At 40.0% G+C, this 72,089-nt stretch overlaps 3 protein-coding genes and 1 non-coding gene across 4 annotated transcripts; 3 read left to right on the top strand and 1 right to left on the bottom strand.

The window, feature by feature from the left end:
* Nucleotides 1-24,408: 24,408 nt before the first annotated feature.
* On the top strand, nucleotides 24,409-25,143 carry LOC145619657 (uncharacterized). The gene is made up of 2 exons (XM_081674362.1): nucleotides 24,409-24,711; nucleotides 24,844-25,143. The coding sequence occupies exons 1-2, from the start codon at nucleotides 24,409-24,411 to the stop codon at nucleotides 25,141-25,143; spliced, it is 603 nt and encodes a 200-aa protein (XP_081530488.1).
* A 190-nt stretch (nucleotides 25,144-25,333) lies between these two features.
* On the top strand, nucleotides 25,334-26,290 carry LOC145619656 (uncharacterized). The gene has a single exon (XM_081674361.1). The coding sequence runs from the start codon at nucleotides 25,334-25,336 to the stop codon at nucleotides 26,288-26,290; it is 957 nt and encodes a 318-aa protein (XP_081530487.1).
* A 20,554-nt stretch (nucleotides 26,291-46,844) lies between these two features.
* LOC145619655 (uncharacterized) lies at nucleotides 46,845-49,664 on the bottom strand. The gene is made up of 5 exons (XM_081674360.1): nucleotides 49,431-49,664; nucleotides 48,382-49,311; nucleotides 48,202-48,276; nucleotides 47,410-47,653; nucleotides 46,845-47,269 (listed from the first exon to the last, which is right to left on the bottom strand). The coding sequence occupies exons 1-5, from the start codon at nucleotides 49,662-49,664 to the stop codon at nucleotides 46,845-46,847; spliced, it is 1,908 nt and encodes a 635-aa protein (XP_081530486.1).
* A 16,863-nt stretch (nucleotides 49,665-66,527) lies between these two features.
* Nucleotides 66,528-66,633, top strand: LOC145621665 (small nucleolar RNA R71). The gene has a single exon (XR_014108485.1). It is a non-coding gene; the product is annotated as a small nucleolar RNA R71 (small nucleolar RNA).
* The last annotated feature ends 5,456 nt before the right edge of the window (nucleotides 66,634-72,089 follow it).

The following is a 72,089-nucleotide window of genomic DNA, read 5'->3' as shown; positions in this document are numbered from 1 at the left end:
AACCGAATATTTGCCGAGTTGTGTTGGATTTTGACATTTTGTAGGGCTTATTGGCGCATTCCCCAAATTTTTTCAAGCAATGGAGCTTCATTGATAGTGGACTTGCGTTTTCTAAGCATATTTGGGTGACAAATTCCCCTTCTCAACTCTTTAAATATTTGAATGGTTGCATAGTTTAGTTTAGATTAGGAAGAAGTTGAATGGTTCGAGGTTGTTTGATTTGGTTCTAAGGAACCTGGGATCGTTGATGTTGTATTCAACGATCATTGTATGTCGATTGGGATTTATGTGATTTACATGCCTCTCTTATGAACCGTTTTGATTTCTTCCTTTTTCCTTTGTGGGTTGCTTTTCTTCTTTCCTTTTTGTGACATTCATAATCATGACAAGAGAAAATTTTTGAAAATTGAGAATTTGCTCGTTCATTTGGAAATGTGGACCTATATGCTTTTGTTATGACATATTTTTGAATGCTTACCTTCCTAGTTGAAGAGGGTCTTCACGGTTTGAGAGTGCTTAGGGTTGAACTAGACACATTTTAAGCTAAGGTAGCCCGGTTTAGAACTCTTGAGGACGTTTGAACCCCTAGTTCACGGGAAAGTGGCAAGATGGTGTTGCTCTCCGTAGTGAATAGGATTCCCTTGGTTGGTAATTGCTTACTTTCATATCCCATGTGAGCGTTTATTGTTCAAGCCTCCATCACTTTTGTTGAGCGGCATTTTGGATCCTTAACTATGCGTGTCTTAATCCTTGTGTTGGTATCTAGCTCCCAAGACCGTGATCATATAACTCTAGAGGAGGAAGAGGGCATCTCTTCTCATTTTTCTTTGTTTTCCTTGTGTTTTGTTACAAATTTGGTTTTTATTTTGCATGTACCTTCTTGATAGCCATGTTGAGCCTTATTTCCCCTTTCTTGGTTAAACCACATTACAAACCTAGCGGCCTATGTCCTACCAACCCTTGTAGTTAGTGAAGCATCGGCTTGTGAGGTTCGGGTTTGAGAGTCTTTATTTTAAGCAAGGAAGTTGTGCAATTTGGTTCGAATGAGGTCTTGAAAGTCTATTCGTGAAAAAAGGTGTGCAAAAGGTTTGGCAAGGAAGTTGTGATCTATGAAAACCAAACATCTTCAAAAAAAAAAAAATAATAAAAAAAAAAAAGAGAAGAGAGGAAAGAAAGAAAAGAAATTGAGAAGAAAAAAAAAATTGAGTTAAATGAAAATCTTGAAGAAAAAAAAAAGAGAGTAGTATTGTCATGTAATTTGTATTGAAGGTTGTGATTTGAAACTTAGGTTAGATTCTTATGTTGTTATTGAGAGATGGCCACTTTTATGCTTCACTTAGGAGTTTCCACCAAAGTTTTCAAATTAATTCCCTACCTTAACCTTTAGCCATGACATTGCAACCCTAACTAAGACCCTTGGACTTTAGAGGGGCGTGGTCAAGGAAACGGTGGAGGGAGATGGATTTCAACCCTATGGAGAGAGTACGCATAGTTGAGATGTCGGGATAGCCTCATTGTTCCACATAGAATTATTTTTTTCCGGTTCCCTCGCGGAATCATGAGGAGCCAATTAGGGGATGAATTGAAGCTAGCGGAGAGAACGTGGACCGTCTTGGATGGGGCTAGGGTGGAGGATGAAATCACTAGTTCTCTATGCTTAGCTTAGGGTTTGTCTCTTTCAACCTTGAGCATCTTAAAGCGTGTTTTCCCTCTTGAATTGAGAAAGGTAGGTATTCTTTGATCAATGTCATTATATTTGAGCCCGAATTGAGCATTTATCACCGTGGTATTTGATCGATTGTCGTAAGCCTTGTCATGTTATGTTTGTTGTGTTTGCTAGTAGTTTTGTTTCTTCTTGCTTGAGGACAAGCAAGAGGCAAGTGTGGGGGATTTTGATGAGTGGTATTTATACCACTCTTTTATCCTTTTCTTTAAGGATTTTTCCCTTCACTTGTCACTTGTTTGAGCCTTTTCAAGCACTTTGTTTTAGTTTGCTTTGCCTTGTTCCTTTTTGTGTTTTCCCCTCCTTTTTCCTTTGTTTTTGGCTTTGCTTTGTCGCTTTCCCTCTTTTCAATACTTATGTTTGTGTATGAGTGTTTGAGTAGGTTGGATGGAGTGCTCGTGTGGTCCTGCTCGAGGCTTAATCAACCTTTTTGAGTGCATTGGAATAGCCGAAGAGAGGAGCATGGATTTGGAGAAGAGTCCGGAGCTTTAAAGAGGAGCGGCCGCTCACCAGAGAGGAGCGCCCGCTCCATTTTCTCATCTGATCCCCTGTTTTCCAGACTTATGGAGCGTCCGCTCCACCAGAGAGGAGCGCCCGCTCCACACCTGGAGCGCCCGCTCCTGTCTGGGAGAGCGCCCGCTCCAGTAAGGCGGCTGTTTTGATTAATACCCTCTAGAGCGTCCGCTCACCCTCGATGGAGCGGCCGCTCTCGTGGGTATTTCCGTGCATCTTAATCCATCTTTAGAGTAATGTGAGGGGCATATTAAGACCCCTAGTTTTGTAATGAGACTATTATGTACATTTTAGCCCTAATCTAGTGAGAGAAACTTCATTAGTAGAGAGAGAAAGTGTGGATTTCCATTGATGAACTTGGATATTGAAGAAGGAGCTTGATTGAATCTTTGTAAATCTTCATCTTCAATTAATGAGCAATCTCTTACTCTCTTTCTTTGCTTTTGTATTTAGTTTTATTTGCTTATTTTGATTTTCCTTCATTGTTTATTGATCATGTTGATGCTTAATGATTTGATGATTGATATTGTTTTCAATATGATTTGTGAGTAGTCACTTAGCCAAGGGTGTGGGGATGGTGTAGTTGTTGATTGATTCATGCTTATGATGTTGGGGTTTTGTTAATGGTGATTAAAGTCTTTGTATGTTTGATATTCTTTAATCTTCTTGCAAGTGCACATTGTTAGTTGATTAAAGGTGAATCTTTGCTAACAAGAAACGGAAGTTGACTTAGTTAAGGTTCATTGTTATCGATAGTTCTTTGATTGCACCTTCTAATATATGGTTCTAGTGTGGAAACATGGAGGCTATGTTAGGAGAATTTGATTAACCCCGGAAGGCAGTTAGATTGAGCTTTAATTCGATATTCTTGCATGCTTAGTTTACCATTGCTTTGCTTCCGTGTTATTGCATGATTAATTGGCAACTACATCTACCTACTTCCCTTGGGGCTTAGTTATATTGATTTTTAATCATTCTTAATCTCTAGTTTAATTTCTTAGCCTTTCACACTTCTCGTTCCGAGGTAGCTTAAGTATTAAGTAGTGAGTGTGGTGTTTATGCATGTCTCCTTGTGGTTCGACCCCTATACTTGCCTTATACTTGTATTAGGTTTGTTTAGGTGTATAAATTATATTTGATCTAGGGATAGACTTTTGACGACACGTTTATTCCCTTGTCAGTAGCTTTTATAGACTTTTTCAAGGGTCTGAGAGACGGTCGACTTTTAAGTTCGACCTTGTCAAAAAGGGGGCATTTACGCTACAGGCGGCCTTGAGAGACGCGGAGAGCTACATTCAAGCTACCGACCTCTGCACTCCTAGTAGTCAGTCAGACTCTAAGAAGTCTGACAAACAAAAAGAAAGCCGATCTGCTCAGCCGGGTAACAAAAAAGAAGAGAGCAAAAAGAAAAAAGAAGTTTGGGAGGTTAGTGATTCTGACCAGCTGTCCCAGAAGAAAAAGAGAGAGTTCAAACCGTACGTCCCCAAGAACGAGTTTAACAAAGACTGCAACTCCATCCTCATGGAGGTAAAGGACCGGCTGTCCATTAAGAAGCCGAATCCAATGAAGAATTTTGTCCAATCGCGGAACAAAAATAAATTTTGCCAATTCCATGAGGAGTTTGGCCATGACACCAACGACTGCTTCAGTCTGCAGCGGACGTTGGACCGTCTGGCTGACAAAGGGCTTCTAAAGTCCTATATGTCTAAGTCCCCAGCTGGGGCAAAGAAGAAATGCAAGGGTCAGTCCCCCAAGACTACCCATCAGCCTACTAGTAGCTCGGATACCGACAAGGATCCGGTCTACACTATAGCAGGCGGATTTTCATGTGGTGCCCCTACCATCCGGGGCACCAAGAGCCATCTTCGAAAGATGGACATGGATGATGATGAGCAGGCGTCTGCCAGTTCCACCTTCCCAGACGTCCTCATAACTGAGAAGGACAGGGGCAGCGTCTGCCGTCCGCATGACGACCCGGTCGTCTTTGAATATAAGGTTGCTAACCAGCTGGTTGGAAGGATCCTTATTTACACCGGCAGCTCGTCGGACATTTTCAGCCTCCGACGCCTGCAGAAGCTGAAATACAATGTCAGCTGCATGCATCCGGTCACCCACCCCTTGGTTGGTTTTAGGGGTGGGATGTTCTACCCAGCCGGAAGAATTGACTTGCCTATTGGGCTGGGATAAAAAGGCCAGGGACGACATATTGTCGTTAGATTCTTGGTCGTTGAAGAGTTGACCACCTACAATATCATCCTTGGTAGGCCAACCCTCAACGAAGCCAAGGAGGTAATCATCCCGTCTCTCATGCTCATCAAGTATGAGCGGGATGATGGCTCTGTTGGTTCCTTGAACGGGGATCAGAAGACGGCTCGGGAGTGCTACCTCTCAGCCATTAAAGACACTGTGGCCTCAGACGGCCAAGAGAAGGAACCAATAGACCTTGACGATGTCAAGGATGCCAACCCTGCCCCACCAGCCGTTGGTAAGAAAAGAAAAGCGCCTCTGCTGGTGGAGGTGAAGAAAGAGAAAAAATAGCAATCACTGACCGGGAAACGGTGAGACGAGTTCCGTCCCCAACCGGCTGGTGAAAATATTGATCTCGTTCTGGACGACAGCCGTCCAGAGCGTAGTGTGAAGGTTGGGACGGTTGCTTATGCTACTCTGGGTGCAAGCTTGCACCTTCTGCTGAAAGAATTCAAAGACATCTTTGCCTTTGAAGTGGAAGAGATGTCAGGCATCAGCCCGGATCTCGCTGTCCACAAACTCGTCGTGGATCCTAAAAAGAAACCCATCCGGCAAAAGAAAAGATATCATGGCGAGGAAGAAGTCAGGCAGCAGCTGCCGAAGTCAAAAAGCTGCTAGACGCCAGGTTCATCCGGGCATGTAATTTCCCCGACTGGGTGGCCAATGTGGTCCTTGTTAAGAAACCGAATGGGACCTGGCGCATGTGTGTTGATTACACAGACCTCAACAAGACGTGTCCAAAGGACAGTTACCCGCTTCCAAAGATCGACAGTCTGGTCGACTCAACAGCCGGTCACGCCTTGATGAGCTTCATGGATGCTTACTCCGGCTTCCATCAGATACCCCTCTGGAAGAAAGATCAAGAGAAGACGGCCTTCGTCACTTATTTGGGGTTATTCTGTTATACGGTGATGCCGTTTGGCTTGATGAATGCGCCTGCCACCTTCCAACGGATGATTAATACGGTCTTCATTAATCAAATTGGGAGGAATGTGGAGGCGTACATCGATGACATGATAGTCAAATCCAAGCAACAGACGGATCATCTTGCTGATCTCTGAGAAACATTCACCACCCTCAGGCGGCATAAGGTCATGTTAAACCCTAAGAAATGCGTCTTTCGTGTTGAGTCAGGGAAGTTTCTCGGATTCCTGATTGATCAAAGGGGGATAGAGGCTAACCCCGAAAAGATACAGGCGGTAATTGACATGAAGTCACCCCGTTCTGTCAAGGAAGTTCAGAGACTAACTGGTTGCCTACCCACCTTGGGAAGGTTCCTCAGCCGGTCAGGCGACAAATGCCTTTACTTCTTCCAAGCAATCAGGAAGAAGACCAGGTTTGAATGGGGAGACGATGCTGAGACGGCATTCCAGAAGCTAAAAGAGCACTTGCATTCTCTGCCTAGGTTGGTCAGTCCTCTGCCTAGGGAGACGTTGTACATGTATTTGGCCGTCTCAGATCATGTTCTCAGTACCGTTCTCCTTGCTGAGCGAGACGGCGTTCAGCTCCCGGTTTACTTCATTAGCCACGTTCTAAAAAATGCTGAACTCCGGTACCCCGTGGTTGAAAATTTTGGCCTCGCTTTGTACATGGAATTCAAAAAATTGAAGCCTTATTTTCTGGCTCATCCGGTGGTGATTTACCCCGACCAGCCACTCAAGCGGCCAATGTCTACTTTGGAGTCAGCCGGCAGAATGTTGAAATGGGCTATTGAAATGCAAAGTCTTGTAATCACTTACGAACGAGGTAAGGCAGTGAAAGGTCAGGCGTTTGCCGACTTCATTGTTGAAATGACCTGTCCGGTGGCTCCGGATAATCTTGATCAGGTTTGGAAAGTGTATGTAGACGGGAGCTCTACAAAGAACGGTTGTGGTGCAGGCGTAATTTACGAGTCTCCTGAGGGGGACAGATATGAATATGCACTACGGTTCAAGTTTCAGGCCTCAAACAATGAGGCGGAATATGAAGCCCTGCTAGCCGGAATCCGCATGTGTAAGGCGGCAGGGGCAACAAAAATTGACGCCTACTCTGATTCATAGTTGGGCGTTAGCCAATATGAGGGAAAATTTGAGGCAACTCACCCGGCTACGATCAAATATCTTCAGGCGGTCAAAGAGGAGGCTGGGTCACTTGAGGAGTTTCATTTGAATCAAGTACCCAGGTCTGATAACAACCAGGTGGATGCACTGTCAAAACTTGCATCTTCCGCCTGCCATGATACGCCTCGGTCAGTCTTTTGGGAAGTTCTTGAAAAAAGAAGCATCTATGAAGATCCCATTGGAGTCCTGGACCGAAGCTCTACCTAGATGGATGGCATCCGGGCATACCTCTCAAACAGTACACTTCCTAATTCGCCACAGGAGGCAGCCGTTCTAAAAAAGCGAGCCGCAAGCTTCGAGTTGAGAAATGGAGAACTCTTCAAGACGGGGTTTCTTAAGCCTCTTTTGAAGTGTGTAACCCCAGAAAAGGGGAAAGAAGTTCTTGAAGACTTGCACTCAGGATTCTGCGCCTCCCACATAGGCGGCAGATCCCTAGCCGTCAGAGCCAGATGACATTACTTTTGGCCCACTCTGGAAGCAGACGCCGAGGAGTTGGTGAAGAAATGTGACAAGTGCCAAAAATTTGGCAAAAATTTGGCAAACTTATTCACCGTCCGGCTACTGATCTGACGGCCATCCACAGCCCAATCCCGTTTGCAAAATGGGGCATGGACATCTTAGGTCCTTACACGCCTGCACCAGGCGGAAAGCGTTACATGTTGGTGGCTGTGGATTACTTTACCAAGTGGGTAGAGGCTGAGGCAGTAAAGAATATAAAGACATCAGACGTCATCTCTTTATCTGGAAGAATGTTATCACCCGGTATGGGGTTCCTATGTCCATGGTGTTTGATAATGGTCCTCAGTTTGAGACGCCTCAGCTAAAAACTTGGTTGGGAGATCAAGGGATCTCAAGTTGTTTTGCATCAGTCGGCCGTCCCCAGGCAAACGGCCAAGTTGAAGCCTTCACCAAACTGATCTCAGACAGCATTAAGAAGAAAATTGAAAGAGCCGGTGTCTTATGGACTGAGGAATTAATCCATGTCCTATGGGCCATCCGGACAACAACAAAGGGGGCAACCGGTGAAACCCCATTTCTCATGGTTTACGGTGCTGAAGCCGTCTTGCCCATGGAACACTATGAGCCGACTCTCAAAGTCATGATTTATGATGAACAGGCAAACTGGGAGGCAATGCGCCTGGCATTGGACTCACTCCCAGAACGTAGGGGCAACGCTGCCTTGCGTCATGAGATTTACCGTTTGAGAATGACAAGAGCCTACAACAAGAAAGTAAATAGGCGTCCTTTGAAAGTGGACGACCTAGTGTTACGGAAAATGGAGGCAACCGGTAGGGTCAACGAGCTTGGAAAGCTGACTCCAAATCGGGAAGGCCCCTACCGGATTTATGAAGAAGTAAGAGACGGCACCTACCACCTGGAAACTCCAGACGGCAGGCGCCTGCCTAGAACTTGGATTGTAGAAATTTGAAAACATACTACTTCTGAGATTTATAATGTTTGTAAACAAGAAGTAAATTAATGAGAAAATTGCTTTTTGTTTTCACTTTTGTTTTGTTTCTGTCTTGTACTCCGTCTGAAGCTCAGACGGGTCACTTGTTTATTTTTGTGAGTTTGTCACTTGAAAATTGAATTAACGTCTTATTGACGAGAGGCAAATGGCCAGATAATTAAGCTAAGCACAAAACCGCTTAGTGGCTATACAGCCGGTCTCAAACAAGACCATAAGGCCAATGGCCGGATGGCTGCTTTTCCCATAAATTCGCCTGTCCTTACATGGACAAAGGCGTCCGGCGACACCCCTTCGGGTGCAATCGTCGCAGAGAGAAGCCAACCTGCTTACTCTACGTACCAATGCAGGCGGCCACGATTGGACGGCTGAATCAGCCATCCATAGCCGTCTGACCTAAACTGTCTAAGGAACGACCAAGTTTCGGAACCCGGATGTCCAATGACATCAGCCGGCAGCCGACTGCAGTTCTTACTTAGCATTTTTTCGTTTTAAATTGCATACATCCTCGTTTGGGGCAAAAGAGTTGTGCAATGGCTATATAATCTCTACCAAGACGGTCAACACCGTCTAGCTAGTGACTGGAACGCCTATTAATGTACGGTTGTGTACTTGGTTTGGGGGAATCACTACTGTGATTGATTGACTTACAAACGTATCATGCTCTTTGCAGCATCAAACGTTCCCAAGTCAATCAACCAACTCCACTTGAAACCAACCACACAGCCATCCAAGAGCAAGGACAACCGCATACTTTTGACAAGTAAGGCAGAGATCGCCGCATGCTTTTGATAAGTTAGGCAAAAATTGAAAAAATTGAAGTACAAACAAAAGCGCAAAGTAATCAAAACCGACTCAGTCGGTGTATTCATTAAACTTCCACCCAGCCAAACGGCTGTGGTGGATCAATTGTTATCCGGACCCCGTCCGGGAAATACACAGATACTCGGCACACAGGCCGGAAAAGCAAATAATGGCATACTGCCGCAGATAAAAATAAAAAAAAGAAGTTGGCACACAGTCGCTGAATCCACTGCCCCGCAGACGGTCCTTCCTGGTCCTTTTCCCCTTGTTCTTCAGTCTCTGGGGCTTCAGGCTCGGGGTGGCTCTGGCTCACCCTTTTCTCTCAGGTATATCACCTCTTCAGCATATTTGTGAGCCAGAGCCCATACGCCATAATCCTTGTTTGGGTACAAGGCAGCCCAGGCGATCTTCATCATGGCCTCGCTGTCGGCGGCCATCTCAGCTACCAGGCTGTTTTGATCCACCTGCAGAGTCGCTCGGAAGTTATCCTGAGCTTTGGCCGCCTCCTTCTCCAGCTTGGCAACCTTGCCCTTCAGATTAGTGTTTTCTGAAGAGACACCCTAAAGATTCTCAAGGTCTTCCTGGGCCTTCTTGAGGTCCTCCCTGAGCTTAAGGAGGTCCTCCTCGGCCTGTTTTTGGGTCGTCTCGGCATCCTCAGCCCTCTGCTTGGCCGCCCGCAAATCCGCCTCCAGCTCTTGAATCTTGGCCGCCTGTGTCATTTGGGTTGCTTTAGTTTCAAGATCGTCAATGATACACGAGTATAAAGCAACATTATTGGCGTCTGAGGCGGACTGCTTGGCCCGTCTTACCTCATCCCGCTTGCGGGTGTAAGGACGCTTGAGCCCGTCTACCCGTAGAAGAGCCTGCAAAAGCAAACACGGTTAGTACTGCAGGCAGAGAAAAAACTTGGAGAAAGTTATTGAAAATTATTCAAGTGTCTTACCTCAGCCAGGAGGGACAGGATGCGTTCAAGATTGAACGTCTCAATCCCCGGGATAGCATCCTTATCCCGTTTGCTGACAGCCTCCAGCATGGCCTTGGCGTGCTTCTGGGTGTCTGGCCAGCGGAGTGATTGATCTGCACCACAATCAGCGTCAGAGTTTGAAAGTAAAGCAGCACCAATCTGGTTCCGACCGTCTGAGGATGACGTCTGCTGAGAGTGTGATTTCACTCGCAACGGCCATCCCAGCTCAGGCAGGGATTCAAAAGGGTTCTTACCTGCAGAGCCGGCCAGGCGTGAGCCGCTGGCACGCGTGGTGAACCCCCCAGTTGCAGATAGGGGGTTGGCCAGGTCAAGGCCTAGAGAGCCACACACCCTCTCCGTCCTTCCCCCTATCCGCATTTGAGTCTTCTCGCCTGGGGCGTTGGGAGTTGTGGTGGAGGCAGCCTTTTTCAACGACTTGCTGGGGTTAGAGGCGGTGGTCTCCTCCCTAGCCCGTTTAAGTTTTTTCTCAAACATCTTGTCCACTTCTCCTCCCTGAGAAAATAAACAAGTTAATGTTAGCAGTCGAAGAAAGCAAACTTTGAAAGCAAACTCAAAGAAAAGAGTCAGACGTTTACCTTGCCCATGAGCTCTCTCGCCTGGGCTTCGGCCAAGTCTCGGCGGATTTGTGCTGAGGACCGTCTGGGGGTCTTCTCGTCTGGCAACATGTTCAGAGCTTCTTCTGCAAAAACAAAAAAGGAATTGATTAGTACATCAAAAACGATTTCGACACAAAAGTACTACAGACGGAAGTGTATTCAGACGCATACGTCTGGTGAACATGTGTCCTAGCCTGCAGGCGGCTAGGAAGCATTCATCCCTAAGCCAGGCGCTCTTAGGAATCCAATTCTTGGGGACTTTTATTGTCTCCCCGATTGACAATGTGGCGTCTGTGAGGCCGAAGAAGTCAGCCTCAATTATTTTATCAAAGTCCTCATCCGGGATTCGGGGAAGACAGCATTTCCGACCCAGTAGATCGGGTTTTTCATTGTATTGGCGGAGCTCGAAGTTCTCCCGCCTGGTTGGGGCCGTCAGCAGGTAGAACCTGTGCTTTCAGCCATCGAATTTTGAGACCTTATCCAAGGTCATCATGTATTGAGGGAATGTGGTTAGAGTATACCATGCTCTGTATCCGCCTGGGTTGCGACTAAGATAGTGCATCTTAGCAAAAGCTTCCCAGCCGGGGTGAATTCCTTGGAATTCACAGGCGGCAACATACCCCAGAATGTTTGCCCAAGAATTGGGGGTAAGTTGCCAGACTCCGAGGCCGTAGCCTCTCAAAATTGCCTTCACCGTCTGGTGAAGGGGGAAGCGAAGACCAGCCTTGAACGCCGCCTCGTAACAGCCGAAGTAGCCGTTAGCGTTTCGTTCATCGTCTTCCCAGGAAATGGTGCCGTCTGCAGGAGGCACCCTTATTTGTAACCGTCTCCTAACGGGTGCATCTTCTGAAAATTATCAAGGCCCTTCTCCATGAGGTCCATGTCTTTGTTGGAGACGTGGATTTTGTAAGGATCATCCTTCTCCTTTTACTTTTTCCTCTCTTCTTCCTCGCTAACCTCAAGCGGAGGAAGATCGTCACTACTCTCAGAAGAGGAGACGGTTAATCCGCTCCTTGTCTCCTCCCTAGATTGGGAGACAGAAGCTGAGGCGGCCTCCTCACCGCCTTGGTCGCACTCGTCCAAAAACGAGACTGGAGGAGTTGAGGGGCCACGCGGAGGGGATCTCTACGGAGCCGTCTGGTGTTCTGAGCCAGACGTCTCTCCCTCAAGCGTTTGGCCGCCTGAGCCTTCACTCCTATAATTTGGATCTTGTGTCGTCTGCATAGTCCGAGTCATTGTGTCCTGCACAGACGCGCAAATGGTCTGAATCCAAGCATGAGGGTGGTCTCAACACCCTGAGACGGCACTACCAGTCCTAGACTCAGCTACCAGTCCTAGACTCAGCTGTCCCTGGTGAACGACTGGATTCTAACCTAGGTTGTGCCGTGTGTGTTGGTGATGAATCCATTTATTGCAAGAAATATGTACAAGCGGTAAAATGAAAAAGACCTGAGAGAGTCAGAGACGGTACCTTTAGATTTGAGATCTAAAGGTAGACGGGTCCTCCTGTGTTGATGAGGCTGAGTTTTCTTAACTTGCGCTTGACTCAGACGGATGACTTCTGCGCTCTCTTTCAAGATTCTCTCTAAGTTTTCTCTGAAATATTTAATGAAACGTACAAGAATAATAAGGGTAAACGGGTATATAAGGAGGGTAAATTAAGGGGTATTCCTGTAATTTACTCAAATGGTGAACAGTAAAATTTTGGCGGTAAAATTACCACCAACCAGAGAGTGACACGTGTCACAGATGCCACGTGGCGTGCCACGTCACATCTGTGAGGGGCAAATGTTTAGGGTAATTTTACCCCGCCATGTGGACCAACCAGAGGGCGACACGTGTCAGCCCCAGGATGGTCCAAAGTGGACCTATCCCTGCTTAACATGTGTCATCCCAGATATTTGGGAAAATGACGGCCTTCAGGCCCGAAAGCCGCAATGCGGCGCAGCCCACCACTGATTAGGTGACCTAATTAGGGGCACAATTCCCGAGGACCCTATAAATAGGGAGATTCTCCTTCTTTGGAGGGTACGTTTTTCCATTTATTACAAACTATCCCTTTGATAGAGGCAATTGAGCTTGGAATCCGAGCAGATCCCCACCTAATTTTCCACACCTTTTTCTCTCCTTTCAAGTTACTAACTTGATCGTCGGAGGCGGAGCACCTACCAACTGGTGTCTCCGTTTATCTTGCAGGTACAGGCCGCACCGGACTAGTCTTCGAGCTGTAACTCTCCCGAGGGACAAAAACACCCAAAACATAAGCTATACAATGTATTTATCCTAGTAAATCTTCGAAATTATACTCGGTGTTTTACCATCGTATTGGAAATTATACTTGGCAATGTTGCTGTTTGTATCTTCCATCTTGGCTTTCTCCTTGCATAGGAGCTCGGCACATGTGCCATTTTGCTCTTTTCTATGGTTAGTCTTACTGATACTTAGAAGGGTGCTGTATGAACAGCTAAACCTCTTCTAGAGTTTTATGTACTTGTTCGGATGAAGGAGCCATTAAATGTACACTCGGATCATATAAAGATCTGTACAATGTCCTATTAAGGGAGGCTTATCCGAAGGTATTAATACATGTATTGGGACGAAGCCTTATACTGAGGGACCTTTGTCCTTAATTTCATGAAGTGGCTACTCAATAAGGAACGTTTAGACCTTAGTCTTTCCTTATTGCCCCAGTGGTTGTCTTTTAAAGACTTGAATGAAATGTGACGGCTTAGCATTTGGTACAATGATTAGGCCGTTCAAAAACTAAAAGGAGCTTCCCTATCTTATCTTGATAGGATTTCTTCTTTTTTCGACTATGAACTTGATTATATTGTAGCAACACCCGACCTTGAAGCTATCTTGTGAGCAATGAATGCTTTCATAGAGGGTCGGACACTAAGTAGGCATCTTGGCTTCATGGAGGGCCTACTCGGCCTAATTGCATTAGGCTTTATAAACTTGTTGCCATTTGCGGTCTTTAGTAATAAGTCGAGGCATGATGGTCTTCGTTCACATGGCTTCTCACACGTGCCGCTCATTTTTCTAAAGGAAGGTTATTTGCTCATTAGCTGGTTGGCACTTTGATGTACTCTTCCAACTTGTCTTCTCAAAGGAGATTTATTGTTTGCTCAAGCTAGGCCTTTTGACTCATGCATCAGCCAGCTCGATCAATTATTTTGCTATCATTTGCGTACTAGCGCCAATCCATTAGGACTTTATTATGCTTGATTAGCTTCATATCCGTTTGATTATTTTTGGAAAGGCCTGATCTTGGTGCTCAGTTTCACTTTGTTGCTGGACGACTCTCTAGTGGTCCAACTTCAGATATTGGATGTCTTCATACGGCAAGCTGCATGATTTGGCTAGGACCTTAATCCCTTGCCCTTGATTGTTGTTGCTGGATACTTGTCACCGATGCCATTCGGCTGGAGCATACTAAGTCTGGGTGACTCTTTTGATGCCTCTTGTACAAACCTTGGGACTCTACCTTTGGAAGCTCGGCATGTGTGCCGCCTAGACCTTGCTCATTCTTCAACAATCGGCTACCTGCAAGTTGGTTGGGTGCTGGCAACTTAGCCATTGCCCTTGCTAAAGGCTTTCTTGCTTATCATTGGCCGTTTATTTGACCATCTTCAGCAATTCCACTTGGACAATGGTTAGCTTGAATACTTTGATTTTATATTCAACTCTTGAATGTCGAGCCAATTATCACAATCGACACCTCACTAAGTTCTGATGTTAAAGTTGCTTCTACCTTGGTACCAAACTGTTTGAGCTGATTAACCTCCTTTGCAAAGGCCGCCTAGAAATGAGAAGGAGGTTCCTTTGCTTAATAGCAGCTCGGTTTAGGCTGTTAACCGCACCAAAATGAGGAGGTGGTTCGCTCAGTAGCAGCTCGACCACCTAGCTTGGCAAGAAAACGTCCGCCTAAAAATGAGAAGGTGGTCCTATGCTCTATAGCAACTCGGCCACCATCTATCTTCAACTCATTTGGCACATTGGCCAATTCATTCCATGTACGCCTCAAACTGGTTAGGATGTTGTTTGCTCCATAGCAGCTCAGGCACCTATTCATTCGGCACATAGCCGACTCAATGCTTGGTCGCTTGAAATTGGTTAGTAGGTCCCTTGCTTAATAGCAACTCGGACACCTATCCATGATCGACTTAGTATCTGTCCGCCTGAAATTGGTTAGGAGGTCCCTTTCTCAATAGCAACTCGAACACCTATCCATGATCGACTTAGTATCTGTCCGCCTGAAATTGGTTAGGAGGTCCCTTGCTCAATAGCAACTCGGACACCTAACCATGCCTGACCAACTATTCTCTGGGCCAGGAAGCTTGGACATTTTTTTTTTTGAAATCATTATTGTCGGATTTTTCCACCGAAATCAAAGGCATATGCCAAATTAATGACTCATATTTGGCCGGATATCTTCATCGTTGGGGCACCTTGTGGTCGGTCGTATTACTGACCATCTGAATTAAGGAACATAAGCTCTTGCTCTATAGCAGGTCGAACATATAGCTGCTCTACAAGGCTGCTCAATCACGATGTTCGGCCATGAAGCTGCTTGTGCATATAGCAGCTCAGTCATGTTTTGCGTTGTTGGCCATATGGATGCTTATTCACATGGCATCCTTGAGGGGCAACTCGGCCAAGCTGTAGCTCGGCCAAACTCGTGGCTATATGAAAGCAAATACTTGGTGCTTTGCGTGATGGCAGCTCGGCCCTTTGCTAATGCCGAGCTGCTATGATGGCAATGTCCATCATCACGAATCTACTCGGACAGAGGTTGTTCGGTAGCTGCTATTCTTGGTCGCACAAAATTGGAAATTTGATGCTTCTTTAATGTACAACTCGGCATCTTTGTAGGGTTATTGCTGTTGAGAATTTGTTATGATCGCAATGTGCTCGGCCTGACTGTGGTGTTATTGCTGCTGAGCATGCTATGCTATAGCTGGCGAGTGAAAATGAACACATAGAGCGCAGCTTGAGAGCAACTCGAGCAGATTGCAGGCCGTATGGAAACAAGAACTTGGTGGCTTGCGTGATAGCAGCCAGGGCCGGCTATTAGGCTGTGCAGGTCCTCACAATTTTTGGGGCCCCAAAAGTCTGACAAACAAGCATAGTATAATTATAAATCAACGCCTACAAAATTAGGTTATTTTACTTGGCAGAGTTGGTATAAGCTCGTTAGAAGATTGTTACAGACCAAGTTTCGATTCTCGCTGCCTATATAGTTGTAGTTGTACCTTGAATTTTTTTCTTTCTTTTACTTCTAAGTATTACTCCGTATGAGTTTATTCAAAATTTTTAGGCTGTTTTTTCTTTTTTTTCTTTTTTTTTTCTTTTCCAAAATTTAAATATTTACCTCTACATAATATAGTTCGTATTTTCTATATCTACATTTTAAAAGTGTATTATCTAGTCTTTTAAATAGTTATGAATGTAAAAAGTGTCTTACATAATATTCGTATGAATTAGAGTACTTCAAATATTTTTTTGTGACTTAAGAAAATAGCACAGGGCCCCCAAAATGTTTAGGATGGCCCTGATAGCAGCTCGGCCAGGCCAAGGTAATGCTCTACCGGCCGACTTGCTATGCAGAGGAGAGCATATTCTGCCTTCTTACTCGGCCACCATTCACTTTTTTCATCTTTTTTGTCTCGAAAAAATGTTTGAAGGCCAATTTCGGACCCTAAACGAGCTCGGATGGCTAAAAAAGCCTGTCAATCACGGCATAGCGGTGAGTTTGACTTATTGTCCCATTTCCATTTCCGAAAAGGTATTTTATTAAGTGTTCTGACACTGTGAGCCCGACTAGTTGAAAACATTTCCCTTATTTTTGACGATTTTCTTCGTCATCAAATATACGAAGGACGAGCTTCTATTTTAGCTGTCCGCCTGAAATTCATTAGATAATCCTTTGCTTAAAGGTAGGTCGGACGCCCGACTCAGCTCTCGTCCGACCACTTATTCTTACGAGGACCATTTTCAAGCTTTTACTCGGCCTCTTGGGTAGCTCGGACAGATTGCTTGGCTAAGGAAGGTTCCTTGCTAAAAGGCAGGTCGGACACTTAGCAAAGGGCCGACCTACTATGCATTGCAAGGCATGCTTTCCCTTTTCACTCGGACAAGGCACTTGGCCAAGCACTTGGCCGCACAAAATAGGAGACATGGTGCTTCTTTATAAGGCAGGTCAAACACTCTTTTAAGGCCGACCAGGCACGCTTGTGAGGGAGAGTTTTCTCATTTCGCTCAGACAAGGAGCTCGACCATGGCTTCTTCGCTGTTGTGGCCGAGTAGCTATGTTTGCAAAGGTGTACTTCGTAATTTCATTCGCCAGCCATGTTGTGTACAAACAGGGGGGCCGAGTTAATATTACTTGAGATTTTATTCGGCCAACAATGTTGCCACCATTTTGCCGCCTAAAATCAAGTAGATGAAGCTTTGGAGAAAGGTAACTCGACCATTCGCAATTGCATTAACACGGACAGGTTGTTGCTTCGCATTTACTCGAACATGCTTCTCAATTTGGCTCGACCAGGGTGCTTATTTTGGTGTGTATATATATATATATATATGTATATATGTATATATATATACATATATATATATATATATACATACATATGTATGTGTGTATATATATATATAAATAAATAAATAAATAAGTTTCCATCAAAGTTTAGTAAGGTCTAATAAGCTCGATCCTAACATTTAAAATCATGTGTAGGGTTTTCGATCTCCTTCGAAAAACAAGGTTTATCTCCTCGGGGGAGAAATTTCTTAGTTTTGAATCCATGATATTAGATCTAATGGATTGTCGTGAAATTATTTCGTTGGTGAAAAAGTCATCAAGTTTTCGAATACAGACAGATGAAACATCCTCACAGCTACAAAGGATCGTTACATTGTCTCTCTAACAAGGCTGTATGTTTCAGCGATATAAACAGGAGATGTTCCATAGTGTAAGTTCTACTCAAAGATCGTAGTTTTTATGAAGGAAAATTTTATTTGATTCAATATCTTATGTATTTGTTAACGTTGAATCTCTATTATAGATGTCGTATGACTTTTAATTAATGAAATATTTTTGCTATTCCCAAAAAAAAAAAAAAAAAAAAAAAAAAAAAGCTAATAAATTTAGATTAGTTTAGATAAATGCCAATAAGTTCAATTCAAATTAGTTTAGGTCCAATAGATTGAATAGAATATACTCTTAAATAAAAAAGCTAGGCCTCATTCATTATATTAATTTTTGATTAATTTGTCATCTAATTTGTAGCCACTGACTATTTCCATTTGGTCCCACTTCGCCATCCATCCGTAATGTGCTGTTAAATGAATACTTAAGTGTCATATTCAAACTCTAATTTTTGTCATTATTATTTTTGTGAAATATAATTTCTATTTTCGATATCTTAGTGTGTAAGATATGACGATGTCACGTTTAATGGGAGGAATTTTCTTAATTATGGGGCCCAATATAAACGATGATGTAATACCGGCATTACAAATTCATTTACATAAAAAAGACCTAGACCATCCAAAAACACACAAACCCCAAGAATCTATGATTCATTCTTAACAAAGAAGGTGTACAAGTACATGGTTGTCCCTCCACCTGTCCCTCCTAATTAATTGCGAGCAAGTATATGTCTTCATCATGCTCACTTTACTCTTTTATATCGTCTCCAACTAGAAAAGAACTTAGGCCCTGTTTGATTCACCTTAATTTTGCTGAACTGAAATTATTTTTACTGAACTGAACTTATTTTTACTGAACTAAACTTAATTTTACTGAACTGAAATTATTTTTACTGAAATTAAATTATTTTTACTCAACTGAAATTATTTTACTGATTTTCTATTATTATTTTTCATTAAGAAAATTGAATTTTACCGAACTGAACTTATTTTTACTGAACTTAAATTATTTTTGCTGAACTGAAATTACTTTTACTGAACTGAACTTATTTTTACTGAATTGAAATTATTTTTACTTAATATTATTTTTTTAAGGTGAAAAGAACAGGGTCTTAGTTCACAACAAATAAACCTTTCAATTATTTTAGATATTATCAATTTTGTAATGTGGATGCTAGTAAATTTTAGAGGCACACTATATTTGTGGTTGAAATTAATGTCTACATTCTAGGGGAGCTGAGCTTGAATATATTTCAAGAAAAATTCAACTCGTATATATGTATACGAAGTGTTATATAGCTGATCAACTTAGCACGACCCATGCACTTGAACTTGTAGGGTTTGGGGCGTGTCTAACAAATTTTAATAACGCTAAAATTGGTTTTTAATAATTTTTGAGCCAAATACAAATGTTTATACTAGATTAACCTTTTAACTTGAACCAATATGAGTTTTTGAACGTAGTCAATAGTTTGGGTGTTAGAATGGGTTAATGTTAAGCCATAATGTGTGTATAGCTATGGGCCGAGTACATATTACGAGCCCTAGTTTAATAGGTTGTATATATATGTGTTTATACACTAATACGAAAGATACAACACTATTCTCTCTAAACTCTCTAATTTGACAGTTAACTTGGTGGAATTTTTCTTAAGTATCTTATTTGTCTTCTTTTGAGTAATGAGAATTAGGAATTGAAAGTAGTTATATAGTTAGTAGTGGGCATCTAAAATATCTAACACTAAATGAATTAACTTTTATGGTTTAAAGGTTTTCAAAAAAAAAAAAAAAAAAAAAAAAAAAAAAAAAAAAAAAAAACTTTTATGGTTTAAAAATTAAATGCTTAAAAGAAGTTTATTAAATTAGCTGTGAATGTTTGACTTCATCGAGTACAACTTGGTCATAGAGTGTAATTTGTTGATTTCGAAAGTTGAAATCGACACGCCCTTACACTACTACAATGTTTGACCTTGAAAGCCCGGGGATGATCGATGAAGATTTTATTTTATTTTATTTTTTTTTTTTTTTTGAATAAATGAAGATTTAAATTTAGAAAATGCAATTTGCTAGAGGTATTCTCATTCGACAATCATAGCACTGCACTAAACTTTGACTAATTTGAGTGTCGGACTAGGGTTAATCGGTGAAAAATAATTAGTGTGATCATTTACTAGTAGTAAGTTAGTTCCATGCAATGCAGGTTGGTTGGACAGGAGTTTCCCTCTCTAGGAAATAGAGAGACTTTCCCTCTCTAGGATTTGACTAGAGAAGCATCTCTAAACTTCCTTTTCTAAACTCCTCTTTCTAAACTTCTCCTTCTAACCCCTCTTTCCCTGCGACTCTGTTTCTCTGTTTCTCGTCTCCATGCCTCTACAAGAAACCCACCAACACCTGAATAGAATGGGAATTGGCATTTCTAGACTCCCAGAGGATAGCCCGGAGGATGTGGATAAGTATAGTTTAGCGGTTGTTGCTAAAGTTCTGGATGCTAGGGAGTTCTCTGAAATTCAACTTCAAAGCTGGGTAGATAACCTGTGGAAAACTAATAGAGCTATCTTAGTTCAAAAAGTTAGCCATTCCAAGTCACTATTCTTCTTCTTCTGTACCTCTTGGGAAGATAAGGACAACCTCATAACGCTGGGTACGGCTGCTTACAAAGGAGCGTTAGTAGTGTTTATGGAAAAGGAGATGGGATCTAGAGTCGATGGAATGGATTTCTCTGAATCGACCTTATGGATAAGAATAGAAGGACTTCCTACAGAAGAATGCCAACCCCAAGTAGCAACACGAATCCTAAATCGAATAGGGAGGTTAATTACGTTCGATCACGCCTCAAGAGATGATAGACAGCATAGTATTATGCGTGCAAAGGTTATGATTCCTGTGGAAAAAGCCTTAATCCCTGGGTTCTTCTATGAATACTCGGAAGTCAAGGCGCTGTGGGTTTTCCTAAGATACGAGGGGGTGTTTACCTTCTGCAATGGGTGCGGAAGGATAGGCCATCGACAATTGGGATGCAGGACCACCCCGCATCTTGCTGTTAAGGAAGTGAATTATAGAATCAGAGGGTTGCGTGGTCCCGGTCATGACTTATTACTGACTAGATCGCCTACTCCCCTGTTTTCTAAAAAAGTCATGGGATTAGATGATATTGAGAGATTTAGAACAACAAGAGTAGACCTAAGAATCTACCCTCATCCTAGTCCTACATCACGATCCTCAAAACACACTCCGCCCAATTTTCAAGATTCTGGGGAGGATCAAGGAGGACATAGTTCAGCGAATAACGATTCTGGAAGTCAGAGTGCTAGTGATTCATCTCATGGTGAATCATCAAACTCCCAATCGGATGGGAACTCGAATGGTCAAGATGCGCCTGATCCTAGGCAAGGGGCTAGTAGCGCAGCGAATCAACCTAACCAAGCTTTGTCTGAGACTGAGATGTTAGACAGTCAGAGTTATGGTGGCGATCAAGCAGAAGTAGATCATGTTTGTGTACAAAACAAGAAGCCACTTTTTGCTCGAAGGGGTGTTTCTGGAATTCATCCTATCATTATCCCGGCTCTGCAAAACAGGAGTAATCTTCTCCATGGATGGGGGAGTTCGCAAAAACATAACAATGCTGAGAAGCAGATAAGCAAAGGAGTAAATGCAGGGAAGAAGTTTGCCAGAACATGGTGTGAGAGATCAGGACCCTATACAACATCAAGCTCGAGAGAGAAATTCAAGAGGAGGAAGGTAAATCAAAAGGATGGTTCACCACAAAATTCTGGCGAGTCTGTGAATGATGTGCTGGAAATAGGGAAAGCTAAAAGAGCAGTGCACTTGAGTGAAGTGTATAAGGATGATCAATAAAAAAAAAGGAAAATTCAAGTCACTGGATTGGGAGCAATCGAATTTTTGCAAGCCTTGAAGAAAGGAAGAATGAGTGAGCTGAACGGAGAACAGGGCACTGGACCGGAGTCTGGGGACCGGAATCCTACCGGTGTCCAAATGCGACTAGATAGCCGAGGTACTCACTCTGTTTCAACTATACTCTCAGAGCTTTTATTTCCTGATACATTTGTGAGTAGTTTGACCACTCCCAACTTCTTGACTTTCTTGGTCAATCTGAGGAACTTAGAATTTATTTTCAGTAGTTTAAATTTGCCTCCTTCTGTCGTAGCAACTTGTTTTTCTCGAGACTCAAAATCCTTTTGCGAATCTAAGGGGAGGATTTCTATATGGGCTCTGAGGGAATTAATGGCATCTACCTCGTTGTCCCCTCTTTATTTGGGTGCCCCAACTACCAGTAATAATGATAATTCCTTTCCTATCTTCAATTTAAACTCTACTTATTCCTTCTTATATAATGCATCCCCCACCATTTACGGAAAGCTATCAGTTGTTTAATCCCCACCACTTGTCCTCTTCCATACTTTTTCAACCTATCACTCCACTTCCAATAATGGAATTGTTACCAAATTTGGGTCCCAACAAAGAAAATGAAAGTGAAGATACCTTTTTCCCTACCTTCTTGGAATCTGACCGTATCATCCCTATCATTGACCCTCCAAGTGACCCTTTTAAGCCACAGTCAACCTTTACCGCTCTTTGGATAGACCAGTTGGAATTGGCGTTCCCTCGTGCTGCTACGAACCCCTCTGTTCTTCTGAATTCTCTACCGACCCCATCGGAGAAGGCGGACCACCAGACGAGAGATGAAACTCCTCCGGTATCTCACTTCTGGCCAAAGCTGAAAGGGATCGCTTGTGATCCGGACAGCTCAGGCTACTCCCCGTCCTGGTCTGACAAAGCATCGGTGGAAACAGGGGAGATGAAAAACCCCCCAAACTCCCCCAAATCTCCAGCCTCGGTGAATTCGTTTGCTACGGCTCCATCGTCTCTTTCTTCTGCCTCGTTTGAATCCATTATGAACCTGAAACTCCTAGGACTAAAGAACGAAATAGAGGCAGAAAGAGATGAGGAAATTGAGTTTTACTCACATGAAGAGAAGAAGATGCTGTACAAGAAAAGAAGGGGAATGTGGAGAGTGAATGATAGACCTCAGAAAAAGAAGTGGCATGCGGAGGATTTGAAGTATGTGAATGAAGGCAGGGGAGGAGTCTCAGTTTAGTAGAAGAGGTTTAGGGGGGAGTCGAGTGAGAATGGTCAGGCCGGGAAAAAGGTGAAGGCGCAGCTTGTGTATGAAGGAAAAGGGAAATGGAGATTTGGACTGGATGAAACGGAGGAAGCAGGGAACTCATGTGTTGGAAAAGGAACTTGGAAATTTGGATTGAACTCTGAAGATGATCTGTGGGAAAAGTTCTCAGATGCTGAAAGCAAGAACGACAACTCTTTGCTGATCAAGGTGCTGAAGCTGAAGGGCGCGGCTGGCCTGAAACAGCCTTCGGCGGGAAAATGAAGGCGCTCAGCTGGAATTGTAGGGGGTTGTGTGATCATACATCCCCAATTTTCCCTTTTATTTTTATGTTATCGGCTAGATATAATGTAGATTTTATTTTCCTTTCAGAAACTAAGTGTAATGTGGATAGATTAGAACCAATTTTCTCTAAACGGGGGTTCGTGGGTTGTACTGGGTCTAACTCGGTAAATGGCGGGGGTGGTAATTTTTTGTGTTGGTCCCGCCAGACTAACGTAGAAGTTCTAGTTTCTAATCGGTATGTAATCCTCTGTAAAATATTATCAGAATTGTTGTTATGCGTTTGTGTATGGTAGTCCTTATCTTAGTGAGCGAGAACTAGTGTGGAGTAATCTATCTTCTATGCTCTGCTCTATTACAGACCCTCTAATCCTAGTGGGAGATTTTAACCAAGTTGAACAATCTTCTCAAAAGTTTGGAGGCAACCCTTGTGTATCAGGAGTTTTGGACTTTGTAAAGTGGAAAACTGAACTTGGCCTTTCGCAAATCCCTTCAGAAGGTGTCTAGTTTACTTGGACCAATAATAGAGAATCCAACCCAATCTATGAAACCTTGGATCGGGCCTATGCCAATAACGATTGGAGAATAGCCCACCCGGAAGCGATCATTTGGAACCTACCAATTCTGTTTTCGGATCATGGCTCGATAATCTTGGATCTGGACCAGTGTAAAGCAAAGAAACGGAGCCCGTATAAAATGGATGCATGGTGCTTAAAAATGAAGGAGGCCCACCAGGTTGTGGAAGAGGCGTGGGCTACGAATGTGATGGGCTCCCAAATGTTTAAGGCCCAACGAAAAATTAAAGCCTGTTTGAATGCTCTTAGAAGTTGGAGTGTACAGTACAAAGCTAATATGGGCTTTAATTGGAAGGAGGTCCATTCTGAGTTGGAGTTAGCCTAGTCCGAATTTGATCTGCTAGGCACAAAAGAGTTTGAGAAAAGGGCCTATGTGGAGAATAACTTGGAAACAAAATGGTGGTATTGGAGACAGAGAGCCAAATCAACATGGGATGCGTATGGAGATCAAACCTCAAGTTTTTTCTACAAGAGTGTGAAGCAGAGAATGGCTAAAATGGAGATTAGAGCTATTCAGAATGGCCAAGATGAGTGGATTGATGACCAACACTTGATCAAAGAAGAGTTTTACAACCATTTTAAAGCAATGTTTGAGGGAGGCCCAAACCCAGATTCGCTACAAGAGGCCCAAGAATGGGTGGACGAGCTCCCAAAACTAAGCCAAGCTCAAGCAGGGAGCCTAATAAGACCTTTTTTGGAGGAAGAAATTAGAGAGGCTGCATTTGCTCCACACCCACTAAAATCACCGGGGCCCGATGGAGCTCCTCCTCTTTTCTTCCAGAGAACTGGGATGTCATCGAGCACGAGTTATAGAGGAGGTGTAATCGTTTTTTAATCATGGCCATATGCTTAAGGAGACTAATCGCACCTATATTGCTCTCATCCCGAAGTTGAGTAATCCCACCAAAGTAACGGAATTTCGGCCTATAAGTCTTTGTAACTCGTTCTATAAGATTATCTCTAAGTGCTTGGTTAATAGGCTCAAACCAATCTTGAATTCACTTATTGGAAAGTTCCAGAATGCCTTTGTTCTAGGCAGAAGTATGGTGGATAATTGCTTTATAGCCCATGAATTACTAAACTCGGTGAAGAAGAGAAAGAAAGGTAGGAGATTTGAGGCTATTCTGAAAGTGGATCTCAGCAAAGCCTATGATAGAGTGAGATGGGACTTTGTTACTTTAATTCTCAGAAGCATGAACTTCCCAAGCCTACGGATTAATTGGGTAGAGCAATGTGTTGAAACAGTGAATTATGCAGTTTTGGTTAATGGAGAAGCTTCAAAGCTGTTCTTCCCGAAAGTAGGACTTCGACAAAGCGATCCACTTTCACCATACTTGTTCATTCTAGTAATGGAAAGTCTCTCTAGAAAGCTGGTGGCACTGGAAAGAGACAAGAGTATCCAAAGGATAAGAGTGGCAAGGTAAGCTCCTCCGATTTCACATCTATTTTTTGCTGACGATGCATTGTTCTGTTTTAAGGCCACACCTACTGCAATAAGGACTATGAAGCAAACGTTGGACATGTTTTGCAAGCTCTCAGGTGAAGCTGTCAATTTCCAGAAATCAGCAATACTCTTTAGCCCCAACACCCCAGCAAGATTCACTAGAATTTTAAGACAACCCCTGGGAGTAAAGAGCACAAAAGAGCTTGGCACATACCTGGGTTGCCCCATGGATATAAATGGAAGATCATCTGCAAAGGTTAGGAAAGTGCAGGAAAAGATTACAAAGAAATCACTTCTTGGAAATTTGCTAATCTTTCGATGGCAGGGAAACTAATCTTGATTAATGGGATCCTTATTGCTGCTATCCAACATATATTCTCGGTGTATTGGTGTCCGAGTGGGTGTGAGAGGAGTATAATGTCAATAATACTGAGATTTTTATGGTCCAATAAGAGCCAAGGACAGCCAGTGTATTGGATTAACAAGAAAGTTCAATACGCTCATAAAAGTGTGGGGGGCTGGGAATGAAGAATTTGATGCAAGTTAATAGAGCCCTATTGATGAGACAAAGCTGGAGACTGTACACACACCCTGAGTTGCTGGCAAGCAAAATTTTCGAGAAAAAATATGGTGACAATCCGATTAGCTTGGGATACAAAGGAAGGATCCCTCCCCAGGGTTCGTGGGCTGCGCGTAGCTTAGTAAAAGCTACGGTGGAACTGAGATCGGGGCTTGGCAAGATCATTGGGGATGGTGCTTCGACAGACATAACACAAGATGCCTGGGTCAATGGAAAAAAGGTGCAACCAAAGCTAGGATTTCATGAGTTGGGTCTAAATAAAGTCTCGGACCTAATGACTAATAATAGGAATTGGAATGCTGCACTTATTTGGAACACTTTTGAGAAAGAGGAGGCTCGAAAGATTTTATCTATTTGTATTCCTGAGCAAGGGCAAGATAGATTTCAGTGGGTGCCTGAGGAGAGTGGAGCTTTTAAATTCAAGTCTGGGTACTGGTGGCAGGATCAAAAACTGCAACAAGGCGATGCTAACAGTACTAGTGGATGGGAATTCTTATGGGAGATCAAAACATTTCCCAAGCATCTCATTTTGACATGGAAGATCATGCATAATAGGGTAGCAACGAGGGACAGTCTGAGGAAAAGGGGATTGGGAGTACAGCATCAGTGTGCCTTATGTGGAGAGGAGAATGAAACAACATGTCACCTATTTAGATATTGTCCAATTACACAAAGAGTCTGGAGGGCAAGTGTATTGGGGCTAAACTATACGGCAAACCAGGATGTTTCTTTGTCTAAATGGGTGCAGGATCTCCTCATTTACTTCAGGAAGAGAGATGGAAAAGAAAGAAGGCTCCCACAGTACTTCCTAGCAGTTTTGTGGGCAATCTGGACCCATAGAAATGATGTTATCTTTAATAATGTGAGTGTCAATCCGTTAGCTATAATGGATTTGGTGTAGGTACACATTAAGCGATGGCTAGGAGCAGAGAGAATTCAAGCACAAGAGAAGCAAATGACGGAGAAGATCAAGATTAATAGTCCGAAGGTGCCTTCAATATTCCTTGTTGGGAGGGCGATTACTCAGCTCACTCGAACGATCCTTGTGGATGCAGCCTGGAAAAAACAAAAAGAGAAGGATAAAGCAGGTTGGGAAGCGGCTGTGGCCTGGACAAATGTTACACCAGGAGGACTACGAGAAGGGGTAGCTAGGAAAGTCTTCGCTACTTGTCCTAGACAAGCTGAGGCATATGCTGTCTGGTGGGGGATTAAGGAGCAAGAAAGTAGGTGCGGGAACTTAATCATCAAAACAGACTGCGAAAGTGTTGTTAAAGCTCTTCATAACCCAATGGCAGCGCAGGTGGACATTCAAGCCATTACTCAAGAGATTCTGCAGCTATGCAAAGCCTTTGACCTGGTGGTGTGTATCAAGGTACAGAGGAACATGGTCTAACCAGCTCACTTGCTAGCAAATGCCGAACGAAGAGCGTAGGACTGGACTTAGTTTCTATTTCTCTACTATAACCTTTGTAAAAAAAAAAAAAAAAAAAAAAAAAAGGTTAGTTCCATACAATGCACGGTAAATTTCAAATTATTATTGGTGTAACGTGATACAGAGTAATTAGTAAAGTATTTAACTTTAAAATCAAAACACGTATAAGAAAATTCCACAAAAGATAAAATTTGACTAAAACATAATCCGTAATTTAGTATAATATGTGAGGAATAAACATAATAATCACATGGTAAGGAAAATTTTATACTCCGCATTACATGTACTCCCTCTGATTTTTTTTAGTTACAATTTTGGGGTATTATTTGAGAGATATAAAATATTTCAAGTTGCAAATAATTGGAGGTAGTATTAAATACTCTCTAAGAAGATTTATCACCAAAAATAACTTTTGGTGAGAAAATTTATAACCAAGAGATGACACGTGTTATATTTGGTTTCACTTTAGTATATAGTTAAGTTATATACTAAAGAGAAACCAAATACTATAGGGGGCTTCACACTAATTGATCCATGGGGTAAAGGTTGGGAGGCATGTTTAGCCAAATTCTCACTTGTTTTTCGCATATGATAGCCTTCTTTTTGTTTGGGCAAATGAAGATGAAACTGATAAAGTTTTGAAAATTCTGTCAACCTATGAAGTGGCATTGGGCCAGAAACTGAATATGGAAAAATCGAAAGTGTCTTTTAGCCGAAACATTGATCGTGAGAAGAAAAATATGCTTCAGATGAAGTTAGCTTTTAAGACTGTCGAAGGACATGAAAAATATGTAGGTCTCCCAACTTATATTGGGGGGTTTTAAAAATTTATTTTCCAGAGTATTCAGGATCGAGTTTGGAAGAAACTCAAGGGTTGGAAGGAAATTTTTTTTATCTCAAGCAGGCCGGGAAATTCTCATAAAGGCTATCGCTTAGGCTATTCCTACTTATGCAATGCAATGCTTTTCAATCTCAACTAGCATTCTAAAAGAGATGGAAAGGATGTGTAGGAATTTTTTTTGGGGGGCAAAATGGGGAAGAAAGAAAATTTTTTGGGTAGCGTGGAACAAGATTTACTGTGAGAAGAATAATGGTGGCATGGGCTTTCGAAATATGCAGATCTTTAACCAAGCAATGCTAGCAAAACAGGCTTGGCGAATCTTGACAAATGAGACCCTCTTATGTCTCGTGTGCTAAAGGGGAAGTACTTCCCTCTTTCGTCTTTTCCGGAAGCAAAAGCAGCCTCTAATTCAAGCTTCACGTGAAGGTCAATTTTGAGTGTTAAGGATGTGATTGTAAAAAGGGCTAGGGAGAGTGTTGGCTCGGGGTGTAGCATTCAAATTTGGAATGATCCATGGATTCCTAAGCTTCGTGATTTTCACGTAGAGTTCAATTTTGAGTGTTAAGGATGTGATTGTAAAAGGGGCTAGGAAGAGTGTTGGCTCGGGGTGCAGCTTTCAGATTTGGAATGATCCATAGATTCCTAAGCTTCTTGATTTTTGTACCATGTCGTAGAGGGGAGAAGGTGAAAACATTCCAAATTATGTCAATGAGCTGTGGACTAACAAAAACTGGAATATCGAAGTGCTTAGTGAGCTCTTTAATCAGAGGGAAATGATGAATATTAGTAGTATCCAGATACCATTTTTTGATGAAGGGGATGGATGGACATGGCACTACTTGAAGGATGGCAATTATAGTGTAAAAAGTGCATATAATCTTTTGATTAAGGAGATGGAGATGGGAAGGGCTTCTACTTTAGTAAGCAGGAATGATTCAAGTGGAGAAATATATGGCATGCTCACATACCGCCTACGGTAAAATTTTTTGCGTGGCGTTGTGTTAAAAATGGCCTCCCTACTAAATGTGGTCCTGTAGAAAGGGGTTTAAATGTGGACAAGCGATGTCCAATGTGTGGGGAAGGGGAAGAAACAGTCGAACACACGCTGCTCTTGTGTCCGAGTGTTGAAATGGCAGGTGGGGAAGGTGGTTTTAGTGAGTGGTGTGCTGCTGTGAGAGGGAAAATACCGAAGGCTAGGTGGTGGGATATGTTCTGGTGTCTAGCTTGGGGGGTTTGGTTGAGGCGTAATGGTTGGGTCTTCGAAGGCAAGAGGAAGCTTAGATTGAAGTGATCCACAAGGCTGCTAGCCTTGTTGGAGGATTTGCTGAGGAGCTTGAGAAGGTTGCGGTGAAGCGTCTAGATCTGTAGATGGAGTCGGTGTGGAAGGCCCCTAGTAATGGCGTGTACAAACTTAACACTGATGCTGCCTTTTTTGGTCAGTTGATGTTGGCAAAGCTATGGCGATGAGGCAATGCTTTGTGTTGGTTATTGAAGCAGGCTTTCGAGAATTTGTGATAGAAACCGACAACATCAAACTTTTTCATCATATGAAGAAGGGATTTACTCTTCCAAATGCATTCGGCATGGTGGTCAAGGATATTTTAAAGCTCTCGAAAGAATGTAGAAGGGTATCCTTCTCTTTTGTGAGGAGAGCGGGTAACGAAGTAGCGCATTGTCTAGCAAAATTAAGTTGCAATATTAGTGAGTATCGTGTGTGGCTCCAAGAGTACCCTCTTGAATTATAGAGGTCATTTGTAACGATATTGCAAAACTTGATGCCTTAATAAAATTCCGCGCTTCCGGTTTGTGTCAAAAAATATAAAAAGTTTAAGCGTAACCATAACTATTTTTATGGTAACTTTAACCACTTAACGGGTAACTTTTAATTTATCGATGGTTTGAATTTTATTTTAATGTGTAAGTTCTTATAGATACGTGATTACATGATATAAATACTAATATGATTAATCTAATACATTATAAGTTTTATGTAAAATAAAATTTATTTACAGAAAAATAATAACTTTTGCAGTATAAAAGTTAACTTTAAGTATTTTTAACATAACTTTAATCCGTATTACAATAAATTAATATACACCCGCCTTTTTTGGAGAATTTGTGAAAAGACAATACAAAAAATCTCAATATGGGTGATGGTTTTCCTAAATAAGAATTAGCTAGGTGTAATATCCTATGCACCCCCTTGGAAAATTAATTACCACAATAGAAAACACTTTTTATCAATAAAAACTAGTGTGTACCCCTTGCGATGCCCTAGGTTGCTAGTTTGTGTACTTAATTATGTTCAACTATTTGCATAGTTAGTTTTGTAGTGTTTCGGGCGTTGCTTCGAATGTCACCTCAACTGTATTTATATTTAAGGGTAATGCTATATGTAGCCCTAAGGGCTATATATAAGCATTAAATACACTATTGGAAATGGTATAAAATTAGGAATTCATGACAAAAACACGCGTAAATCAGTGTAATTAGTGTTTATATTTTCATGATTTTTTAACTTTTAACGATTTTCAAGGCTAAATTTAGTGCTTATATGTAGCCCTAAGGGCTATGTATAGCATTTCCCTATATTTAATCTTGTGAAAAATAAATGGATTATATTACCTCTAATTTACTTAATAATCTATAATCTATAATTAGTATTTAAAATTACAAACCAAAATTGACACATGTCATCATTCTTTCTCACCTTTCTTTATTCATTCTCTCTCCTTATGTTTTCTAAGAAATTCTCTCTTCATCTCCCCCTTTATTTCTCAATAACTTTTATATTTTGTAATCTTTATTTTAATTCAATAACAAATTAAATTTCCTAAACCTTCTCCTCTTCTCATTGTTCCATCTATCAATTCAATTTATTCACATTCATAATTCATTTCTTAAATTTATTCACAGTCAATTGACCCCTTATCTTCCCCCTCTTCTTATATAAATACAAATTTTCAATAAAGATTTTTTCACACTCATTAAGTTTCAAAAACTAAAAAATTAGAGAATCATCTCTCAAAATTCTATGTGAAATTTCTACAACAATGAGGATGATGATTGAAAAGGGAAATATTGAGGTGGCAAGAATACTATGTAAATTCCATAGGATGACATTGTTTGCATGTCATGGGGCTTTAATTTTGAAGATATTAAGCGCAATATAAGAGACATATATTGGTAAAGATCGACTAAAGAAGAATATCATGCCTTCACATTTGATGTAAAAATCGTAAAATTATAATAAGTGTTTGGTATTTACAAAGTAGTTTTTTATACAAATTGTTGATTAATATATCATGCGATAGAGATATGATTTTACGATTTTAAGCCATTTTTTCTACAACTATTAGTCTATTACCACTAATTCATAAAATATTATAATACGTCAAAAGACGATAAAATAAATTCATTCAAATAATTTGTAAAGGGTTTTTTTTTGGTGACAAGATAATTTGTAAAGTTTCAAATAAATTTATAACTTAAGCATACCCCGTGCGTAGAACGGGTCCAAAAGCTAGTTGAAATGAATATATAATATTATGTTAAACTTGAAACATTAATAATAGTTGGTTGAGATGATAAATGTATTACATATATGTATTGGAGGTTATGGGTTCAAATCTTGCTCAAAGCATATTTTGTTTTGTTAAGTGAAGTGGCTAGCTTAATTACATGGCGCATATACTTTGGATGATGATGTGGCATTGAGACACATCACACATACTTTGAAGAGTGCCACGTGGCACCGTTCCTTTAAAAAGAACGCCTTAAATATATAGTATAGATTTAAAAAGGAATAAATCCCTTAAAATACTATCACAAGTATAGTCCAACTGTCCACATTGAATAGATGATACTCAATAAGGGCTATTCAATGTCGGGTATCCGATCCGATCCGAAAATTCGGATATCCGAAATTTTAGGATCGGAGAAATTACGATCCAAATCCGATCCGAAATTTTCGGATATCCGAATTTTCGGATTGGATATCCGGATTTTCGGGTCGTATAGTCGGGTTTTCGGATCGGATCACCGGGTTTTCGGATTGGGTAGTTAAAATTCTCGGACGAATTTCGATCCGTATCCGATCTGAAAATCCGAAATTTTTTTCGGATATCCGATCCGAAATTTCCGAAACCTTAAAAACCAGATCGGATATCCGAAATATCGGATCAGATCATCGGATTTTTGGATCGGATAATTCGGATCGGATATTTTTTAACACCCCTATTACTCATGAAATATGGGGGAATAGCAATAAGTCTCGTGTAAGCCTGTAAGGCGGTATACATTAATTTTATTATAAGATGGTCAATTTAATGGTAACTATAACTATTTTTTATTAACTTTAACCCCTTAAGGTTAACTTTTGATTTGTCATTGGTTTGAATTTTATTTTAATGTGTAATTTCTTATAGATTCATGATTACATATTATAAAGATTGATATGATTAATCTAATACATTATAAGTTTTTTGTAAGATAAAATAATTTATTATAAAACATAAAAATTTTGTAGCATAAAGGGTAACTTTAAATATTTTTAAATGTACTTTAACATGTCTTACAAAAATTTAAGGTACATCAACATTTTCGAAGAATTTGTGGGGGAATAATACTGCACTAGTGAGTAGCTTGACAAATCTAATTCATATTTGAGTACTTCCTACGTCCCTAAATTACATTCCTATTTGGAAATTTACACGGGAATTAAGGAGGGAAAAATAAGATAAATAACAATAATTAGATAATGCAATGAGAAATACAAAGATAGATTAGTTATTACTCATGACAAGTCATCAATCCTTTGAAAAAAAAAACCAATCACATGCTCCTAATTTTAAAAATTTTAACCAATCATATTCATTGTAATTTGGTACAAGGATTATGAGTGAGATTAGGTAAGGATGAGTGAGAAAACATTAAATATAAAATAGAAAAAGAGAGTTGATTTACTAAAAATAGCCCTAGCCACCCTTCTCCCCTCCACTGTCAACATCGGCACCCCTAGCCGCACTCCCCCAACCTAAATTTACACTTGATCCACCCTAAATCCAGATTTCGCGGGTTGGTGGAAAAAAGAGAGTTTGATTTTGTTGGTTGAGATGAGGTGGGGAGGCGGTTTTGTTGGTGTAGCTAAGGAGTGGGTGATTTTGCTTCGTGAATTGGGCCAGGGAAGGGGAGGTTTCGTGGGTGGGGTTGGGGTAGTCAACTCCGGAAAATAGGGTTTGACTCTATTTTCCAGCATAAAGGTATGATTTTGCAAAAAAAATTGATTCAGGTGTGTCTTTGCAAAAAAAAGAAAAAAAAAATTATAAGGTGGTTTCGTGCAAAAAAAAAAATTGCTTATAAAAGGTAGTTTTTTTTACAAAATTTCCTATCTTAGCTTATTTGAACTTATTTGAGGTTACTTGAACTTATTATTTGAATAATTAGACCTTATTATTATTTATTTCAGTTGTAACTTAAATGTAGTTAACCCTTATCGACCATTATCAGAACTAATAGCTTTTCTAGACTTATTTGTCCTGAAATAAGAGCAAGATAGGATGAACATATATTACATGGCCTAAGTGCATTAATTTAGCTTTTGCTCTATTTTTGTAATAATTATGACCTTTTATATTATTATTGGATTAATCAAAATGCATATTTTTATAATAGAATATATGTTTTTTTATTATAAATTTTACTAATGAAAGGTTAAATATAATTGTCAATGCTGTGCATTAATGAATGTCATTCAAAGTCATGCGTCTATCTTAGGCCCTATTCACTTCACATAATTTTAAGTGAATTAAAATTATTTTTACTAAATTAAAATTATTTTAACTTAAATTATTTTTACTGAATTGTACTCCCTTCGTCCCTTAATAAAATGCTTCTTTTGAGCATTTATTCCTTATATAATAAAGAGAAAGAGGCATTGTATTAAAAGACATAGGGAGTACTTATTATCTATTATATTTTTTTAAAAAAAATTATTAATTTTTATTGAAATAAATTTATTTTTACTAAACTGAACTTATATTTAGAACTAAAATTATTTATTAAGGTAATCTGAACCAATCTTTAAAGAAAAACCCCAGGCAAAATCAGCTCGATTTAAATGACCCAATTTCCACTAACATTACTATTATATTAGTCAATGTCGAAATAAAAATTTACTCTGGTCAAGCTAAAGGCTTCTTACGGATCATAAGCATTAAGCAGTTACCCACTTGCCAACTGCAATTTAGCAAGTACGAGTATTAAACTAGCAACTGGAACTAGCAAGTAGCAACTGGCAATTGCTGTATTTAAAAAGTTATATTCAGTATAAATCTTATAAGAAGTAAACTTTAGTTATTTTACTTATTTATTTATTTATTTATTTTCTGAATAAACAACAGTTATATTTTTCCAAGAACACTGAACACTCTAAAGACAAAAGCTATATTCGGTATAATGAATAAAAATCTTACTTCAGTCTTTCAAAATTGCACACAAGAGCTTTTACGTTAGCCAAAATACTACTCATCAATAATCTACGGCATCTTATACATCATTCGTTTCTTTATAGTTGCAACACACACTTTATCACACTTTTAAAAAAAATGAACCTCACATGTTATAATACAAATGGAGTTTAAAAGGTTGTCAGGAGTATAATCAAATGGGTCATGTGCTTTAATTAAATGTAATAGTACAATTTTTACCATGAAAACCTTCCTTATATGGTGTATTGCAACTATTGTGACATTTTCATTTTAGAAAAGTGTTGCAACTGTAAAAAATGGAGGAAGTATTTATTAAGCCGTGTTTAGTCTACACTAAGTGTTACACACGAATCCAACAGAAGTATGTATAACAGTACATATTCAATATTACACAGTTACACACTAACGGATGATTTAATTTATATTTCGTATAAATTAATTAATAAAGCAAACGTAGTTAAAGTAATACATGAATAATGATAAAGGTATATTGTAGTTGTTTCTGGAAACAGAATTCTCCTCGGTTGCTCGGGTAATGATATCAAGATGTCCTATAGCTAGGTCCAATGAGTCCTAATTTCCCTCAGCTATGTCTTGCTGTCCGAGAGCTAGGCCTGCAAAAAAAGAGAGAAGGTTAAATGCCCCGGGGGTGTGACTCGGGAAAGCCCCTCCGATACTTAAGTCAGCGAATGTACCTCTATAGAGAGAAAGTAGAGAGAAAAAGAGTACTTTAGAGAGAGAAAGTAAAGAGAAAAGGTTAGAGAATTAGGAAAAAGTTACCAGCACAAACGATTAGAGAGCTATTTATAGATGTACTTTCAGGTGGCAGAAGTTGTACTTAATTGGACAGATTAGGGGTAAATCCGTACTTTGCTTTGACTAATGATGGGCTGAATCATGGAGGGGTACTTTCTTAATTCCAAGTCAATGAGCTTAAGACAATGGACTTGGCCCAAACAGGAGCAAATATTCAAAAACGAAGGGATATTGTTTTTAATAAAATTCAATTTATAAATATTTTTCTTATAAATAATTACACTTATAGTTTAATGCACACTCTAAACTAGAAAAATTTAGATCACACGGGATGAGATCTTCTAAATTCAAGTGAAGAGAATAAGTCCATAACCTAATCTGATCGAATTCGGATTGGAATATGCCTTAATAAAAAGGGAAGCTATATTGAAGATCGAGACATTAACGTAGTTAGCTTAGCTAAGTACCACCAAAAGTAATCATCCTATTCACGTAGAATGGGCTCATTAATTACTCCCAGCTGACTGCTGACCTCAATCAATCTAAATGTTCCCATACCCACTTGCCAAATGCTATTTATCAAGTAGCAACTGCCAACTTTATTTTATTATTATTAATATTATTATTTATACATTTATTTTTGAGTAAAACAACTGCCAACTTCTTTACTCCAACAAAATTCTTGTGTTTCTATAAATACACCCTTTCCTCTCATTTCTTTGTTTCAACTCATATCAATTAATATCCTTTCCAACAAACTCTTCCCTTCTTTCAACTAACCCAAAAACAAATTTAAGCTAAGTTGAAAGGCACAAAACACGCCTCTAAATACATTACTTGTTGTACTTATAAACACTGATTGTGAATACGAGCGATAATTAATCAAAAGTTACCCCGATATAAATAAAATGGTGTGTTTTTGCTTCCTAGTTGATCAACAACGCCAAGTAAGGAAGAGCAAACCGGCTGCCGGTACGTGTTCGCGGTGTGGTGGTGGTGCTAGTGTTGCTGATATGAAGACTGCTACTCGGTTCTGTCATATACCATTTTATTGGAAGTCTTGGCGAGCTATTATGTGTACCTTTTGTGGATCAATTCTCAAGTCTTACCATTGAAATTAAATTAGTTTTTTATATACAATTTTTCATGGGGATATTTTTCTCTTTTGTGTAAGAAGGATACTAAATATTATATACAAGTATACATGATAATACATTCTTTTGATGGCATATATATGTTCTCCCATTTTCTTTAATAGACTATAACAACAAAAATAAGGGAGAAAAGTCATAGCAAATTCCAATAATTAAGATTTGCTTTTTTTCGGTGGTAATGAATTTCTTTTTTATTAGTGTATTTATTTTTGTGTATTTTTTTTAGATTTTTATAATTTGATTGTCGCATTTTGGCAAAATCTTGAGTTGTTATGGTATTGTGTAGTTTTTTATTGCACGTTTTCTTAGTACTCTATAGTCAATACAACGGCTTTGATGTGGATGATGATGATAAAAGTGTAGAAATTAGAGGTGGAAACGACTCAAACAAGCGAGAATTCTAGTCTTTGTCCACATCTCTGTTTTTTATTATATAATTTAAACTTGGTTAAGGGTTAGTCGATCGGTCATAGGTTACTCGATGAGGGGTTACGGACTTACAGTATTATACTATTATTATATAATCTAGAGTTACTCAGTAGATCAGTATTATACTATTATTATATCAGTTTTAATAGGAAAAAATTACTTATTTTTCACAAATATCATAGAGAAAGATGATTGTGCAACGGAAGGTAAATAGAGAACACAAGAACAGGCTATTTTCATGGCATTAATGACATAATTAGATATATCTTTGATGCCTTACAGTGTGTTTGGATAATATTAAAGGAAGGAAAAGAAGGGGAGGGAGGAGAAGAGGAGGGGAGGGAAGGGAAGGGTAGGGTAGAGAAGAATGGTGAGTTTTAATTTCTCTCCAAATCTTTTCATTGTTGGAGAGATCATTTTCCTATAATTTAATCCCTCCATTTCTCTCCCCTCCAATTTCCTTACTTCCTCATTTGTTATCCAAATGAAAGATATCACATCTCTCCATTTCCCTCCCCTTCTTTTCCTTCCATTTCCTTCTGTCCAAAGTTCCAAACACACCATTAGCAGGTCTATATATATATATATATATACTAGTTTTAGCCGGTCTATATATATATACTAGTTTTATTCCCGTGCAAATGCACGGATTTATAATAATAAAACTTGAAAATAATAAAAATCAATTAAAATGGAGTTAATTTAAATGAAATGGTTTATATATAACATTTTTTTTATTTTTGAATTTGAATTCATATCATGTCTATCCTTAAAATTTTCTTGTTGGATACATTATTTAAAATATTTTATAAATTATTGTAAGTTTTTATTCATTAAATTTTTTTTATCATGTTATTTTTAAGGGAAAAAAAAGAAATTAAAAAAAAAAGGAAAATTTGTTAATAACTACCTCAGAAAGAGCTCCCTTGTTAATTACTACCCGTAAAAAAAAAGTTTCTAATTACTACCCCACATTCAACATAATTGCACCGATTACTACCCAAGTGTTATTTCCGGTGACTTAACTCAACATATGATGTCATAACCCAAGGGTAACCATATATTAACCCAACTAAAGTTAAATAAACCTAACCCACCCAAATTTTTTAAAAAGTTACCCCCAATTAATTACCCCCCACTTATTACCTCACCTAACTGGCAAAAAAAAAAAAAAGTTTATTTCTTTTTTTTCTTTTCCTGATCTGTTCTTCATCTTCTTCCTTAGCAAAACCCCATTAGAACCTAGAATTTCAGTTCGTTTGCGAAGCAAAACCGGTTAAATATCACAATATTTGCCCTAACTAACAAAGTAATCTGCTTGTGAACTTAGGTTGCAATTGAATTTTGCAAAAAATGCGGAAGAACAAATGAGTCACCATTGGAGGAATGAACAGAATGGCCCCTGCAATCGTTGGGTCCAAGTAAGTAAATTTACAGTTTTCATGTGATTACCACTATGAAAATCGTATTGCATGTATGAAATTGGTATGTAATTGTAATGCTTAGCCCTAATTTTGAAATGAATTTGAAGTGCTTAATTTAGAAAGTTGTTGCTTGTGGTGGTTTTGTGAATTTACTTGGTCGAGCAAGTTGCATACTCATCTTCAACCTAAACCAATTGATATTGAAGGTTAAATTCTGCTCAATTGTTCAATTGTGTAAAAAACCCAAATTTACACAACAAAAACCTAAAAAATTTGTTCAATTATCACAACATTAAGGGAAATAAATCATTTACCTGTTGCAAGCTGAACTGTGCGAATTACCAGGAGCATGAACACTTACGTGATTTACAGAGGAAAGGATGAGAGGATTTGGGTTGACAATGGTGAAAGATCCGTTGAGAAGTTCAATTGCTTCTCTCAATTGATTTTACATCAGCTGAGTGTTGGGGTAAATTTCTTAGTTAATTTGTGTTAATTAAGGGGTAATTAGGGGGTAAAAGGTTATAATTTGGGTGGGTTAGGTTTATTTAACTTTAGTTTGGTTAATATATGGTTACACTTGGGTTATGACATCATATGTTGAGTTAAGTCACCGGAAATAACACTTGGGTAGTAATCGGTGCAATTATGTTGAATGTGGGGTAGTAATTAGAAACCTTTTTTTTTACGGGTAGTAATTAACAAGTGAGCTCTTTCTGAGGTAGTAATTAACAAATGACACAAAAAAAAAGCTAAAAAATATTTGACCGGGAAAATTTTTGTTGTGAATGTGACATGTGTATTTAAGGGATAACTCTGGTGATTAATTTAGTATATAGTATAGATAGATGTTGATGCTTAATTGAATATGGTTGTGAATGACAATATAAACTTCAAATCCTTTGCTGTCAACTATGATATAATATAATTATGAATTATATAAGAGTTGGCTAAGAAGTGATGCAAAGCATAGGCAACAATGTATTATTCTACCTCCGTTACATATTATTTACAACAATAGATTAGACATTTTTTCTCTCTACTTTACGTCAAATCAATGCAAATAATATGTAACGGTGGTAGTAGAAAAAAATTGAAAAGCAATAGAGATGATTAACACGAGAAATTTATGTGGTTCGGTTAATGTTACCGATTCCACAAGGAAAATAATATTAGCGCATCCACATATATTTGTACGATCAGCACTTAAAGATGCTAAAAAAAATGATGGAAGATGCTCCGATTCTCCGAATACATATATAAATACTTCGTGTCATTTTACAAAATTGAAATGTGTCAGCCATCACAATCTTAAATCGAACATTTCTTCTTGAAACTCTAAACCAAATCCAAATAAAAATCTAATCGGCAAAGACGTAATTGATTCAAACCTATGTATATGTTGAGCAAGGCTTATTACATATGACAATTGACAAAGTTTAGTGGAATTTCTTACTTTAGGCCCTTAGTGTGTGTGTAGTGAATCGTATAGTGTATCTAAACAATGTATTTTAAAATTTTCTTAAGAGATAAACCTCAATCAATTTAAGCTCAAATTTATGACCTATTGACGTTTGACAACGGGATTCTCTTTCTTCCTATTCTGTTATATCCGGATCTTATATATATATATATATATAAATATATATATATATATATATATATATATATATATATATATCATTTCCCAATTTTACAAAATTACATGCCATGTAGTTATACTAAACCTTAATGGTCTCATTATAAAGTTTTAGAATATGTCTTGAATTAGCGACCAATTAGAAACACAACCAGAGTCTTCATTGTACTTGATCATATACCATACTGCTATTCCGCGATGCATAATACATGAAACATGACGGTGTTACTCATAGTACATGACCATGTAGTTGGGCGCACAACTCTATTTAGTGCAATTCTCTGTTTTTGGAAAAATTGATAGGAACAACCCCAACTATGCTCGAATCATACATAATAATCTCAACTTTCGTTAATTTTTTAGTAATTCGAACTTTAATATGAATTTGCTACAAATGGTCCTCAGGTGACCAGTAACCTTTTGAATAGGTAATTTTTTTTAAAAAAGTTCAATGTACACTTGTCATCTGATTGGACAAAATTAAGTTTAGGTTTAATTTCAATTTTTAGTTATATTATCGGTTTGATATTGTAATTAATTAACTTTAAAAAATGTAATTAATTAACTGGAAAAAAAGCCCACTAATCCAACCACCGCCGCCCTCAGCTAACCCCAACCATTGACCGTCAATGCCTAGCTGGCCCATTCCCCCATCCCGGTGACTAATTTCCCCCCCCCCCCCGGCGAAGCCACCCCGCCACTCTCCCCTTTCCGTTTTATTTTTAAGGTTGTTTTGGGTTGTTTAATTCGGTAGGGTTTATGGTTTTGGGGGACGACAAATATGGGAGGGGGTTGTTTTGTGGAGGGAGGGGCGTTTATGCGGTGGATCGAGGATAGGGGATAAGGGTGGCGCAGGTGGGGAATTTTGGGAAGGAGAAGCAGCGAACTACTAAGGTTGTTCATGGGAAGGGGCCGGGAAAGGGGTGAAGTGAGCTTTGCCGACGAGGGAGGAGGAAATGAGTCAGCGGGGGAAGGGGGGAAATTCACCGGCGGGATCAACTGACTGAGGAGTGGGCCAGTTAGGCGCCGACAATTGAGGTCGGGGTCAGGCGTTGGCTGGTGGAGGTTTTTTTTTTTTTTTCTTCTTAAAGGTTTTTAGTTATATTTTTTTACTTTTTAGTTAATTATTTTAATTTTTTTAATTAATCATATCCTAACACGTGTCTAATGACTTGTTATAACAAGTTTTATAACCGGTTGGGACCATTAGAAGCAAATTACTATTGAAGTTCGGATTATTAAAAATAAACGAAAGGGATTATTTTAAGAGAATCGAGCAAAGTTAGGATTATTCATGTCAATTTTTCCTTATGTTTTTGTTCTAGGGAGTACTATATGAACAAGCCACAAGGGGGTCAAGTTCAAAGGTAAAGGTGGAGCATTGTATGTAGGGGTGTAAATGAGTCGATACGTTCGTGAACTACTCGCGAATAAGCTCGGTCAAAGCATGATCAAAACTCGTTTGTTAAGGTGACAACCAAGCTTGAACAAAAATCTTAAGCTCGTGAAATAGATGAACAAAGCTCCAACAACATAATGTATGTTCGACTCGATAATGTTCATGAACAGCTTATTTAAGTCAATTTATAAACTTTTTCACGCCCAATTAAAGTTTGAAAAAAATTATATATCTTTTATACATACATATTTATATGTACAAAGTACTAATTATTTCATTATGTTAAAACATGAAAACTCTGTCATTATCTTAATCTATAGAAAGAATATAAACATCTTATATAAAATTAAATAGATGTGTTAAAATTTGAAAGAAACCATTATCAATGATAAATTAAGGCTCATTTATGTGATCAAGCCCAATTTAGATCCGTTCAAGCTCGAACTAAAACTCGAAATGCATACGAGTACGTTCGTGAGCAAAGCTCGAACAAGTCAATTTTTTAACTGTTGGGTTACGTGATGTCCAACACCACGCGAAAGGAAACCCGCCCAAAATCCGTACATGAATTAAGAGACTAAGCATGCATAAAAAAAACCACAATCACATAATTAACAAGAAGGGAGAGAAAGAATCATTGCCCTTGAAGCGTGATTCTCTCAACCGTTGAGCTCGAACTTGGAAGCCTTGAGTTCCGCAAGCGCACGAACCTCCGACGTCTCGCTATCGAATCGAGCCGGCTCGTACACCGAAGCTTAGTTGGGGCTAAACCAAAATCTACATAGAGTATAAGAACCAAGGTAGGGGTTTCCTTTGTTTGGAGATCCCTTCAAGTTCACCAACTCAATTGCACTTTCCCCATGCCAAATGATTAGTATTTATAGGGAAAGGTGCCCTTGAAATCCCATCATCTTCCAATGTGGGATAGTTGGTAAAAAGGAAAAATATAATTTGATTTAAGGAAATTTTAGATTTTAACATCTCACAAAAACCCGAAAATGGTTTGTAACACCCCATAAAAATAATTTATTTTAATACCCGACAAATTTCCATAAAATGGATATTACCACCACTTAACGGATTCCTAAAAGTGGGCCCGTAAAGCCAGTTGTCGCTTTATTATTGGCCAAAAAAAGAAAAAAAATAAGAAAAAAGAAAAATAAAATATAAAAAACCTAAAACTACCCCAGCCACCCCAGCCCCACCATCGCGCCACCACCGCCCTCCCCCTACCCACCACTGCCCTCCCCGAACCCACTACCGGCGGTGCGTCTACTCCCCCTCCCTCTCTTAACCCACCTGAACGCCCCTTCCCTTTCACGCAATCACAATCGGCCCCAAAAACCACCAAACCCATAACCTTCAACGGCCACGAATCCCCGAAACCAGCCACGATTACGGCCACAAGTTGTCGAAATCGGCTGATTAAGGCCACTCAGCCCCAAAACCGATCGATTTTGGCCATTTGTGGCCGGATTTGTGGCCGTTTTTGGGAAGGAGGGTTTTGGATTTGGTGATTTTTGGAGGGAAACGGTTGCGGGAAAAGGAGGGGGAGGGTTCTGGTGGCTTAGGGGTGCGAATGCCTCGCTGGTGGTGGGTTCGGGGAGGGCAGTGGTGGGTTGGGGGGGAGGGCGGTGGTGGCTGGGATAGTTTTAGTTTTTTATTGTTTTAAAAAAATTTTATTTTCTTTTTTTAAAAAAATAAAATGGTGACATGTGTCACCGTGGACCACACTTAACAGCCTAAATGGAATCCATTAAGTGGTGGTAATACCCATTTTTTGTAAGTTTGTCTGGTGTTAAAATCATTTTTTTTTTGGGGTTTTAAAAACCATTTTTGGATTTTTGTAAAATTTCCTTAATTTAATTCTAAAAGCAAATTAAAAGGCCAAATGAATCACCAGACAAAAGTGGCAAGAGGAGAGTAAGCATGCCTCGCACGCATGCGGGCCGCTGTTGCTGGGCGTTGCTATGCGCCAACGAGGCCTAGCTAGCCTTGGCAGGCTACTAGTCTTGCCGGTGCACTATGCGCACATGGCTAGCATGCCTTGATGCCACGCCACGCGTGCTTGGCCCTTATTAGCCAACCTTGCCCGCAAGGCATGGTCGGCCATGCGATGCATGCTGAGCTTGCGGCCGAGCCTTGCTTCGCGACAAGGGCTTCGGCTAGCTGTGCTAGCCTACCTACCCTTCGATTAGCTGGGCCATTTCGAGGCTAGGATTTTTCCATGTGATGACTTGTTGTTTGGTTGATTTTTCCGTCTCGTCGATTCCTAAATTTGACTCGATTTACGACGCTCGGCTTCGACGCTCTGAGCTCGAAATCCGACGTCTTTGTTCATAAAAACTCTATTGACTTATTCAATCCTTCGGATTAATTTGTCGTGTCAATTTGGTTACACAATTAAGTATGACCCGAAAGGTTCAGTCAAGATTAAGCACTGATCGGAAGCAGCCTCCAACTAGGTATTCCGTTCACTTGACCTTACTAAATGATAAGATTCTTAATTAATTACGAACCCTCTATCGGAATAATACACATGTTTAAAGGAAGCCATTCCTTTCCATTAATGAGCCCAACTCGAACAAGATTTTTAAAAGCTTGTTAAAGCTCTAGATACTTCAAGCACGAAGAGTTCTTATGAATCTTACCTCGAACAGACTAAAATTCGGCTCGTCCCGGATCGTTTGTAGCCCTAATTGTATATTTGTAGGGGTTAAGAAATATTTTTAAAATGTGTTAAACGAGAGACCATAATTATGTGTTACAAAAATACGCGCTGCTGTTACATTGCCAGTTTGTGGTAGTGTTAAGAAACATGTTGACTGTTGAGCAATAAATACTCTAGATTAGAGTGATTGAGACTTATCAAACAATCCCAAGAATCTAAATACAATTGTACTAGCTAGGATGCAACTAGGAATGGCAACGGATCGGATTCGGGTCGGATTTGGCTAAATCCGAATCCGATCCGTTTAGTAAACGGACCCTGGATTCGGATCCGAATCCGAGTCTGAATCCGAAAAGTCCGAGTCCGAATCCGATCCGACTCGTAATTTTCGGATTCGAATCCGGTCCGTTTATACGGACCTCCGAAATGATCCGATTAATTTTTTTATTTTGTAATGTCATATGCCTATAATTGCTTGTATTGTCATACCAAGGTAAGTATAATTATAACATATTTAAATAATGTACTAAGGTACATAACAAAATTTTGCTACAAACAAGCAAACAATTGTCCCAAGTTATAAAACATATGCTTATAGTCTCGGATTCGGACTCGGATCGGACTCCATCGGACTTTGCGTAGGGTCCAAGTCCGATCCGCCTCCTATTCGGATTCGGATCTATTTTAATGAATTCGGATTCGGACTAATTTTAAACGGATTCGAATCGAATTTTTTTCTTCGGATCGGATCGGATTCGAATCGAACTCGGATTAAATTGCCATCCCTAGATGCAACTCATGCAAGTAGCCAAAACCAAGTAAAATCACACAAGATTGTCTAAGTCAAAATCATGGAGGCAGATCTGTACACTACAATTATTCAACCTGTACAAAGATACGAGTGAAATTATATTTGTACAGTAGGTTCACTAGGCCTTCGCCACGTCGCAACACAATTGAATTCAACAATCCTTTTTATCAGTTTTCAGATATAATATTTTATAGTTTTATGATTTGCAACACTGATTACATATTCACCAAGTCACCAATAACATAGCCGCCCTCCCTTTGACTTTATACACGAAGTTGATGAATTATATTGGATTTCTTACTCATCTCTTATCTGTTATCTCCTTCCCATTCTTTGCACATTAAATGTTCTACATTCATATGAATATGATATGGTACAATTTCATTAACATCAAAGAAAATGAACCAATAAGAGAAGCCATCTAGATTGAGCATTGAATGAAAAAGGAAAGCTAAGTGTATTTGACTTTTATTATTGGCAAAAGTCAATACGGTGGTCTTGTGCCAAGTGGTGTGTGGGAGTTGCGAATTCACACATGCCAACTACCTTAAGCAATGTTTTCAGCATGGGCATGCTAACTACAATAAATACTTTTATTCGAAAGAAGAATGAGGTCATTCGACTAACACTTAAGAATGTCAAAAATGTGAATCCTTGATTTGTGTATTGAGTGTTAAGGTATATATATACAACCTATGTTAGGCTTAAACATATGCCCAATAGTTAACTAAATACATAGAGTAATATGTGGCTTAACACCCCCCCTCAAGTTGGAGCATGCAAATCACAAATGCCCAACTTGCCTAGTAATTACAAAAATTGTCGTTTGCCCAAAGCCTTCGTAAAGATATCCGCAAGTTGTTCCGTCGTCCGAACATGAGCAATTTTAATAGTACCATCCTGAATTGCATCACGAATATAATTATAGTCGACATCAATATGTTTAGTACGCTCATGAAACACCGGTTTTTGTGCGATATACAAAGCCGACTAACTATCACAAAATAGACTCATCGCCCGTGGGTGAGCCACACCAAGACTACCAAGAAGAGCCTTCAACCACTTCAACTCATCGGTAACGGAGGACATAGAATGGAACTCTTCCTCTGCGGAAGACTTAGCAACCGTATGCTGTTTCTTGGTTTTCCAAGAAATCGGAGAACCACCAAAAAAACTAACCAACCTGTTATGGAACTCCTTGTCAAAGGACAACTAACCCAATCCGAATCGCACCAACTTGTCAAATGCAAATCACAATCTGAACCTAAAAGAATACCCTGGCCAGGCAACCCTTCAAGTATCGAACAGCACGAAGAGCAGCATCCCAATGCTCCTGTCGAGGTTGGTGCATAAATTGAGCCAAAATGTGAACTGTGTAAGCCAAATCAGGATGAGTGAAAGACAAATAAATCAAATGGCCTACAAGCCGTCTATACTGCTCGGGATCATCAAGAAAGGCACCCTGTGACTGAGCCAGAGAATGATTTTGCTCAATCGGAAATCCGGCCGGTTTGGCACCTAATAAACCTGCTTCCGCAATAATGTCAAGAGTATACTTGCGTTAACATTGAAAAATCCCCTCGGGACTCCTAACAACTTCAATGCCAAGAAAATACTTCAACACACCCAAATCTTTCATATGAAAACAATCACACAGATAAGATTTAAAAGAAGTAATTGCAGAAAAAGAATTGCCTGAGATCAACAGGTCATCAACATACACCAGAACACTGAGTTGTATATTCCCTTGTTGCAGAGTAAAAAGGGAATAATCAGAGTATGACTGTTTAAAACCGTACCTTTTGAGAGAGGCAGTCAATTTAGCAAACCAACACCGCGGTGCTTGCCGAAGGCCATACAACGATTTCTGTAACCGACACACCATTCCTGGTTTGCTACCATGAAATCCGGGAGGAGGCTTCATATATACTTCTTCATCAAGATCACCGTGCAGAAATGCGTTATGGACATCCATCTGATGTAGTTCCCAATTTTTCGCTGCTGCGACGGCTAAGAATGCACGCACCGTTACCATTTTGGCCACCGGAGCAAACGTTTTTTTGTAATAAATGCTTTCCACTTGGTGATTACCGAATATAACCAAACGAGCTTTTAACCTCTCAACCAAGCCATCAGAATTATATTTGATTTTATAAACCCACCGACACCCGAGAGCTTTCTTTCCCGGTGGTAGTGTTTCCATGACCCAAGTCTGATTATCCTCTAAGGCAGTGATTTCTTTTTGCATTGCTTCTCTCCACCCCGCATCTATCATTGCTTCCTTGAAGTTACAAGGTTCATTTCCTGCTAACACAGCTGCAAGAAAAGTACGGTGTCGCATGGAAAATTTTTCACAATTAATAAAGTGTGCTATAGGATAGGGAGTACCTGAGGAGCATGGAGAAGTTGAACTAGGAGGACTCGTTGCCTTGCACAGTATGTGCGACGTAGTCTTTATTCCAACCCGGGGGATGTCGTTCACGAATACCACGTCCAAGCTCAACATGAGCAGTGTCCTCATTACCCACAACACCACTAGCCATAAGTGGGCCACCAGCAGCCACACCACTGCTCAAAAGGGGACTGCCTGCAGCCGCGTCACTACCTGGTTGAAGGCTGCCAGTAGCAGCAGCAGTTGAGTCCGCAGGTGGGCTGCGGCTACTGCTGTCTATTGCAGTGTACACGCTGCCAGTGGCAGCAGCAGTTTGCTCCACAGGTGGGCTGCTGCTGCTGCTGTTTTCCGCAAGGGGGTTGCGGTGTATGCTGCCAGCAACATCCCCTTGCTCGTCCACCCTAGTAGCAGCTTCACTTGCCTCTAAAACCATCTCTAAATCATCTAAAAATTTGAGATCAACCCCCGACACACCATCATTCAAAACAGTGGCAGCCACATTATTATCGGAGGTCACATTCAAGGTTTTGTCAACGGAAATTCATTCTAAAAAAATTTCACATCACGTGACACGAATATGTCACCCGTCTCAAGATCATAGAGTTTCCAACCCTTTCTACCATGGGGATAGCCAACAAAAACACACTTCCGACTCCTTGGAGCAAATTTGTCGCCTTTAGCTTTCTGATTATGAGCAAAGCAAAGAGAACCAAAAACCCGTAACTCATCAAAACTAGGTTCTTTCCCAAACAAAACCTCATATGGTGTCTTATTTTGCAACAAACGAGAAGGAGACACACTCACCCCAAAAACCAATAGGTAAATATCCTTGGAACATCAAAGCACGCCCCACATTCAATATATGTTGATGTTTTCTCTCAACTCGACCATTTTGTTGAGTTGTGCCAACACAAGAAGTTTGAAAAATTATGCCATGTTCATTGAAATATGGAAGCATACAATTGAATTCAGTTCCATTATCACTCCTCAACAATTTTACGGTTGTTTAGCAAAGAAGGATAAAAATGCGGAATAAACTTCAGTTTTTGAATTCAACAAATAAACCCAAATACCTCTTGAAAAATTATCAACTAAAGTAAAAAAGTAATGTGCACAACAACTAGAAGGAGTTTTGTACGATCCCCAAAAATCACAATGAATCAATTCAAAAATACGACTGGCTTTGCTATCACAATTAGGAAAAATATCCCTAGATTGTTTAGCTTGAGGACACACATCAGAAACTTTATTTAAAAATTTCTTATCACTACTATTACGAACAGGAGGAACTAACTTAACAACTCTATCCGACGGATGCCCAAGTCTTCTATGCCGTAGCTCGAAATCGGATAATCAGGAACTTGTACCGCACATACTGTAGGAATTCGCCGAAAATAATAGAGTGCGTCCTTCCGTTCACCGGCTCCAATCAAGCTCCTCGAATGTTGGTCCTGTATAACACACAAAGTATTAGTTAAACGAACAAAACAATGAGAATCATCAATCATTTTAGACACCGAAATCAAATTGCATTGTAATTGAGGAACAAATAAAACATGCTCCAATATTAAGTCATCGGTCAAACAAGCACGCCCCTCCTTCAAAGCCACTGCTTGTTGACCATTTGGAAGACCCACAGGACACCGTGAGATCAAAGACACATCCATTAAGCAACATTTATTCCCGGTCACATGATGAGACGCCCCCGTATCAATAATCCAAGAAGAGGACAATAACTCACCTTGCATACGTTCTTGGGTATGGTTATTAACCATATTCAGCAGGACCCGAACATCCTCGGGTTTGAGGTCTGCCAAGGACACACTGTCCGTACCAGCCTGTGAAGACCCGGTTACTACATTAGCACGGACAGCAGGGGAAACAAAGCCACCAACAGCAGGTGTCGGCACAGTAGCAAAGGCCTTCGAAGACTGCCTTGAGGAACCAGCAACCCCTTTCCCGGAGTTGCGCTTTAATTCATACCACCATTTGGGGTAACCATGAAGGTCAAAACATCCTTCATTGTCATGGCCTGATTTTTTGCAATGAGTACAGTACAGCTTTGATTCATCGCGGCGATCAAAACCCCCCTTTGAACGAGCAGGGGGAACGGCAAAAACATGTGCCTCCTTCACTTGATTTTTCTCGGCTCTCCCTTTTGCAACTCCACGAGATTCCTCCTCCCGGAGGAAGGCTTGGTAGGCGCGATTCAAGTCAGCCATGGGTTTCTGAGACAATAAATTTGTCCTGACCAACACATATAAATCATCATCTATACCAATTAAAAATTGGTGCAGCACCTCTTCATCTCTATCTAGCGCATATTTGCCGGCAACGTCACATGTACACTGACCACATACGCTTCCATGGGGAGGTTTAAGTCGCGTGAGTTCGTCAAACAGCCTTGTTAATTTGGTATAATACTCTTCAACAGACATGCCCTTGGTTTTTTGCAATCTGTGATCCTCAACCTTAGTTGCTGCAACCTAGGGCCATTAGAGACACAAAACAAGTTCTCTAAATAGTCCCACAGCTTTTTGGCCTCATCAAAATAGGGTATACTTGCTGCAAGTTTTGGGTCCATAGACCGTAAAATCCAAGAAACCATCATTGAGTTTATAGTCTCCCAATCAAGCAATTTCTTTTTCTCATTTGGCTTTGTGATTGTGCCATCAACAAAAACGAATTTGCGACGAGATCGTAAGGACAAAGTGATTGCCCTAGACCATGAAAGATAGTTATCATTCTTCAATATTATGTGAGTAATCAAATTTCCAGGTTGATCTCCCACGCCTAGGTAAAACGGAGAAGAGGAATCAAGCTTTCCTTCGTCACCCATGGTTGAACTTTGATCGATAAAAGAGGGAAAAAAATTTTAGTGTTTAGGGTTTACTTAGGCTTGATACCATGTCAAGAATGTGAATCCTTGATTTGTGTATTGAGTGTAAAGGTATATATATACAACCTATGTTAGGCTTAAACATAAGCCCAATAGTTACTAAATACATAGAGTAATACGTGGCTTAACAAAGAACTACTCCTAGTTGTCTACTAGTTTACTAGGGCTAGGGGAATTTTAATATTTGGTCCTTAAAAATTAACAAATATGGGATGGTATATTGTTGTTTAAGAAATTCTTGTGTGTGGCTGACCACATCGTGTGGCCAATCATTATTGGGATTACTTCGTTAGGGTAATAGGGGTTACTTGGTCAATGTTAAAGAGGTTACTTGGTCAGTGCTATAGGGGTTAAGTGGTCAATATTATAGGGGTTACTTTAAGTGGCCACACAGTGTGACCAGCCACACACAAGATATGCTATTACTATTTTCTTTTAAAAAATAAAATCAAACTGAGAGATTTGTCTTATATTGTCTTGATCCAAGGTCGTTAGAGATGTTAGTGAAAGCAGTCAAATAAGAGACCCGTCTCCATTTTCGCCCAAGCCTAGATTTTTTGCAGGTGGTGAAGCGAGGATAAGGATGAAAATCATACCCTCCCTAGGTGGTGGAAAAAAAATGCATATTTTATCCTTCTCATCCATTTCGTTTTGAGAAAATTCTCATCAAATCTCAACCCTATATGTATAACGTTACTTTTTCTTCAACCATACTTGTGAAGTTGTAGCAGGTATTTCATCATCACCTATATAAAAATCATCACACTAAAGTTGTGTGCTTTAAAAATGGAGTTAACATTTATTAAGTACTTTTGTTAACTCTCATTAAAAACTTATGTTACATGGAATGAAAAAAACATGATTAATGTTTATAAATACGAAAAATAATCTCAAGTGTTGTCAAAAAGTCCAATATTACATTTTAGTTGTAGCTATTAATTTTATTAATTTTAGATTCTCTCTCCTCCAATTTACCTTACCAACCCCGCTACCTCTATATTTTATTACTTTCTCCAATTTCTCCTAACACTCCGCGCATGGAGAAATGGGATTAACCCTTGTCGCATAGCTCCTATATGTTTAGAAACATATAGGATGGCAATGCTGTGATTATTGTGAAGTTGGTGTAAAGAAGTGGGCCCAATACTGCCAACATGTATGCTTACATGTATAACGGAGCTAATCTTAGAACGGGAAACGAAATAATGAGCGGGAAAAACAATAGGCAAGAAATAATTTCCTCAGTTTGTTTGTTTTTTTTTTTTTTTTTTTTTTTACTTTTTCTGGTTTTGTTCGAATAATTCAGAAAAGGGGGTGGAGTCAATTGAGGAAGGTGAAACCAGTATTGAATTCGCACGTTGATGAAGTTGAAGTTGATTTGGCGGCGAACAATTAATTTTATACTCTAATTGAGAAGATGCGAAATCGTTTAGTGGATATATTGGGTGTCGTTTTAGCTGAACCCATGCATGAGGAAGGTGGTCAGGGCTGCGCGAGAGAGCTACGGTTTGATACTGAAAATGTGAGTATTTGTAATTGCTGTTGACTATCTTTGTCATACGCTGTTAATTATCAATTGAATGAACGAATTTGTCGTTAGGGTTTGTCGTGTGTTCATATTGTTGGTGGATCTGTTGTTAAAGAGTAATGGGTGTATAATTCTGGTCATTGTGTGTTGAATGTAGCAGTATTAATGTAACGAATTGCTGTTAATATGATGAATTCGTATAATTAATTATGGTAATTTGAAAGTTATTGGTTTTGATAAAAATATTGGATATGGGAGCTGCTTCTGTGTATTTATACGGGCTTGAAATATCAAACACAGTAGAATTGGTTCATGATCTGGTATGTTATAGTTACAATCTGATTCATATGCTTAATATCAAAGACTGTAGAATTGATTTTGTGATTTTGTTTGTTAATGATGGTATGTGCAATAATATGTGATCAGTGTAGTCGATTTGTCAATGTGTATTTATGTATAGTTTGGATTATTGATATGTAGGGTGTATGTGTTGGACTTGACTTTGAAGATTATGAAGAAGAAGGTGTTGTTGGTATAGGAGTTGAGCGGGAATTGAGCAGTAGTGATGAAGAAGGTGAAGGAGTATTTGAGTATGTAGATGAGGTTGAGAGCGAGGGAGATGCTCAGGGATTAGACCACGACGAGTTTGAAGAAGAAGAAGAGGTTGTAAGGGATGTAGGTGCAAGTGGATCAGGGTTTACAACTCCCAAAAGGACGGGGATGGTTCAGACTGTTTTTGGGGAGGAGGAGGAGGAAATACCACCCCCTGCGGTGGGCATGGTATTTGGAAGTTGGGAAGAGGTAGATACCTATTTTTGGAGATATGGTAGACAAAGGGGGCTTGGTATTGTTAGGGCAGCAGCTGGGTGGGGGAAGGTGAAGAAGGAATTGGGAGAAGGAAGGTGTTGTAAGTAGAAAAGGAATGCAAAGTGGACATGTGAGTGCTACGGGAAACCTTTAAGGAAGCGTAAAGTAGATATGTTAAAGGAAGGTTTGGCACATGATGAGGAAACAGTTGTGAAGCGGAAATCCAAAAAATGTGGTTGTCCAGTTGAGATATATGCTAGTGTGAATGAGGATGGGAACTGGGTAATTAGAAAGCATAATTTGGAGCATGATGGTCATATTGTTACACCTAGAAAAGCGAAGGATGTATCGATCTTTCGGAAGCATGAGTTGCTGGAGAAGAACAATCACTTGGTGAAGCAGGTTCAAAATGCAAACAAGTCTAGGATTAAAACATCCCAGATGTATAGTTCTTTTGCACGTGAACGCAATGGAGTACCTCTCTCTTCAGGATGCTCTAGCATAGCATCAACTTTCTGCTGAATCTCAGCAGTGAAGCCCTCATCAGCTGCAGCTTCGGCTGCCTTTTCAGTAGCAGCCACCTCTTAAGCTTTGCCAGCAGAGACCTTAGCAGCGCTCTCCTAGTTCGGCACCTCTTCCTAAACCCCCTCCTATGGGACAGAAGTTCTTTGATCCACCTCCATCTCTTGAGTGTTGGGAGGTGGTGAAGGGGTCTTGGGAGGTGATGGAATGGGTGGTGGTGGCTGAACTGGGGGTGGAGGGCCCCTTAAACCTCTGGGAACCCTGCCCCTTCCTGCGACAGGTTCCCTTATAACAACGCAAGGCATCGGCCTCAGCGCAAAACCATCTGGACCCACTACTGCTGGACATGTCCTTCTCCTCTTCCTCGGAACGAGAGGCTGTTCGTCCATGCCTTCCGAATCCGAAGACTCAGGCTCCGAAAGATCTTCGGGGCGGACATGAGCTTTTCCTTCTCTCCTTCTGCTCTCTTCCTCAAACTCCAGAAGTGGGGGGCAAGTAGGGTTTGAGTAAAAAAAAAAAGCATGTTTGCTAAGTGCTGAAGAACTTACCAAGGTCCTCAGCTGAGCCTCATCTGTTGCTACTCCCTCTTCGGCAGCTCTGGAGGTTTCTTCAGCAGTTTTGGCAGCCTCCTTCTCCTTAGGTAGCAAACGCCTCAAAGGATCTCGCTTGGCCCACCAAGGCTTCTGCTTTAAATAATCTGCAGCGGCCTCAATCTGGAGCTGAGTCGAGTGCAGATGCAATGCGCGGTCCTTCGGATCAGTGATTGCCGGGGCGCGGTCTAGTATGATCCTTTCGACGTTCACTCCTAGAAGATTGTAGTCAATCTTGGAGTTGCTCTCGTTCAGCTCTGAAAAGCAAAGATAACGAATCAGTTTAATAGAACAGACGAGGAAAAGCGCTGAAGAAAATGCAAAATAAAAAAGAAAAAATGCAAGTCCTCGGCCCCAGCCGAAGGTGCTTACCATCTCTAAACTTTCGGCTGAGGCCGACAACCGTTAACATGTTCTCTTGAAAGGCATAGTGAGTGTCGGGGAGCCAGGTCTCTAGGATATGCTTCGGCCGACCGATCCCTCTAGGATTATCCTTCTTCCCGAAGATAAGAGTTTGCTTGTAGTTAGGATGGGTAGCAGCACCAGGCTCTTCGGGAACCAGATCCAGCATATCTGGGTCAGGTTCGGAGAGATAACGCGAAGCGCCGAAGAACCAGGGATGGTCAGGATCTGCAGGTGCCCTAACCCAGATCCATTGGCCTCTCCAGTCTTTGTCTGAAGAGTTGTTCGGCCACATGGTCAAAAACTGTGGATGACTCTCTATCCGATACCAGCCAGAGCCATGTTGAATTGTTGACCATACCTGCTTTGCGTGTTCGGCACAAGCTTTTGCAGCTTCTTAAAACAGTGCAGTTTCGGCTCATAGCCAAAGAATCGGCACACCCAAAGATACATCATCACCCTTCGGATGCTGACGGGCGTTAACTAGCACAGGGAGACCTTGTACTTTATCAGCAGATCCCTGACGAAGTCATTCAGGGGGAATTGCAGCCCATACTGTAGTTGTCTGGTGTACACCCCCAATATTCAGGGGATGGACGATGAATTCTATTAGTTGCAGTGGCCATTTGGCACCAATACCCATCCATCTCTAGAATGCTGTAATACAGCTCAATCTGCTCGAAGATGTGGTAGGTCTCAACATTCCTAACCCACCAAGAATAAGGGACATTCCTCATCATAGCCGAGATAACCCCGGGATTATGCCATTCAGTGAATCCGGGGAGCAGCTCCCAAGGTGCGGCGGCCGGAGCTTCCTCCTGCCCAGAAACACTTGCCTCTCCCATTCCTCAGGGAGGAACCAAAGACAAAGGGTTTCCCTGATACCCTCTTCCGGGTCGGGTCCTACCCTTTTCCCGTTCCAATTGTCAACTCGGTTCCTCGGATCTCGAGTCTGCCTAGGTTGTCGGGATTGTCTAGCTTTTCCTCTAACCATGTCGGAATTTCGAAAGAAAAATCGAAGAAAAAGAAGGGTGCGTCCAAATTCGAGAAAAATCGAAGATAATTACCTTAATCTGAAGCAGATTTCGCCGATCTACATCTTCAGAGCAACGAATTTCAGTTTGAAAGTCTCAATCTCGGGAATTCAGTGAAGTTTTGAAGCGGAATCAAGGGTTTTTGTGTGAGTTCGAGTGTGAGTTTGTGAAGAAGTGAAGAGCTGAGAGAGAGTACGGATTTCTGTTTTTATTTCCAGAAATAGGAAGTTTGGGAGTCCGCGCCCTTAATTTCTCTTAAATACCTCACTAAGTAAATGTTAAACACACTCCCCCCAATTAACTACCCTCTATCCATCCAACTTCCTTCATTATCCATCCAAACGTCCGTTATTTCATTAATTGCATGCGGTTTAAATTCAAATTTTTGGATTAACTTAATCATTTACTTCCCTCCATTTTTCTGATTAATTAAAACCCAACCCGTCATTCTTATAAATCGGGTCTGGGGGCAAGTTGTTTAGGTCCAATTCAGCTTAATTAGGCCTGGTCCATAAGTGATTCAATTCTAAGCCCAAGGTCAAAGGTTCAACTCTCCAATCCATGCCAAGTCAAAGTCAAGTCAAATACCAAGTCCATATGGCAAGCCCATACGGATTTAGGCCCACTTCTCTAATTGTGCAAAGGTATAAAAGCCATCAATTATACAACTTTACATTTATTCACATACAACCTCAAGCAATTAATTCTCTTGCATAGCTATTTCTCTCTACACATTGTACTGATTTCGGCATCGGAGGGGCCTTCATCGGCACAACCCCTGAGGCTAGTTTACGTGTGTTTGCTGTGCAGAAAACCCTCGACCCAACATTACTTGGACCGAGCCCAGTCTTCATCCACTTCACAAGACCTTCGGCAAGGTCCCATTGTGTTACCCGAAACACTGTGTATTGCTTTTTAGTCTTCCAAGAAACTAATGACAATCCAAGTAGTGCAAACCAACCAGTCAACGATCTACGAGTCAAAGGACAACTTGCCCAATTCGAGTCACACCAACCCTCCCACTGAAGACTACTCTCAGACCTCAAGAGAATACCTTGACCCGAACATTTCTTCAAATATCTGACTACTCTCAAAGCTGCCTCCCAATGTTCCTCTTTCGGGCATTGCATAAATTTTTACATAATATGCACCGAATAAGCTAAATCTGACCTTGTGACCACTAGTAGAAAAAATGCTATTTGTAACGCCCTATTTGTAACCAACAATTTTTTATTAGTTACAAGTACTATATTTGTAACCAACACTAGCTAATGTTGGTTACAAATACTTCCTATTTGTAACGGACAACATAATGTTGGTTACAAATACATATTATTTGTAATGGACAACATAATGTTGGTTACAAATACATCCTATTTGTAACGGAAAATATATGGTCGGTTACAATTAGAGAGGATATTTTTTATAACCGTCCAAAGCCCATTATTTTTTCCCTAACCCTAAACACGACTATTCTTTCTCTTCCTCCCTTCTATAGCCACCACCCCCTCTTTTTTCTAATCTCTATTCTCTCTCCCCCTCCCTTCTCATCTTTCTCTCTCCTCTTGATTCTCTCTCTCCTCCTCCCCTCTTTCACTCTTCCTTCATTCCTCTTTCCTCTTAATTTTTTCTATCCTCCTTTCTCTTTCCTCTTTTTCTCAACCGATCTCTTAGCAATTCATTCATCCACGAGCATCCACGAGAATCATCAGGCACAAACCGCGCACCACCCATGTATTGTTTCATCAACAACTAAGCTTCACTTACTGTCAACCCACCATCAACGAACAACCGTGCTCACGGCGCTTAACAACCAAGAATCAACCTACAACGCAAGCCTCTATTGTCAACCCAAGGTTTTTTGTTTTTAGATCTATCTTACTTTCATTTAGATTAGACATTACATCTAGGTTTGTTTAGTTTAAATTTCTAATTGTAATTATTATTTTTGTATGAAATTGCAATTTCAATATATAATTTATAGATAATTGTATTGATGGGAAGGAGAACGGTAGGTCGTTGGGCTACCACCCCACCCTATCAAACAAAATTTGTAACTTAACAAACCCCTATTTAGCGTAGTGGTAAGTCAAGGTCGAACCCAAAGGAATGGAGATTAAATGCACGATGCCTAAATCAAGCTATTTCGAAGTCAAGAAGGGGTTTATGGTAGAAACTAAGGCTAAACTAGGCGATGCAAAAGCTTATATGAAATCAATCTAAAGACACTAGGGCAATGGATCCACATGCAATTGTAATGGAAACGGTAATTTGGGAGGTCAAACCGACTAAGTCAAGTGATATGAAGGAAGATCATCATGTATCCAAAAGAGCATACTAAGATGGTTCACCTAGAGGTCTAACTAGCGTCAACTACGCTAAACACTACCTAGGGAACGTCACAAAGCACCTCAATCGTGACATTGCAAGTTTACTAATCAATGGTCCGTATCATAGCAAGCTTACAATGCAATCTAGTGTATTAATCAAAGATGGCCAAACCTCAATTAATCACACACATGCACATGAAATATCAACCAAATTTAATCATATCATCAACTCTATCAATTATCCCCAAATTACACTAATCCATTATTCATACATGCTTCACCATTTCCCTACCTAGGAAACTACTCACTAGCCATAGGAATTAAGATCAAAACTACAACAATCATCAATTTCATCATCAACATAATTGAAATCAAAGATTAAACCAACAATCAATCAAAATTCAATCAATAACCAAATCAATCATCAATAACATGGAAAACTAATGAAATCAACTAAAATCAAACTTGTATTGAAATCAAGAAGAAAATCCTTACAAAACTTTGATCTAAAGATCAAATACAATGAGGAATCCTTGAGCAATCACCAAAAACCATGAGTTTCTCTCTCTAAAGTTCTTGAGTTTCTCTCTCTAAAATTCTCCCAAAAAAAACTATCAAATTCAATCTAAAAACTATCTTTCGAAAAATAGGTAGAAATAACTATATATACAAAGAGGAGGTCGGTAATGACGCCCAAAAATAGACCCTTGTAAGTGCGGGCGCTCGGAGGAGAGAGAATGGTGCGCACGGGACACACCCAGACTGGTGCGCCCGCACGTACTTGGTGTGCGGCCGCACAGGACCATTGTGCGGCCGCACACTCCCTTGGTGCGCCCGCACCTGGCTGGGTCTTTCCCCCTTCTTCTCTTCGTCCTAGCTCAAGCGGTGCACACACCCAGGATGATGATGATGGAGGACAAAGTAGGCAGAAACTTTCTTGAATTTCTTGAAGAGTATAAGCCATGAGGGAGGCATAAACAAAGCCTTGAAGCTTGCCCCTTGGATCCACCTTTGACTTGGTGCTTCTTGCACCTTCTTTAGGCATGAAAACAATGAAAACTCGTAGAGAGGAAGCTCGGGAATTCTTGGACAATCAATTACCACCTACAAACAAATGATAAAAAGCAAGTAAAAGAGAAAAATAACAAGTAAACTAGAAAAAAGCATGAAATAGAGAAACTAACTACAAAAAGCATAAAATGAAGAAAACAAGAATAAAACTAAGGAAAACTAAAGAAAAGAGAGATAAAAAGAAATAAAAATCATCCAAAAAGAATTCAAATGAGTGCCATTAATGTCACTCATCAAATTCCCCCAAGCTAAACTTTTGCTCGTCCTCGAGCAAAACAAAGCGAGAAAGAATGAGGATGAACATTTTATTGAAAATGAAAAAGAAAGACTCAAGATAAGAATATACACTAAAACTCATTGTCGTAGGAATCACGGTTGTTTTTAGCTACAACAAGCCCTTTAAACCCCAAAGTCGCCTATGAGGACGAGTGAGGTCTCGTAAGGGTATCCTAAGAGTTTGACCCATAACTCTCCACCAAACATCAATGAGGCAAACCATAAAAGGAAGGAAAATGAAATAAAAACAAACCTTTGCGAAATGAATCAACATAAAGACTATAATGCAAGTGAATGACAATCTTTCTCAAGTAGTTAAGGTATGCACGTTTCAAGATATCCAAGGTTGATTGAAACATAGGGTATGCTAGGCATAGGAACTAGTTATCACAATTCACTTTCATCCCAAACAATCTTACCGCGTTCTTCCCACTAGTCTCAAATCTCCCCTTAGTGAGTGTCCCAATGATTTCTCGAAGGAACCGGAAAAAAAATTATTTTAAGGCTACTCGACAATCTTGACTATGCATCCCCTTTCCTTAGGCAATGACCCATGATGCCCTCCCCCGAATAGTGACTCAACTATCTAGGTCGAAAGGTCTTCCCCATGGTTGTAACGTAAGGCATAAAGGGTGAAGGTAGGCTTAAAATTTAAAAATTTGGTGTTTTTCCTAAAAAGTGAAGCAAAAGGGTGATCAATCCTTAACACCACAATCAAGAAATTACCAAACAAAAACAACACCCCCAAACTTACTTGAAGCTATACTCACAAAAATATATACAAAAAGCGTACACGCTTCTCCCCCAAGCTAAAATGGAGCATTGTCCTCAATGCTTAGTAGGAGAAAAGAATACATCAAAATATTTTTGAATTGTTCACTTTTTCAATTTTTTTTTGTGTTTTTATATTGTATTTGCAAAGTCCTTGCCTTTTGCTAAATTCGGACGGCTTTTCCTAAATGCAAATTATTAATCCCTTGCCTTTTGAGAAGTAGGACGGCTTTTGCATATATATTTGCCATTATTCACAAAAAGGATGAAATCACAAACTTGCTTTCATAAAAACCAAAATTCCAACTTAACCACCACAAACTCCATCCCAAATGATCATATTGCTTCACAAAAATCAAGAAAATATATAAATGAAACAAAAGGTCAAATAACTAAAGATGTGGCTTGAAAAGAAGGGATAAGGCTCAAATGGTTGCAAGAAGGCAAATGTAAACCCAAAAATAAAGAAAATAACAAAATATAGCAAAAATGAAAAATACCACCCCGAAAAATGTGCCTTTGTCCTTCCTAGATAGTTCGGTCTCGTGTTTGAGAATCATACATCAAGCTTTATTAGATTAGGTTTGCATAGTCAAGGATCCACGCCGCTCATACAAGGAATGTTGAAGGCTAGAAAAACAAGTAACCTCACAAGGTTGTGGCAAAAACTCACTAGTGGTGCCAAATCAACTATAGGAATTGAAGCAACTACCAACATACCACAAACAAGTAGAATCCGGCTTCATGATCCTCCTGGTTCAAACCAACTACCCTAGCATACACTATCCTAGAGTCAACCGAACATAGTCTCAAACCGTGCATACCTTTACAACCTAGGAAGAAAGTCATGCAAAAGACAAGTCCAATGTACAAGGTTCATCCCATAAGAAAAGAAATGAAAAACAATGCCTCAAAATCACATCAAAAATAAAGAGAAAAAATAAAGGAAAGTAAGAGAAAAAGTAAAATAAAAGAGAGTAAAAGAAAAGAAACGGAGACATAGAGAAGGAAAACATAGGAGAAAAAGCATGCAAAGGACTAGAAAGCATGTTAAACACATAAAATTCCCAATCGACAAACAAGTGATCGATAGACAACAAAGTCACCGATCCCAAACACATTACGTGTTAACAAGCATCCATCCTCGAACCATTCAACTTCTCCTAAACTAATCCTATCCTATGCAACCAAAGAAAATAAAGAGAAAATAAGAAAGGTCTCACCGGGATTCCAAGCTTACCAAAAATAAGTGAAGCGATTAGAAACCACCTCGTAGCATGCCATATCCATAAGCTCTTCAAGGAACCAAGTGAGAAAAAGAAATAAAAGAAACTATGAATAAAGAAAATGGTTAGTAACTTCAAAACAAATAAAAGAAAACAACAAATAAAAGGAAACTAAACTAAACAAGAAGTATATACAACTAAAGGAAAGAAAAGCTAAACTAACCAAAGAATAGAAAGAATAAAAGAAATAAAGCTAAGCAAACAATAAAGTCTAGACTAACTAAAGAACTACTCTAAACTACAAGATTTGGATTTAAGGGATTTGGATTAAGGGATTTGGATATAAGGGATCATCAACAACAACATGCCAAGCAAAACATCGCCACAAACAACAAACATCCAAGCAAATCGGGCAAACAAGCTAGCTACAAGGAAAGTAGCCTAGAGATCAAGAAAATGAGGAAACCAAAAAGAGGAATGAAAATAAACATGCAAGCAACTAAGATATGTACACAACAACAAAATGGTCACCGAGCAAGTTATTAGTTCCCCCAAGCTAGATAAAAAATACATCTCAACATCCCGATCAAAACAAAGCAAGCATCAAAAATATAAGGGATGGAGGTAAAAAGCATGAGAAGCTAAAGGGAACTAATAACTACTACCATCACCACCACCACTCCCACTTGGCCCGGCCCCATCGGGGTCTCTGTTGCGCTCGGGGTCATCGAAGGGATGAGGGTAAGGCTCCCATCCTCCGGTGTACCCCTCGGGCCACCATAATGCCCCTTGAAAAGATCTTGTTGCCAAGGAGCAAGAGGGGTGAAGTTATCGGGCAAAGTGAGTTCAAAAGGGTGGTTGGGATGGACATGGGGGTAGTTAGGATCACCCCTATAGTCACTACCACCCGGAGCCTTGTAATCATAGTTACCATGCTCGTCCGGGTAATAGTGACGCTCGGTGTCGGGGTTAGAAGGCCCCGACCAATAAGGATGCCCAAACGAAGGTAGAGGACCTTGTTGGGGCGGGAAGTACGGATAGTTAACCGGGGGAGTAATGTTCCCACGGTTAACTTCCGCCTCATAAATTTGTTGTTGTTGTATAAACATACCTTGCTTCATCTCTTGAATACCTCTTAGTTGGTCATAGATGGCCCCAAAGTCTTGATCGTACATGCCATCCACGTGGATTTTCAATCCACTCATTTTCTCACTAAGAGCCCTCAAATCTGCATTGGCGAAAGCATGTTGCCCTTGCTCTTGCTCTTGCTCTTGAGGAGCTTGTTGTTGTGGAGAATAATGTTGTTGTTGTTGTTGTTGATGTTGTTGTTCTTGATGTTGTTGTTCTTCTTCATCATCTTCTTTCTCATCCTCCTCGGAGTCAAAGTTGGGATGCCGGAAGGACTTGGGAACATGCCACACATTGTTGGCAATCCTAGCCAAAGAAGTCAAGCTAGGGTTAGGCAAGTAGCACCAATGCTCGTTGCCCCTAAGCCACTCATATCTCCCTTCGCTAAAGCCCTTGGAGATAAATTGGATTTGACCCAATTGTTGCATATCGAGGTAGATAGAAGCTGCATCCCCGATCTCCTTACAAAATGGGAGATAATCATTGAGGCGAAGGCGAGTCAATAGCCTAGTTACCATACCCCCACATGGGATCTCTCCCGTCCTCCTCTTGCGAAGTTCCAAGCAATATTGGGCAAAGATATAGCCCAAGTTCAACCGGCCCACATACTCCGGGCGGGTAGACAACCAAAGGACCTTGAGGTCCAATTTACTCAACTTCCCCATTTCTTGCTTGGGGAACAAAACATAGCCCAAAAGACGGTGTACAACCCTAAGGCAAGGTTGGTACACCTCTGAGATCTTAGCCCTGTTGGTGATAAACTCATTACCACCGGAGATGTCTTCCCACCATGAATGTTGATCATACTCCGGGAAAATGAAGTGTTCAACGTTGACAATATCCCCATGGGGATCAAAATCTAGAGCGGCGTTGAACTCTTCCAATGATTGGTCGAAGATGTGGTTGAACAATTGGAAACGCACCCTATATACCCCTCCTACGGGTACAAGCTCTAAGGTATCCAAGAACTCCAAAGTAGGCTCCTTATAGGTGCGGTAGGCATCGGTGATGAAAGAACCCAATCTGAGATTTAGAAGCAACGACCGCACATCATTATCAATACCCAACTTCAGCATATCGGGTTGGAAGTAGTGGCGGGTTTGTTTTAGGATTCTTTCATCTTTCAAGTTTTGGTAGAAGGTCTTTTGTTTGTCGGTGAAGTTTTTCTTTTTGGGAAGAGAGGTTGGGGGTCGTGTTTGAGTGGAGGAAGGGTTGGAAGTACTAGGCCTAGAAGATGTACTAGGCCTAGAGGAGGTACTTGGGCGAGGAGGTTCATCGATGCTAATATCGGTTTTCCGCTTCTTGGTGTGTTTCTTGAGGTATTTAGACATTTTGAGAGGCTAAGAAGATCACCAACAACCAACAAGTAGCAAAACCAATGAACCAAGAATACCACACCCAAATTCACCACTTACTACCAAAATCACCAAACTCCAAATTCACACTTCTTTTCAATCAAACCAATTCCAAACCAATCCACAATACCAATAATCCAAGAAAAACTCCTTTTCAACAATCCAAGAACAACCACAAGACCAATACCAAAATCACCATATACTACCAATACTCCAAAAATTCAACTCACAAGATTTCAACCAAAAATGATGAGAATCACTACAAAATCAACAAACAACACAATGTTATGCAAAATCAATCAACAAACATCACCAAATCACAACCAAAATCAAGATCAAGCATCAAAAATCACAAAATCAATACTACACTATTCATGCTCATACAAATTTTTAATCCATGCAAATTTATGATATAAATGGCAAAATTAAAGCAAGGATTAGTGATTATACCATAAAAGAAGCAAGATTAACCAATTTTGAGCAAGCAATTTGAATCCTCAAAGAAAGCCCCAAATTCGGTCACCAAGAGTAGGAGAGAGAGTGAGTGAAATTTGGGTCAATTTGTGAGGAATTTGTAGTGTAGAAAGCTTTGTGAGTGATTTTAATTGAAATTGGAGTGATTTTGGTGAGGATTTGAGTGATTATTGATGATGAATGAAGGAGTAGAAGGTGCGCATATGAGGGTTTTGCGTGAGGATGTGCGTGAGGAAGATGAAGGAAATGAGGAAATGAAGGGAAAAAGTAGGAAGAAGGGGGTAATATGCACGTCCAGCCAACGTGCGGCCGCACAAGACTGATGTGCGGCCGCACACGCTAGCTGTGCGCCCGCACACGCAAGCTGTGCGCCCGCACCAGCCTCGTGTGCGGCCGCACGCCCCTGTGCGTCTCCCTTCCTTCTTTTTTTCCTCGAGCATTTGATACTTACTGCCTATTTTGGTGCGCACATGAATCATGATGGTGATGAGGAACAACATAGGCAGTAGCTAAAATCATTTTCAAAGCCCTCAAAGTTGAAAATTCATGTGCTCACCACAAAAATTCACTAAATATCAATTTCCTCCAACTTTCAAAACATGAATTTCCTATCTTACCTCTCTAAAATTCTTACCCTTTACCTCAAATTTCGACTAGAATCGAACAAAATATGATTTGTGCCATGAACACCTTTTATTCATCATGCATACTTGTTGAATTCCAATCCCGCAAAAGGACATCCTAAAAATCCAAATAAGTAGAAAAGTAAAAGAAAAGACAAAGTAATAAAAGAAACAAAAATGAGAAAATTCAAAAATCAAAGAGAAAGGTTAGAAACTCCAGGTTGCCTCCCGGGAAGCGCTTGCTTAAGGTCCTAAGCTCGACCCTTCCTCCTAATCATGGAGGATCAAAGAACACCACCTTCTTCAAGGTAGTTGATAGAGCAAAATCTTCTTCAATTTTGAGCAACTTCTCATCGTTGCTTAATGAAACTTTCACAAAATTCTTTTCAAATTCTTCTTTTTCCTTTCTCAACTTCTTCCTTTTCCTTGCTTTCTTCGAGTCACGGGCCTTTTTCTTCGGCTTGACTTCAACATCTTTAATCATGGAAGCTTTCTCTTCATCTTGAGAATTAAGCTTGAACTAATTTGGAAACTCAATTTCTTTCTCATCCCTTGGCTTTTGAATCACAAATTCCTCTTCACTAACATCATTAAAACTTGCACAAACATCATCAACAATCTCAAAAACATCGTTAGTAGAAGAATCAATCATGCACATACCATCAATGGAAAGAGAAAGACTAGCACATGCTATATCTTGCACACAAGATAAGGACTCATGCATTGGCTTCAACTTAAAACTCTCTTCCAATTTTCCACACCTCAAAGTGATTTGACCTCCTTTGACATCTATTAAAGCTCCTGAGGTGGCTAAGAAAGGCCTCCCTAAAATGATTGGAATATGTTCATCCTCCTCAATCTCTAAAACAACAAAATCCACGGGAAAGACAAACTCTCCAATCCTTAAAGGAACATCATCAATTCTTCCCTTAGGAAGCTTAATAGAACGATCGGCCAATTGAAGTGTTATATTAGATGGTTGAAGCTCACCTAGATCAAGCCTTTTGAAAACCGAAAAGGGCATAATACTCACACTAGCCCCTAGATCACACAAAGCATTCTCAAAAACCATTTTCTTAATTTGACAAGGGATTGAAAAATTCCCCGGATCTTCCATCTTCTTCGGAAGTTCACCATGGATAAGAGCACTAAAACACTTCCCTCCTTCCACCGAACTACCCTCGTCAAAATCTTCCTTCTCCTCTAGTATCTCCTTAAGGAACTTGGAGTACTTAGGCATGTCGGGAATTGGCTCGGTAGAGGGTGTAGAATCATGAACATCCTTAAGAACTTCAAGGAACTTCCCAAATTGCTCATCCATTTTGAATCTCAAATATTTTTGGGGATATGGTAGATCGAGAAATCTCTCTACCTCACTCATCTTTTCAACAACACACTCTTCTCTTTTATCAACCTCACAATAAATTTCCTTAGACTCAACCCTCTTCACTTCATTCTCCTTAGCACCACTCTCATCTCTTCCTTCTTTTGAACAAGAAACTCCCTCATCAAAATCATTTCCACCACTTGTGGCAATAGAGTACACGGGTTTCTTTGGTTCAACACCTTGGGAAGGCAAAGATGAAGGACTAGCAAAATCCTTAATAGTGCTTGCTAATTGGGTAATTTGAGTCTCAAGCATCTTATTGTGGGTCATCATCTCATTGAATTTCTTATCACTAACCGCCATATAGGTGTTAATGATCTTGGTTTGATTATCAATCAACTCTTCCAAAGTAGTCCTAGGAGAAGAAGGTTGTGAATAGGAATTTTCACCTTGAGTCTTTGGAACAAAACCGGGTGGGGGACCTCTTTGAGCGTTGTTTTGAAAATTTCCCCTTCCTTGATTGTTCCAATTACTCCTATTTTGATTTGAACCATAACCTTGATTATGGTTACCACCACCATGATTATGGTTTCCATTACCTTGGTTATGATTTACATAACCTTGGTTTTGATTACCATAATTTTGGTTTTGATTACCATAATTTTGGCTTTGATTTTGGCTACTATAACCTTGGTTATGGTTACCACGAGAACCTTGATTCCCTTGGTTCCTATAACCACCATTATGATTATAGTTGTCAAAATTGCCTTTGTTTTGGTAATTCCTATTCCATTGGCCTCTTTGATTATCAAACCTTTGAACATTGTTGTTTGACACAAAATTAACATGTTCACACTCATTGTTGTCAAATTCATCAACACATTCATTGTTGCAATTGCTAGAATCATGGTCATATGATCCACATATATCACAAAACAAACATCCCATAGGCATATTATGTGAAGTAGAAGGAGTTTGAGAGTTAGGAGAAATACCTCTCCCCTTAATTTGGGAGGGAAGACTTGGAGCTTGTGAAGAGGAAGAAACACTCTCCAACTTTGCCTTGATCACCGTCATCTCCTTTCCCAAGTTTGTCATTTGAGAGGAAAGATTGTTGATGGCATTGAGATGGTCCACCGAATACAACGAAGATTGCTTACTTGAAGAATCTCTTTCCCCATCTTGCCAATCTCTATAATAAGTCACCACATCCTCTATTATGTCCACAACTTCTTCTTCGGTTTTGTTCATGATTGGACCACCGGCCCCTCCATCAAGGCATGCCTTGCCTTGAGTACTCAAACCACCGTAGAAGATTTGGATCAATTGATATGTTGGAATTCCGTGGTGAGGACACTCTCTTTAGTACTCCTTGAATCTCTCCCATGCCTCATAAAGACTCTCATTTGGCTTTTGCTTGAATCCTTGAATTAAAGCTCTTGCCTCCGCCGTTTTCTTTTGAGGATAGAAACGGGACAAGAAAGCTTTAGTAACATCATCCCATGTTCTCAATGAATTGGGCTTCACCTCTTTGTCTAGCCATTCCAAAGACCTTCCTAAGAGAGAGAAGGGGAACAACTTAAGGCGGATGAATTCTTGAGACACTCCATTAACCTTGATCGTGTTACAATATTTTTCAAACTCCTTAAGATGGTTCAATGGGCTCTCGTTCTTTGCCCCACTATATTGTCTCCTCTCTATTAGGGTGATCATTGTCGGTCGAATTTCAAAGTCGTTTGCCGGTGTAGTAGGTGGAGCTATGCCGCTCTCGAACCTATATGCACCGGGTACTCCCAATTCTTTCAAGGCAACTTTTGGTTGTTCTCCCATGATTTGCTCTTGTTCAATCTCTTCTTCGCTTGAGGAACTATAATCCAAGGTCTTGTTTGCTACTCTCCTCCTTGAGAGAGTTCTTTCAATCTCCGGATCAAAGGGAACAAATGAGCGATCTCGGGACCTATGCATACAAAACTCAAAGAAAATATAAGTAGCACGGCTACAAGTGTAGCCTAAAGTGTAAAATCTTTTTGTATTTTGCAAATGAAATGAAATAGACTCAACAACAACATGCACTCAAAGCACCATTCCCCGGCAATGGCGCCATTTTGATGGGAAGGAGAACGGTAGGTCGTTGGGCTACCACCCCACCCTATTAAACAAAATTTGTAACTTAACAAACCCCTATTTAGCGTAGTGGTAAGTCAAGGTCGAACCCAAAGGAATGGAGATTAAATGCACGATGCCTAAATCAAGCTATTTCGAAGTCAAGAAGGGGTTTATGGTAGAAACTAAGGCTAAACTAGGCGATGCAAAAGCTTATATGAAATCAATCTAAAGACACTAGGGCAATGGATCCACATGCAATTGTAATGGAAACGGTAATTTGGGAGGTCAAACCGACTAAGTCAAGTGATATGAAGGAAGATCATCATGTATCCAAAAGAGCATACTAAGATGGTTCACCTAGAGGTCTAACTAGCGTCAACTACGCTAAACACTACCTAGGGAACGTCACAAAGCACCTCAATCGTGACATTGCAAGTTTACTAATCAATGGTCCGTATCATAGCAAGCTTACAATGCAATCTAGTGTATTAATCAAAGATGGCCAAACCTCAATTAATCACACACATGCACATGAAATATCAATCAAATTTAATCATATCATCAACTCTATCAATTATCCCCAAATTACACTAATCCATTATTCATACATGCTTCACCATTTCCCTAGCTAGGAAACTACTCACTAGCCATAGGAATTAAGATCAAAACTACAACAATCATCAATTTCATCATCAACATAATTGAAATCAAAGATTAAACCAACAATCAATCAAAATCAATCAAAATTCAATCAATAACCAAATCAATAATCAATAACATGGAAAACTAATGAAATCAACTAAAATCAAACTTGTATTGAAATCAAGAAGAAAATCCTTACAAAACTTTGATCTAAAGATCAAATACAATGAGGAATCCTTGAGCAATCACCAAAAATCATGAGTTTCTCTCTCTAAAGTTCTTGAGTTTCTCTCTCTAAAAATTCTCCCAAAAAAACTATCAAATTCAATCTAAAAACTATCTTTCTAAAAATAGGTAGAAATAACTATATATACAAAGAGGAGGTCGGTAATGACGCCCAAAAATAGACCCTTGTAAGTGCGGGCGCTCGGAGGACAGAGAATGGTGCGCACGGGACACACCCAGACCGGTGCGCCCGCACGCACCTGGTGTGCGGCCGCACACTCCCTTGGTGCGCCCGCACCTGGCTGGGTCTTTCCCCCTTCTTCTCTTCGTCCTAGCTCAAGCGGTGCACACATCCAGGATGATGATGATGGAGGACAAAGTAGGCAGAAACTTTCTTGAATTTCTTGAAGAGTATAAGCCATGAGGGAGGCATAAACAAAGCCTTGAAGCTTGCCCCTTGGATCCACCTTTGACTTGGTGCTTCTTGCACCTTCTTTAGGCATGAAAACAATGAAAACTCGTAGAGAGGAAGCTCGGGAATTCTTGGACAATCAATTACCACCTACAAACAAATGATAAAAAGCAAGTAAAAGAGAAAAATAACAAGTAAACTAGAAAAAAGCATGAAATAGAGAAACTAACTACAAAAAGCATAAAATGAAGAAAACAAGAATAAAACTAAGGAAAACTAAAGAAAAGAGAGATAAAAAGAAATAAAAATCATCCAAAAAGAATTCAAATGAGTGTCATAAATGTCACTCATCATGTATAATCTGTTTTTCTTTTTGAATTTTTGGATTTTTTATGTATAATTTCGGTAAATTATTGAATTTTTTGTTCAATTTTTTAGATAATTGTGTATTATTTTCTTAAAATTTGTGTATAATTTTAGTGTTTTGTTATTTGTATGATGGTTTGTTTTTTATGTGTGTTTGATGGTGGTGTTTGGTGTTTATTGGTGGTTTTTGTTGCGGTCATGGGAGGGGATCGGAGAAGGGGTACGAGTTGTGGGTGGTGGTGTGGGTCACGGGGCAGGGTTGGGGCCTGGTGATGTAGGATAGTGTCGTGGTTAGGGTAGTGTTGGTAGGTTTGGGTCATGGTTAGGGTATTTTCGGATTTGGGTTCATATTGAACTAGGACGTCTTAACCTAGCATTTTTGCTAGGTATTTTTTTTTATTTCGAAAACAAGCATTTGTAACTAACAATTGATATGTCTGTTATAAATAGGTGCCTATTTGTAATGGACATATCAATTTGTCCGTTATAAATAGGCACCTATTTGTAACTGACAATTGATATGTTCGTTACAAATAGGTATGTATTTGTAACCAACGTCTGTTACAAATGACAGGACTATTTGTAACCCCAGTGCTTGTAACGGCCAATGTTGGTTACAAAAAGCCTGTTTTTGTTAGTTATGAATAGCGTTTTTTCTACTAGTGGACTTCCAAGTAAATCAGATTACCAATCAACTGCCTATATTGTTCATCATCTGCGAACTCCTTCCCTTCTCCGAGAGCAAGTTTTTGATTTTGCTGCATCAAAAAATCTGTCGGCTTTGCTCCTAATAGCCCTGTCTCAAAAATAATACCCATAGCATACTTACGTTGACATACATAGAAACCATGATTGCTACGCGCCACTTCTAGCCCCAAAAAATATTTCAAAGCTGCCAGATCTTTCATTTTAAAGCATTCACTCAAATATGCCTTAAAACTCTCCAATGCAAAAGTGTTATTTCCTGCAATTATCATATCATCCACATAAATCAAGACACTCAACTGCAATCCACCCTTCGAAAGAGTGAATAAAGAATATGTAGTCGGAATATGACTGTTTAAATCCATAATACTTCAACACCTTGCACAATTTTTCAAACAAACACCTTGGAGCCTGTTTCAATCCATATAGAGATTTTCTCATCTTGCACACCATTTCAGAATTGTTATCTGAAACCACGGTGGAACTTTCATATATATCTCTTCTTATAAATCACCATGCAAGAAAGCGTTACGTACATCCATTTGATGTACATCCCAGTTTTTAATTGCGGCAACTGCTAGAAAAGTACGTACTGCTGACATTTTTACTACGAGTGCAAACGTTTCATTAAAGTCAATGCCTTCCTCCTCATGATTGCCAAGGATCACCAATCTTGCTTTAAACACAGCAAATTTCCTGCCTCATCTCTCTTCTCGGTGTAAACCCACTTGCTTCCAAGTGCTTTCTTCCCCACTAGAAGATCTTCTAATGTCCAAGTCCCCTGATCCTCGAGAGCCTTTAGTTCTAAGGCCATAGCTTCTCTCCAACCTTCATGTTGCATTGCTTCTTTGAAAGATCTTGAAATTCTTGCTTGTGTCACTACAGTAATATAATTTCTATGTTTTTTTGGAAAAACGATCATAATTCACAAAATATGTTATGGGATAGGGAGTACCTGACGAGGATAATGTCGCGGGTGAAGATGGACCTTTACTTTTCAAATGGTGTATGTGACGCAATCACGCAAACTTGTCGAAGGAATTTTTAATCTCTTTCCCGGACACATCTCTTCTTCTCTGGAAACACCCCCTATTTCTTCCTTGTCCCCCCTTTTACCTAGCCTGATAGCTACTCTTCTTGTTGTGTTACTACTGTTGAAGCACACTTTCAGTGGCTTTAGTGTGCTGCTGGGCAGTAGAGGCAACAACCTTGTCGTGGCCTAGCTCTTGCTGCCACGGCCTGGCCGTGGCGCTTGGTATCTCGGGTGTTGCACCCCCATTATCAGCCTCGCAAGAATGACCCCCTAATTCACCAAACTGACATGCTTCAAAGTCATCATCACACTCCTCCTAATGGCCAGACTCACTCAAATTCGTCGATGATGCATGATTCTCATCCATAGTCTCCTTAAATGGGAACACATGTTCATGAAATTTCACATCTTGTGAAATAAAATACTCACGAGATTCCAAATCAAACAATTACCACCCTTTCTTTCCTAACGGGTAACCCAAGAACACACACTTTCTACTCCGCGACTCAAATTTGTCTCCTTTACTTAGTTTATTGTGCGCATAACACAAACATCCAAACACTCACATAACACACACGTTTTCCTATAATTTCTCTTCTTTAAAATGTACTAATTTTTACTAACTAAACTTATTTTTACTAAATACTGCTTCCATTTCTTTTTATTTGACACGCTTCTTTATTCATGTTTTTCCAATGCACATTCAAGCGTTAATATCTTAATTACCGATAAGGAAAAATTATAAAAAAAATTGATATTTTGAAAATATATACCATGACGAATTTAACAAGACCTCACATGAATATGCTTTTCATTACGTATCACAAAACAAGGTCAAAGGGGATGTGTGAGTAGTGCTAAAGTCAGAACGTATCAACTAAAAAAACGGAGGTAGTATAATTTTTGTAAGGTGATGAGGGTCTTATTTTAAACTCTTTAAATTTAAACTAGGAAAAATTGTATCTAATAATCCCACCTTTGGCTAGTTTGCCGATAATAATCCCAGCTTTAGCTTATTATTAAATAATACCACCTTTATAGACGATTTTTTTTCTTTTGGTCCCCTAACCTATTGGTAACCGGTGTTGATAGGTTAAAATGCCATGTGTCATTTAGTGATTGGTTAAAAAATAATAACAAATTTAAAAACGGAAAAAATAAACCACCATCTACCAGCCATCCCCACCCACCCTGAAACTCTTTTCTTTACCCTAGCCCCACCAAAACCGGCCGACAGCCACCCTAAACCCCCGAAAACGGCCAGCCACGAAACCCTCCCAAAACCATAAACTACCCTGCCGATCTACAATCACCCCCGAAATCACCACCTGAACCAAATCCCACACCCAAAACCACCATAATCACCACAACCACCGCCGAAAACCCCTTAAAAACCGTCAAAACTGCCAAAA

The sequence above is a fragment of the Chenopodium album genome, chromosome 27 (assembly GCF_948465745.1).
Source record: "Chenopodium album chromosome 27, dcCheAlbu1.1, whole genome shotgun sequence".
NCBI lineage: Eukaryota > Viridiplantae > Streptophyta > Magnoliopsida > Caryophyllales > Amaranthaceae > Chenopodium > Chenopodium album.
Note: the sequence above shows the minus strand (reverse complement) of the source record. Positions and strands in the feature narration are given on the sequence as shown.

Bases quoted from the DNA above. Each gene is read 5' to 3' on its own strand.
- LOC145619656 (XM_081674361.1), top strand. From the start codon at position 25,334: ATGAAGAATTTGATGCAAGTTAATAGAGCCCTATTGATGAGACAAAGC.
- LOC145619655 (XM_081674360.1), bottom strand. From the start codon at position 49,664: ATGGGTGACGAAGGAAAGCTTGATTCCTCTTCTCCGTTTTACCTAGGC. The intron at 47,654-48,201 runs GTATGTGCGGTA...TGATGTTCCAAG, and splicing joins ATTTTCGGCGAATTCCTACA to GATATTTACCTATTGGTTTT. The intron at 47,270-47,409 runs GTGACATATTCG...TCAAATTTTTAG, and splicing joins ACTCTATGATCTTGAGACGG to ATGATTTAGAGATGGTTTTA.
- LOC145619657 (XM_081674362.1), top strand. From the start codon at position 24,409: ATGGTGGATAATTGCTTTATAGCCCATGAATTACTAAACTCGGTGAAG. The intron at 24,712-24,843 runs GTAATGGAAAGT...TTCTGTTTTAAG, and splicing joins CACCATACTTGTTCATTCTA to GCCACACCTACTGCAATAAG.